Source organism: Notolepis coatsorum, assembly GCF_963971535.1.
Source record: "Notolepis coatsorum genome assembly, chromosome: 2".
NCBI classification, from domain to species: Eukaryota; Metazoa; Chordata; class Actinopteri; order Aulopiformes; family Paralepididae; genus Notolepis; species Notolepis coatsorum.
In genome coordinates this window covers 158,184,074-158,256,162 of record NC_140166.1, presented here as the reverse complement: position 1 = coordinate 158,256,162, position 72,089 = coordinate 158,184,074, and the positions used below count along the sequence as shown (strand labels likewise).

The 72,089-nt window shown below is 44.7% G+C and overlaps 1 protein-coding gene across 1 annotated transcript; it reads right to left on the bottom strand.

Moving 5' to 3' along the window:
- Positions 1 to 25,142: 25,142 nt before the first annotated feature.
- LOC311248960 (regulator of G-protein signaling 21) lies at positions 25,143 to 48,110 on the bottom strand. Its single transcript, XM_084338206.1, has 5 exons — positions 47,949 to 48,110; positions 43,767 to 43,856; positions 42,150 to 42,205; positions 31,638 to 31,804; positions 25,143 to 28,480 (listed from the first exon to the last, which is right to left on the bottom strand). Exons 1-5 carry the CDS (start codon positions 48,023 to 48,025, stop codon positions 28,295 to 28,297), a joined length of 576 nt encoding a protein of 191 aa, XP_084194332.1. The 5' UTR covers positions 48,026 to 48,110; the 3' UTR covers positions 25,143 to 28,294.
- Between the last annotated feature and the right edge of the window lie 23,979 nt (positions 48,111 to 72,089).

Below are 72,089 nucleotides of genomic sequence, written 5' to 3'. Positions count from 1 at the left end.
ATGTATGTCCCTATGCCATAAATGTCATGATGTCATATATGTTGTGCATGTCATACATGTCACTATGAATTGAAAATGGGGGACCCTGATGTAAACAAGACAAACGTCTTTCTCTGGTCTGCATCCCCTTAACAATTGTGTGTATTGAGCCGTACTGTATTATTTGTACCCATTCTGCAATCTGTTAAATACAATTTTCATTAATTCATTCATTCACAGACAGTAACACAGGACAAAAACACATTTCAACCCCCTCCCTTCGCTAATTATAATTTAAATTGACATTCACGTAAAAATAAGCTTACTATTCTAATATTATATTCTTGTCTCCAAAGTGTGTGCATGTTTTTTTTCTTCCTGAGGATGGCGCCATCCCCCCATCTAAACATGATGTGTTTCGTTTCTCTTCTTGATTGATTGATTGAAAACTTTATTAACAGATTGTAGAATGGGTACAGTACAGTACAGTACAGCTCAATAATTGTTAAGGGGATGCAGACCAGAGAAAGACTTTCGTCTTGTTTACATCAGGGTCCCCCATTTTCAATTCATCATAACATATGACATACATGACATACAGATAGACAGTACTGCTACATCTATACATTTATGACATACCAGATTTGCAAATACAGTACAGTTTGTGATACGAAAAGAGTCCAGAAAAGAGAGTATATACATTTGACGTAGAAACTGTACATTGGAGGAGGTTGCGTAGGTGGGGTGGGGTTGGGGGGGTGGGGGGGACTGTATATTGGAGGTGGTTCGGTGGGTGGGAGGGGTGGGTGGGTGGGGGACACTGTACAACTGTGTAACATGCGTTACTTTATGAAGAAGATGTCAATGTGTTGATAAATGAAGTGTGGGCCCAATATGTTAGGATGTGCCAATGTCAGCATATTTGGGTCACTTGACCTTTAAGATTCCAGGTATGGGTGTGGTTAGGGGCGGTCCCAACCATCAGGGGGCCATCTTGGATTGGAATCATGGCCTCATGGAGTTTTGTTTGCTACTGCTATTGTGAGAGGAAGGAGGGATTTTGCCAGGCCTCCTAAAATATTCTTCAGTAACCAAGGACAGGTCAGCTGCAGTGGAATACTTCTTTTTTCTTTCCTTTTCTAAGATGTGGATCAACCCAGGACTTATCACCTTTTGGACACTCAAAGGTTTGAGTGTTATTGGACACTACTAACTACCATGCAGGCTGCATGGTCTGGTAGGCCTGAACATTATACACGGTACATTATACATGGTAAACATACATGGTAAACATACATGGTAACATAGGCATGGTAACATTATACACGGTAAACATACATGGTAAACATACATGGTAACATCATACACGTTACATTATACATGGTAAACATACATGGTAAACATACATGGTAACATAGGCATGGTAACATTATACACGGTAAACATACATGGTAAACATACATGGTAACATCATACACGGTACATTATATATGGTAAACATACATGGTAAACATACATGGTAACATAGACATGGTACATTATACACGGTAAACATACATGGTAAACATACATGGTAACATCATACACGGTACATTATATATGGTAAACATACATGGTAAACATACATGGTAACATAGGCATGGTAACATTATACACGGTAAACATACATGGTAAACATACATGGTAAACATACATGGTAACATCATACACGGTACATTATACATGGTAACAGTTATGTTGGGGCTAATGGACTGTAAAGCTGACAGGACCGTTCTTATTGGTTTGAAATGATTTTTGTTGTACCATACGTTGCTATGGGGTGCCCCATTTATTTTGATCCTCTTTTTGGTTAATACAACACTTTGAATTTAACACTGTTCCAGTACTCTCATTCTTTATAGCTGAACAGGTTTGTTTATTATTATCAAGCTTGTTACAACTGTACAAGCAAAACTGTACATTGGAATATTGACAAAACCATACTTAATTTACTGTACATTGGAGGGGGTTGTGTTAGGACATTTACAGGGGCCAGTTTCGAATTGCAGTCTCCCGTAGGTGTTCTTTGAGAGTGGTTTTGAAAGTGGGTAGTGATTCACATTCCTTTACAGCTTTGGGTAGGGCGTTCCACATTGATGTGGCATAATTGCGAAACGTGTTTAGTCCCTTGTTTGAGCCAAATCTGGGTTTAACATGATTTGTGGAGCTCCCTCTGGTGTTGTGATCGTGGTATTCACTGACCTTTGGGAAGTATTTTGACATGTACATGGGTACCTCGGTCGTGTAGTGTATCTTGTAGACCAGGCCCATTGCAAGTTGCTGTACTCTGTCGTCTACTCTAAGCCATCCTAGGTTGTCAAAGTGGGCAGGGGTGATCAAAGTCCTTTTAGCTTGGCCCTCAGAGCCCACCACTTCTAAATATTCTATATATTTTTTAAAGTGACATAAAAACGCCACTGTGCGTGCGTGCGTGCACGTGTATGTGTGTGTGGGGGGGCCTCCACAAGAATCTGGCCCAGGGGCCTCTGAAGTCTTAATCTGGCCTTGCTGAGTGTAATGCTAATCATATGTATGTACAGAGTTGTAGTATTAATATGTACAGTGATATAAAGACACTAATGGTAGTAGTATTTCGGATTTAGTAGTATTTAGAGAGAGTTTGGTTGGTGGCAAGACACTAACAAGGTTTGACTAAAAGCTGTCTGTTCCTGGGAAGGGTTGTGGTTTCTTGTTTATAAACATACCGTGTTTATTGTGTTACCGAGCCAATCAGCAATACCCGCTGAATCACGTGACTGAGTTGCTCCCTCCCTGTGCGAGCTGCTGCGCTAAGAGAATTTTGCCAAATCAGCAGCATGGCTATGAGTGAGTCTTTCACCTTTTACATATCTAGCTTTGGCATGAATAGATTTTTTGGATCGCTAGCATGGCTAACGATGCTAATCAGGGTAATACTAAGGCTACCTGCTCGAACCCACCTTGACCCATCTCACTTTGAGGTCATGAGATGGCTTAAGGTGGAAGACAGAGTAAACCAGATAGGGATGTGCCTAGTTCACAGAATAGTGCATGGGGTAGTGCCAGTGTACTTTAACAATTACTTCAACCGAATCAGAGACACCCATGCTTACCAAACAAGGCGCAGCTCAACTGACTTTGTGCCAGTCAGATTCAGGAGCTGTATGGGGAAGGAGTCATTTTTATATTCAGCAGCTGTCTATTGGAATAGTCTGCCCAGTGAACTGAAAACCATAGACAGTGCCGTTAGATTCAAGTCCAGCCTGAAGACATGGCTCAAAAGGGACTATACCTAGACACTTAGCTTAAGGCACCCTTGCATGTTGTACGAGTCTGTATGTATATAAATGTTAAATGGTATATGTGATGTGTTGTGATGTCATGTTTTGTATGATGCATGTGTTGAGCATCACATTCCCCCACCCCCCTACAAGGACCACAATGGAAATAAGCTCTGAGCTTTTTTGTGTTACATCCTTGGCAGTATATCCCGACTGTGCTCTTCTGTCACATGTTTTATTTTTTATATTGTCAAATAAAGTCATTCATTCATTCATTAACAAATACAAATATATTGTAGTCTGCCCCGTTGTTTGTATTTAAATAAATAACGTTAGTTGGGTCTGGCAGTGTCTACCACGGTGCGGTGAACAGATAACGTTACATCCTCAGCCTGTTTGAAAATACTAGAATCCAACATAGTCTGGTGAAAACGCCCCTTATGTTATGGATGGATCGTCACCGTTTGTCCTCTTCATAATAATCTCAAATAGTTCGCTCTGGGGCGCTCCAGTAGCACACCATGTACCGCGCTGCATCGCGGATCGGCCGACCCGAGTTTGATTCCCGGACCCGCCGGTATTTGCCGAATGTCTTCCCCTGCTCTCTCTCCCGTTTCACCCTCACTTTATCTGTCGGTCATGTCTGACCAGGGCCCCGTTCCCCGTACCTGGATAACTGAGTTAGCCGGATAACTTTCGGTCAAGTCTGACTTAAGCCGGACCTTCCCATTCCCCGAAGCTGGATTGTCTAAATCACCATGACAACAGATCAAAAAGTTTGAGCCTGGTCGAGAGCAGGCTTAAGTTCAGTTAGCCGGATGAACCATGGCCACGCCCCCGCAAAGAAGTGACAGCTCGTTTCCTGAGATGATTCTCACAGTCTAGGATCTGCATTATACCATTCTGAATTACGTTTCTGTGCTTCGTTTTCCTAGAGGGGGCTTTTGAAATGTATAATAATAGAACTAAATGCTGATAATAAATCATATTGAGCCTATAGATTTACTTTGTCCTAAATAAAATAATGCACGTCATATACGGCGCTCGGAGTCGCGATACACGCTGCATGTGGTTATTTTAATAACGGCTCATTGCAAATGTGAATCCCGCGGGGATATTTTTAATGAATGAAACCTATCGGCCGTTTGGCTCTGATTAGTTTCATATATTAATCTCCGCTGTAGATTTGCTTAACGGAGCGCCGGATTGTGTTTCATTCAAGCATAAAATTGAAGTGTCTATGCGGGGATTGTGGTTTTTGTGTGATATTGTAACTGGGATTAAAATGTCTGATGAGATACGCTGTTTGACGGATTTGAGAAATTGAATGAGCCGTTGACGTCACATTAATGCATTTGAGAATAAAGAGATAAAACTTCATTTTTTGGTAAGAAAAATATTCTAAACACGGGTCTCTCGTCCATTAATGCATAAACAATGAGTATATCACGTCTGGCACAGTGGCGCAGCGGCTAGTGCTGAATCCTGGCAACCGGGCGACCGGTGTTCAAAACCCGGCGTTTCCAATATAATTGTTTTGGAATATAATATTAATGATTATACGCAAAAGTAGCCTAGTTTTAAGTTAAAATATTATAAATCTACATGCATTGAGGATGTCATTCTTTATATAGCTCTCAACGTGCACCAAATTGAATTATTCCTACATTGCAAAAAGAAGGAAAAGACTAGGATTCGAACCCCGGTCGTCTGCGTGAAAGTCAAAAGGACAAACCGTCACACCACAGTACAGATAAATAAAAAAATCCACCATACATCAATCAATGGATAAGAGAGCCGTATCCTTATTCTGAAACAGTTGAACTAATTATTTTCGCTAGCAAGATCTCATTTGATTATTCAATGCATAAACCTACTGCCAGCAGGAACGTTTAAAGAAATATAATCTGATTGATTGGGGTAATGAGGGATTTAAAATTAGCCTATAGATTATGCATTTAACTTGTCGGCAAGGCTATTGAGCCGCCTGCAATCTGTAAAACAATCAATCAATGCCGTTAGAAGATCAGGATTTCTGCGATCTACACCTGCTGTCTTTTCAACTGAAGCGGCCGCGCGCACTTATCCAGAGTCTCAAGTCTGGTTTGAGTTAACAAGACTGAATCAGCGTTCCAGGAACAGGAAAATCCCGGCTTCAAACATCGGGTTAACTGAATCTGGATAATGGGACTCTTGATCGACTTAGTTGAACCAGGTACGGGGAATAGGGCCCAGGAAAAGCGATAAACGCAAAAAAAGTAATCTAAAAAAATAAATAAAAATATTCGCTCTACGCAATTGGCTCTGGAGTGCTCTCAACTCTGAGGGCGACTACCGCAGAGCGGTGAACAGATAACCTTACATCCTCGGCCGGTTTTACTTATGATTTATGATTTACCAGAAGTGCTGAAAACGCACCTTATCATCCATAAGTGTGATCGTCACCTTTTGTCCTCTTCATAATAATCTCCAATAGTTCGCTCCACGTGTCGCCATTACCGAGGCAGTTTGCTGGCTAGTGGCTACTGTGGCCAGTGAGCAAACCTCCCATCCCCACAGTAAACTAGCCCAGATCAAAAGGTAGGCAAGACTGCCACCTATCGGGATTCGATCGTCATTTCAATTCGAATTATGTTAGGGTTACCAGGATCACACACAAGGTCCGGCGGACTGTTTAGTATGATAATAATAAAAAATAACTAAAAGAACGAGTAGGCCTATACTGTCACGTTTTAGACTCGGATACGTGAAAGTTGTATATTTAAAGATAAAAGAGATGAAACACTTTTGAGGGTATTTATTATAAAAAGTTAATAAGTAAGGTACAATAAAATGTTAATAAGCAAGGTACAATTGAAATCAAGTTGGTACAACCGGCCGGTTGTGTAGAAAAGAAAATGCAGTCAAGTCATTGTCCCGTCACTCTGCTGCACGATTTCCCTTAAATAATTATACAGGTAATGTACAGGCAAAGTGCAGTAACTTCAAATACAATGTTGTTTTCCCTCCAGCTTTCATAACTTAACCTAGCCATTTTATTTGGATCATCATCATTCCAATATATTCAGGTGTTAAATTTCATTTTAAAAATGGCTAGGTTAAGTTATGAAAGCTGGAGGGAAAACAACATTGTATTTGAGGTTACTGCACTTCTGTACAGGAAATCGTGCAGCAGAGTGCAGTATCTGATTTTTTGGGGTTAATTAAAATAATTTAGTCATATTTTTGTATGCCTAAAGATTACTTCATTAATACATGTTAAATCTGGGTACTATCATCTACACATTTTGGATGGCAAGTCAAAAAACTTTAAAGCCATTTTTCTCAGTTTCACTGTTTGGAAGTTACTGCGGTCTGCCTGGTTTTTGAGTGTGATTTTGTAGTTACTGCAGTTTTTAAAACCCCATATCTCCACTGAGCAATATTAACATCTGAAACTTGGTCACAAGATAAAACATTTATTGACAAGTTCAATTTCACTCATAACTCAATTTTTTCGAGTTACTGTGGTTAGCCTTGACAGGGCAGTATTGGTCGGCCTGTATGTCTGCCGTGCATGAGTGCGTGGTACGCACATTTACGTGCACATATGTGCGTGTGTGTCTGTGTGTCTTTATTGATAACGATCTGTGATTGATGGAGAGTGTGGTATTTGACCAGTACCTGACCGGGGTTTTTATAATCCCTTGGCTAGTCGTATATTAGTGACTTGTGGCATTTTGTGACAATGATTTGAATTATTTGATCTGGGCTAATCTGGTGAGATCCATCACCAAAGATTCTAATGGACTTAAGTGGATGCAAATGGGTGGATCTGGTCTGGAGCTTTTGCCAGATGCGGCAGTGTCCAGCGTGAAGTCAATGTGTGTGTGTGTGTGGAGTGAGAGAGCGAGAGTGAGGGGGGAGGGATGTACTGTGTAGAGGAATGTATCTATGTGTCTCCTGCAGTGTTATGGAGATTTTTTTTTATTTTTATTTTTTTTTTTCATACAGTCAACATATTCTTAAATAATAGCACTGCCCGAGGCTGGGCATGATACAGTCAACATATAGCAAGAGAGAGAGCGAGAGAGAGCTCCCGTTCTACAGTCAATATACAGTGTTATCGCTGCACAGACCCGGCAATGCCCCTGACCCTCCACCAGAGCAAGGCCAGAGAGAGAGAGAGAGAGAGAGAGAGACACACACATTGGAAAGAAACAACCCAAAACCAGAGCAAATTGAAATGCTATTTGGCCCTAAACAGAGAGTACACAGTGGCAGAATACCTGAGCACTGTGACTGACCCAATACTAAGAAGATCCTTGACTAGGTACAGACTCAGCGAGCACAGCCTAGCCATAGAGAAAGGCCGCCATAGGCAGACCTGGCTCCCAAGCGAAGACAGACCCACTGCACACAAGATGAGGTGGAAACCGAGCTCCACTTCTTAACAACCTGCCCACTATACCAAGACACAGGGCCGCCTCAGGGGGTGTGCGAGCAGTGCGGTCGCACAGGGCCTTGCGGGAAGGGGGGCCTCGCAAAAAAAAAAAAAAAAAAAAAAAAAAATTTCTTTTTTTTTTTTTTTTTTTTTGCGAGGCCCCCCTTCCCGCGAGGCCCTTTTTCATCACAGACCAACAATCTAGTTTTGCTTATATGCTTATATATTTCACATTAGACACGTTTGTAGAATGTGTCTGACTTGTTCCTGAGTCTGCAGACTCACTATTGGAGCTCAGCCTCTGGGTTTCAACAAAGGGAGTGGTTTTACTTACATCATGTGTAGTACGCCGGCGTGAGTCAGCTGCGTTTGACTATTTCACGCGTGCAGCTTTTGACTATTATGCTTAGTTATGCCAGCCAAGACGAAGAAAGAGGTCGGTCATTATCAGTCGGTCGGTCACCAAGGAACGTTGACGAAAGGCCTCTCGCTAGCGGGACAAATGGCCGGAGCCTTGTCATGGTATAGCCATGATGATGTCGGCTAGTAGCTAGCTTAGCTAAAGGCTAACTAGCGTTAGCTAACCTAGAGACAGCGCATACAGCCAAGATGAAGAGGATGGTCGTTTGGCAGATGAACTTCGTCAACTCCACGCGGTTGTCTCCATCCTCTTGGACGTGGTGAGTTTTTAACCTATTCTATTAACTCTATTCTATTCCCGCCGTGGACATCTCTCTCTCTCTCTCTCTCTGGAGCTAAACTGGCCGACTAGCTGTTGTAGTACTACTAGTAGCTAACGGTGTGTGACCTGGTGTCAGCACCTGTATGTAGCCGCATAGCTTGCTTCTGCGTTAGCTAATGGTTAGCGATAGCCTGGTTGAGCTAACTGTTAGCCAGTTAGCTGTTTAGCTACGACGTTAGCTGCCGGCTGCGCTCGGCTGGGAACGTTCGTTTGATGCTATCAGTTAGCCTTGAGTTAGCTGTTAGCTTGTGCTACGACCATTGACATTAGCCGTGAGAATAGCAGGGGGTTATTTTTGTCCTGCCAGCGAGAGGCCTTTCGTCAACGTGGAGACCTGTGTTGCGGCCTTTCGCCCTGCGTTCCTTGGTGCGGTTAAGATTAATGAAAATCATGACATTACCCCACTCTTCCTTCCTTCCCCTCCCGAATGTTTTGTTAATAACGATGTTTTTTTCCAGGCAAAACACAATTTTTTTTTTAAATTTAAAAAAAATCTCGCACACGGCCTCGCATTTCTCCCAGGCGGCCCTGCCAAGACATATACTTCCCACAAATTGCAAACACCCAAAGAGACTTTGGAAACATGGACAATAACTCAAAACTCCCATACCTACTGGGAGAAATACAAGAATGTGAAATAAAGCCCATTTGAATTGAAGAGAGAGAGATAGATAGAGCATGTATGTGTGTGTTAGAAAGAGAGAGATAGAGAGAGAGCATGTCTGTTTGTGTGTGTTAGAGAGAGAGCATGTATATGTGTGTTAGAAAGAGAGAGAAATATAGAGAGAGAGAGCATGTCATTTTGTGTATTAGAGAGAGATATAGAGCATGTCGGTGTGTGTTAGAAAGAGAGAGAGAGAGAGAGAGCATGTGTGTTTGTGTGTTAGAGAGAGAGCATGTCTGTGTGTGTGTGTGTGTGTGTTCGAGAGAGCATGTATGAGAGAGATAAGCAAGACAGCTAAGATGAGCCCCTAAAGGATATTCAACTTTTAATGGAAGAACAAAACAGAAGGAAAAGATAACTTCACAAAGGCAACATGAATATACATAGATCCAAAAGGACAAAGATCAACACTTGAATCCAAAGAGAAGAGGGTCTATACCAGAGAAAACAAAGTAGCAAGGAGCCAAAGGCCGACATCAGCTAAATAGAGTAACTGCAAATAGAGTAGCCAGGTACTGACACCAGGTACACACCGTTAGCTACAACAGCTAGCCGGCCCGTTTGGCTCAATATAACGTTAGCTACGTTAGCTAGCCAGCCCGCTTTGGCTCAATATAACATTAGCTACAACAGCTAGCCGGCCCGTTTGGCTCAATATAACGTTAGCTACGTTAGCTAGCCGGCCCGCTTGGCTCAATATAACATTAGCTACAACAGCTAGCCGGCCCGTTTGGCTCAATATAACGTTAGCTACGTTAGCTAGCCGGCCCGCTTGGCTCAATATAACATTAGCTACAACAGCTAGCCGGCCCGTTTGGCTCAATATAACGTTAGCTACGTTAGCTAGCCGGCCCGCTTGGCTCAATATAACATTAGCTACAACAGATAGCCGGCCCGTTTGGCTCAATATAACGTTAGCTACGTTAGCTAGCCGGCCCGCTTGGCTCAATATAACATTAGCTACAACAGCTAGCCGGCCCGTTTGGCTCAATATAACGTTAGCTACGTTAGCTAGCCGGCCCGCTTGGCTCAATATAACATTAGCTACAACAGCTAGCCGGCCCGTTTGGCTCAATATAACGTTAGCTACGTTAGCTAGCCGGCCCGCTTTGGCTCAATATAACATTAGCTACAACAGCTAGCCGGCCCGTTTGGCTCAATATAACGTTAGCTACGTTAGCTAGCCGGCCTGCTTGGCTCAACATAACGTTAGCCAACATAATGTTAGCCTTAGCCACGATAGCTAGCCGGCCCGAGAGAGAGAGAGAGAGAGAGAGAGATATCCACGGCGGGAATAGAATAGAGTGCATTAAAAACTCACCAAACGTCCAAGAGGATGGAGACAACCGCGTGGAGTTGACGAAGTTCATCTGCCGAACGACCGTCCTCTTCATCTTGGCATAACAATGCTGCACGCGCTCTCTCTAGGTTAGCTAACGCTAGTTAGCCTTTAGCTAAGCTAGCTACTAGCCGACATGGCTATCCCGACTGAACCACATGTTAGCACTCGATATTATAACGTAGCTAAAGCTAACTAGCTGTCCCTGCCTTTAGCTAAGCCGACATGGCTAGCTTGACTGAACTGTCTAACATGCAACAACTTTCATCTTCAGTCCATCTGCCGAACGACCGTCCTCTTCGTCTTGGCTGGCATAAGCATAACTTCCAATGCTGCACGCACGAAATAGTCAAAACGCAGCTGACGCACGCCGGCCGACTGTACACATGTAACCCCTCCCTTCGTTGAAACCAATAGTATGTCTGCTGCAGAGCCCCAGAGCTCCAATAGTGAGTATGTCTGCTGCAGAGCCGCAGAGCCAGGAACAAGTCAGACACATTCTACAAACGTGTCTAATGTGAAATATATAAGCATATAAGCAAAACTAGATTTTAGGTCTGTGATGAAAAAGGGCCTCGCGGGAAGGGGGGCCTCAAAAAAAAAAAAAAAGAAAAAAGAAATTGTGCGAGGCCCCCCTTCCCGCGAGGCCCTGTGCGACCGCACTGCTCGCACACCCCCTGAGGCGGCCCTGTATATATATATATCTATGCTGCAGCCCATGTCTGCTCCCAGCTGCCCTTGGAGGGAAGGACGATGGGATGGGTCAAACGGAGAGAACAATATATCATTGGCGACCCAGAAAGAAAAAATTGCATGTGTGTGTATCTGTGTCATGTAGCTTATAATGATGCCATGAGAATATTACTCAAAAGGGCGGCTCACAACGCAAGAGACACTGGGTTCGAATCCGGCTGTCGGCGTTGCCTCCGGCTTCGGTCGGGGGACGCCTGCACAGCAGAGACAGGAAATGGAAATCTTATGTATAAATTCATCTGTTGGCTAAATGACTCTGGGAATTAGATCATTCTGGTTTTAACGGACATTAGGCTCAGTGCCACACGTTACCACTCATCGATGTGGAGACATTGGCACAGCTGTCTATATGTGGGACGTTGATGTGTATTTTAAGTGATGTTATTTTTGCCTGTTGTGTGTAATTTTATATAGGTTGTGTATGTTTTACTTGTTTTATCTGGACCATGAGTCTGTATTAAAGTTTGATTGATTGTGTGTGCCGCCCATCGTATGTGTGTGTCACTGCATGTCATGTCAATGTGTGCAATGAATAAAGACTTCTTCAAAGTCCAGTTTAATCTTTAATCTTTTAATCTTTTAATCTTAATGTACATAACCAATTGGGAAAGTTTCATAGTGATATCTATAAAAAAGTATCTATTTTTGCCTATTAAAACCTTAAAACCCCAATAACTGATCGCTGGAGCTCAAAACAATAAACAACCAGTCAAATTCCAAAGTGTAAACACAGGTATTTTGATGCTAACGGTACCAAAGTCTGTTTAGAGATGAGGTCAGTACGCTGCCATCTTGATAACAGGAACTAACAAGACCAAGAGGACCCTGTCTCTGAGAAGGGGGAGTCATTCATATCTAATAATCTGTCCTACAGATCATTTTCCTTTCATATGTTAAGTCACTGGTAAATTACTGACAATACAGAATGGTTAATTTGGTCAAAAAGGTGATCACATTTGCCAGATTCCGAGGGACTGCCTTACAATGGAGAATGTCCCTAACTGACGGAATTCCCATTGTTGAAACACTGACCGAATTCCCATTGTTGAAACACGCATGTGTGAGTGTCATAGGCGGGTCTGGCTTAACTAGGCTTAACTAGTAAAAAAAAGTACCCAGAAATGATACTTAAGTGAAAGTATGGGTACCGTCTCAAAATCGTACTCAAGTAAAAGTCAGAGTATCTGGCTAAAAACACACTTGAGTAAAAGTAAAAAAAAGTTTCTACTTTTAAATGTACTTAAGTATTAAAAAGTAAAAGTAAAAACTTTTTTTTATTCCGGGGCAATGAAATGTTCCGTTTCGTCCTCTTCATCACTCGTACTATCGTTTGTGGCCATCTTCTGTAGCTTGTCACTCTGACTGTCTATTCTTCTGATAGCAGGTGTTTAAATCAAAGATCCCTGCTTTCTAATCTTGCACAAGGACCAATCAGCATGGGTATGGGCGGGTTAATTTTCCATTGATGATGATTTGATTGTCTGTTTAAAAAAAAGTGCGGCCGCAGGATTAATAAGGTTAACGTTAGTTCAGCCAGAGAAACAAATATACTAATTAAAATAGTTGGACCTGCGAGATTTGTACGTTGTACTCTGTAGGTCTGCATTTTATATGTAAGGAGTAAAAAGTATGTTTTTTTTCTCTGAAATGTAAGAGTAAAAGTACAATTATACAAACCTGATAATACTTGAGTAAAATACAAATCCCGAAAAACAGTACTTAAGTATTGTAACGAAGTACAATTACTCAAGTACTTTACACCCCTGCATGTTTCTACTTAGACAAGCACAATCCAGTTTCCAGAGAGTTCTCAATTACCATGGGAACCACTTACTGCATGATTCCCAGCCTTTTAGTAGAGATCGCGATCAATTTAAAACATCTTTAAAACTGACATTTCACCTCTAGATGCTATGGTCTGTCTGTCTGTCTGTCTGTCTGTCTGTCTGTCTGTCTGTCTGTCTGTCTGTCTGTCTGTCTGTCTGTCTGTCTGTCTGTCTGTCTGTCTGTCTGTCTGTCTGTCTGTCTGTCTGTCTGTCTGTCTGTCTGTCTGTCTGTCTGTCTGTCTGTCTGTCTGTCTGTCTGTCTGTCTGTCTCTCTCTTCTCTCTCTCTCTCTCTCTCTCTCTCTCTCTCTCTCTCTCTCTCTCTCTCTCTCTCTCTCTCTCTCTCTCTCTCTCTCTCTATCTCTCTTTTTTTAATCAAGTGCTGTTGAGATCTTTAGATCTGGAGAGGAGGATCTGATAATGAATGATTCATAATTGATCTGTAATTTGATTCTATAGGCCAGTGGTTCCCAAAGTCGGGGTCGCGACCCAAAGGTGGGCCGCGAGCAGCCACGGGTGGGCCGCGAGATGATTTAAATTTTTTTTTTTTTTTTTTTTTTAGGCCACTGAACTTAGAAGCAGGCCAGGACAGTGTTTCTAGTTGTATTCTAAAATTCTATTCTATTGTATTCTAAAATGTGACTATATGGTTTTATATTAACTTAATAAATAAACAAAAACGAAAAATCTACTTATTTCAACGAACATTTCAAACTAAATAACAGATTATGCAGATAAAACGCTGAAAACAACCGAAGCAACAATAGTATTTTAATGAGGCTATTATTATTATCATTATTATTTTGCAACAAGTTAGCCCTCTCATAAATAGCACATATAAATGAATAACTAACTTGAACTAACTTAATAGGGTTGAAGTGATATTTGGTTAAAAAAATCGGTCACCTGGCAAAAAAAAAAAAAAAAAAAGCCTGACGATGTCCATTGGGCCGCGGCTCTCTGACGCCTTATTTTCTGGGCCCTGGCCTGAAAAGTTTGGGAACCCCTGCTATAGGCTACTGACAATATGCATACCTGTTTGAATAAACACGTGGATATTTCTTTCCACGTTTTGCTGAACAATAATCTTCAGCGAAATAACGAATTAAAGGTGCTAGTGCTATAGATAACATTCAGCCACTAGATGTCGCACTAGAGCACCAGCATGTCATTTATCCGATCAGGTGCGTTCCACGTGGGGGGAATGCGTCCCATGGGAGGGGATACACGCAACATGTAAACAACTACATAAATTTTGGACACGCCAATAATTTTAGAAAGATAGATTCATTAATCAATCATTATTTTTTGGGGAGGAAAGCAATACTTTTATTCCACACCTTTCTAAAAGCTCTGTGAAATTATTAAATTTTTTTTTTTATTATTAATCTAAGTGAAAAAAAATTATTTATAGCACCTTTAAAGGCCTATGGTCCAAAAAGCAGCTGCACTAGCTATGTGCATGTGACAGTGATTCGTACACATGCATGTCAATGGGGCCTTGCTACCCCCCCCCCCTCCCCGTGTGACGGCTCTGCAAGTATTTTTTCTGACTATGTTTTGTAACAAGTAGAACATCATTGTTGCCGCCATCTTTAGTGTTATGGATTTCCCTCAGTGCTCCATCTCCTCATATAGACTGTCTGACGTTATCTCCTTGGCCCTTCCCATGAAGCACGCTGCCAAGTTCACTTTTAGTTCACATCTCCAGCATGTTCTGAGCTTGGAAAGCCTGCCTTCTCTACGCTAATGCTTCTGGCGCATGGAACGTTCTTCGACACACTTTACAGATCAATACTCTTCCTACTTAATGTATTATACAAAATTATGTTATATCAAGTAAAATTTATGGAGGAAAAAATGTAAATGTAAGGGGTTAGGGATCAATAAGCTTAGCTTCCCTCTACTCCTTTTTTGAACATGTCAACTAACTACATTGCTCTTGACTTTTTGTTTATAATTTATTTTTCTTTCTGATTATTCTGTTTGACAAAGCTTGATATTATGATTTATTTAGAGGAATGTAAAGAATACATGTTCAAAAATAAACTTTTCATTCATTCATTAATTCAATACTCTTCCTACCTAATGCACTGTTCACTAACCACTGTAACTGTTTTAGCTGATTTTCTTAAGCTTTTATCTCGTTGTGGTACTACTTTTGATTTAGTCTAACTGTGTATTGTCTTATGTGTCTGTTTACTCAACATCATTGAGGGGCAACCCCGGTGATCTTAATGTTTTTAAACAAATGATAGATGATGAAAACAGTTTCAATACTTTTAGAAAAACACAGACATTGTCACGAGTTTGATGCATCAATATGATACCAATGACATGCTTATTCGATAAGTGTAAATCTGGAAGAAAGTCCACCGTATCTCTCGCCGTTTTGACGTTAAGATGGCGGGCGGGCGAACAGACGCCGGCTTTGTGAGCTAACCAAAACATAGATACCTCCTTGTTTGCTCCTCCTACATTCCTGCATTCCTGTGTGTTAGTTGGTTGGATCCACTACACTCCGGTTACTACTGAACGGACGTGTTTTTGCGGACCTCCCAAACTTTCAAAACTTTAGACTGTTTTCTTTCTTTCTACCATTATTTAACCAGTGATCTTAACTGATCACTGTGACTTTTGCTCTTATCGTTTATGCTGTTGGATTTATTGGTTTTATGTGACTTTTTACTGGACGTGACCTAAAGCTATCGGCGCTTGTTGTTGCCATAGCTACAGCTATACACGCTACAGTACTCACAGTGTTTTGACTCTCTCGAGGAAATGGCTCCAACATCAGATGTCGCAGAAATGCGAACGGAACTGAAGACCATCGAGATACTAGTAATGGATCTTCTCAAGCGTCAAACGGAGCTCATGTCCAAGCTGGCTAGCATGGAACAAACGGACGCAGGCTGCACCAGTAGTCCCTCCTGGGCGACAGTGGTGAGGGGCCGAAGGAAGCACTCCCTTCCTCTCTATGATCCCTTTGATTCGCCTCAACTATCCAACCGATTCAATCCTCTGCGTAACGATCCCAGCCTCCTAGGCTCTCCCTCGTTTCCGTCTCCTGTTGCTAGTAATGTAGCTTTGCTCAAAGACTATCCGATGCTAGCTACTAGCCTAGCTACTAGCCAGGCTCCAAGCGAAGCTACCAGGACGGCGGCCAGCTCACAACTCAACCATGGAAATATATCTACAACCCAGAGCAGAAAGCGCTCTGCCCTGTTTGCTCTCGCATCGCCAAACTCCCCAGACTCACGCGATGGGTCCGACTCCCCAAAGTTTAAACGTCCTCGTCTGCGGTGCTCTGCAGCCCATACCAGTATGAGCATTCAAACGGCGAGTGTCATCGATGGAAATGCCGCTGTGAACGAGCCCCTCCACACGGCGCTGCTGCTCGACCAACCATCAAACCCCGCCAACAATGCAGACGCTACTCCTGCGGCTTTTCACCATAGAAACCTGGCCATCTACGACGGGGAATGCATCCAGGAACAGCCAGAGATCCTACTCATCGGAGATTCCATCAGCAGGTTTTTGCAAATACCACACGGCATTACGTATTGTTTTTCCGGTTTAAAAGTTACTGACTTACTTGAGTGTACTCCCGAAATCATCGAGAGATATCCGTCCGCCCACACCGTTATCATTCATATCGGAGCAAATGACGTAATGGCTAGACAATCCGTTAAACTCCAATCTGACTTTGAATCACTAATACTCACTATTGAAAGCCTGGGTAAAATATGCATTGTGTCTGGCCCCATTCCATCCATAGGTCGTGGATCTGAGCGATTTAGCCGTCTGTTCTGGTTGCACAAATGGCTACAGACCCACTGTACTACTATAGGACTTTGCTATATAAATAACTTTGATCTGCTCTGGTCCAGGAAAGACCATTACAGACCCGATGGCATCCATCCAAACATATCAGGGGTAAATGTGCTAATACATAACGTCATACAAAGTATAGCATCACTGGCCTGACAACCAACCATATCTAGCTCTGTAGACTATATACAGAAGCAGCCTAAACTACAAAAAAACACGTTGAGTGTCATCCCGATTCTGATCACCAAAAGACTAATCAATTACTCATTATCACGTCCCATATGTAAATCTAACCTTATCAATATCAGTGTTCAACCACAGACTATCTCACACCCCACTACAGAACCCGTACAGCTAAAACTAGCACTGTTCAACATTAGAGCGCTGAAACAAAAATCATTTCTGATAAATGAACTCATAGTAAAACATGGTGTACATTGTATGTTTTTAGTAGAGACATGGTTAGACAATATCACTGGAGTAGCAACACTGATTGAGACCTGCCCTTCCAATTTTAAATTCTATCAATCAAACAGACAGAGTGGGAGGGGAGGCGGAATAGCAGCAATCATCTCCACTCAATTTGTGTGCAATGATATTGACCTGGGAACATTTTTATCATTTGAATACCTTGCTATTGTATTGAAAACAGAAATGCCAGTAATATGTGTGACATTGTATCGACCACCAAGGTACTCGCCACTCTTCATACAGGAATTTTCAGAACTCATATCGATCTGCATTACCAGGTATGATAGAATCATTCTTAATGGAGATCTAAACATTCATATCAACAAAAAGGATGACCCCAGGGGTTGTGAGTTTCTGAACCTACTGGACAGTTTTGGACTGATGCAACATGTTCACGAGGCCACCCACCAACATGGCAACACTCTGGACCTACTAATAACAACAGGGCTAAACATTGAGAATGTATCAGTAAAACAAATTCCAATTTCTGACCATTATTGTGTGTTCTATGGTACAAGCCTAATATTACATAAGACCAGAAGCGAATTCATAGTTCACAGAAGGCTTCTGGACGCTAGAGCTGAAGCAAAATTCTCTAGTATGATGAAATCATATGACCAATGCAGTGAATCCTCCATAAATCAGAAAGTGCAAAACTTCCACAGCACCTTGTCAACAGTGTTAGATACTGTTGCCCCTCTAAAGGTTAAAAAGGTAAAAACTGATATAATCTCTCCATGGCTAAATAAAACCAATGTTAAAGATAACAAGAGAAAATGTAGGATAGCCGAGCGAAAATGGAGGAAACTCAAACTCACAGCTCACTTTAATTTATACAAAGACGCCATGGGCGCATACAATAAAGCAATACAACTTGCGAGAAAGGAATATTTTTCCAAAATGATCTCAGAAAATATGGGTAACTCCAGGGTACTTTTTTCCACCATTGACCGGCTGATTAACATACCACCCCCCCATATACCGCAGCAATCCGCCACAAAATGTGAAGAGTTCGCAGTTTTCTTTAATGAAAAAATATCATTGATTAGAGCAAGCATTGCCTCTGATATAGATCTGGCTGTGAGTGGAAACCCACCTGATATAACTATGGGGGAATTCACATGTATTACATTACCTGACCTCTGTAAGATTGTCTCTGAGTGTAATTCCGCCACCTCCTGCCTCGATCCTATACCAACAGCATTTCTCAAACGGGTGTTTGATAGTGTCTCAAATCATGTCCTTGAAATCATAAATATGTCTCTTCAAACAGGCACTTTTCCAGATGCATTTAAAACGGCTGTAGTAAAACCACTACTAAAGAAAACAAACTTAGATGTAAACGAACTAAAAAGCTATAGGCCAATATCGAACCTTCCATTTATCAGCAAGATATTAGAAAAGATAGTCTCAGTACAAATAAACTCCTTTCTCAAAGATAATAACATCATGGAGGAACTACAATCAGGCTTCAGAACAAATCACAGCACTGAAACTGCCCTTACCAAAATAGTTAGCGACCTCAGGCTAAACTCCGATGCTGGCAAAGTCTCAATTCTTGTCCTATTGGACCTTAGTGCAGCGTTCGATACGATTGACCATAATATCTTGATCAGTCGTCTTGAAAGACTGGTTGGCTTTTCCGATCATGTACTAAATTGGCTCATAACATACATTAAGGGGAGAAGGTTCTATGTTAAGCTTGGAGATAATGTATCCGAGGAATATGACAGCAATTTTGGAGTCGCACAAGGAAGCTGCCTTGGTCCATTACTCTTCTCACTATATATGCTGCCCCTCGGGGACATCATTCGAGACCACAATGTATGCTTCCATAGTTATGCTGATGATACACAACTATATATCTCCGCAGAACCAAATAACACTACAGCCATACAGTCCATTACAAATTGTCTGTTAGCAATAAACAAGTGGATGAACAATAACTTCCTAAAATTAAACGAAAGCAAGACCGAAATCCTATTGATCGGCCCAAAAGCGAAAAGGGAAGTGCTTTGTAAAAACCTGGGGAGTCTGTCATCCTATGTAAAGACTGAGGTTACAAGCCTAGGTGTCATCTTGGACTCAGACCTGACCTTTAAATCTCATATAAATAAGGCCATGAAAACGTCATTCTTCCACCTAAGAAACATAGCGAAAGTAAGACCTTTCGTAAATAAAAAGGATGCAGAGAAACTTATTCATGCTTTTGTATCAAGTCGGCTTGACTATTGTAATGCACTGTTCACTGGTTTTCCCAAAGCAACCATTGGGAAGCTTCAGCTTATCCAAAACTCTGCAGCTCGATTACTAACTCATACAAGGAGAAGAGAACATATCACTCCAGTCCTGGCCACTCTGCACTGGCTTCCAATAACTCATAGAATTGATTTTAAGGTCCTTTTCCTAACATATAAAGCTCTTAATGAGCAAGGCCCAAAATACATAGCAAATTCCCTAGTTAGTTATCTGCCCTCAAGAACGCTACGGTCATCCACTACAGGTTTACTAGACACGCCCAGAAACCAAAAAAGGATAGGAAGTATGGCATTTGCCAACTATGCCCCAAAACTATGGAACACACTACCAACACACATCAGAAACGCCAGCTCTATACACATTTTTAAAGGAAAATTAAAAACGTACCTATACAGTCTAGCTTACAAATAGTTATGGCTTGGAAAAACCTGATGGATCCATGAGGCTAGGATAAGCCTTGTGGACCCAACTTTTTAGATGAAGGAACGGGTACATAGGAGACACGCCTCCAGTTTTTCAAAAGTTTTTGACACGCCTCAGCTTCTAAGCTGAAGGCGTGTTTTTGCGGACCTCCCAAACTTTCAAACTTTTTAGATGAAGGAATGGGTACAATAGGAGACATGCCTCCAGTTTTTCAAAAGTTTTTGACACGCCTCAGCTTCTGAGCTGAAGGCGTGTTTTTGCGGACCTCCCAAACTTTCAAACTTTTTAGATGAAGGAATGGGTACAATAGGAGACACGCCTCCAGTTTTTTCAAAAGTTTTTGACACGCCTCAGCTTCTAAGCTGAAGGCGTGTTTTTGCGGACCTCCCAAACTTTCAAACTTTTTAGATGAAGGAATGGGTACAATAGGAGACACGCCTCCAGTTTTTCAAAAGTTTTTGACACGCCTCAGCTTCTGAGCTGAAGGCGTGTTTTTGCGGACCTCCCAAACTTTCAAACTTTTTAGATGAAGGAATGGGTACAATAGGAGACACGCCTCCAGTTTTTTCAAAAGTTTTTGACACGCCTCAGCTTCTGAGCTGAAGGCGTGTTTTTGCGGACCTCCCAAACTTTCAAACTTTAGACTGTTTTCTTTATACGTTTTTCTTTTTCTTTCTTTCTACCACAATACACGGCCACTGATGGATCCATGGGACTTGGTAAAGCACTATGGACCCAACTATGACCACTGATAAAAACGTAACTACACTAGCGTTATAAGAGCTAAACATTGCTACCATACAAGTGCATTGGTTTAGTGCACTTCCGGTTGCCACTGAGCGGAAATGTTTGTGCGGACCTGTTCTCCCAAACTGGTAAGCAAATGACTGTTTTTACGTTATTTTCATTTTTACGTTACTATTATTATTATTATTTTATTTTGATCTTAACTGATCACTATGACTTTATTGCTTTTATCGTTATATATGCCTATAATTGTGTACAGCACTTTGAGCTACATGACATGCATGAAAGGTGCTTTATAAATACTTACTTACTTACTTACTTACTTACTTACTAACTGCTGCCTTGGCAACAAAACATTTTGTTCCGCAGGTGATGAGATAACCTTCCTAACAAGGGGTTTCCCTGAGTCAGGCTGAGACTCCTCGCATCCGACCGCCCGATTACTCTAATCCAGCAGCAACCCAGTGTTTTGGGTTAGACCATGGAGTTATTTTTAGGCTCCCGCGATTGCCTTTTTAAGACACATCGTTGGGGGAATAAGGCCATTTACAGAAGGGGGTCAAGGGTGTCAGTCAGTCAGGGGTAATTCTTTCCAACTTGGTGACACCTTCGCCGTCTTAGGGCTTTATCTCTGCAAGTAATTAGCAGCAGGCGAGCGGACATGTGACCACACACCGCTAATGACCTGCGCCTCTGTGTGAAACTAATTTCCTCTGAGTCGTGGGCCACTGTCGGGGATTCCGACCATGTTCAGATCCTCTCTGAAAGAGGGGGATCTGTTGCGACAATAAAATGTTGTTCTATTCAGATGTGGATTTCTTTTATAGTTTAATTACGCAAAAGTATTAATAATAAACAGAGCAGTTGATGCAGAAACATTTTAAGACAACAGAATATATTTTCGAGTCACACACACAGACTGGTGGGTCCACTTAGCTGTACAACAGTTAGTCTCAAGAAGCCCTGTCTGTCCAGAGAGTCTGTCATATACTGTATATCAAAACATAGGAGTTCCTAAGAGAGAGAGAGAGAGAGAGAGAGAGAGAGAGAGAGAGAGAGAGAGAGAGAGAGAGAGAGAGAGAGAGAGAGAGAGAGAGAGAGAGAGAGAGAGAGAGGAGAGAGAGAGAGAGAGAGAGAGAGAGAGAGAGAGAGAGAGAGAGAGAGAGAGAGGAGAGAGAGAGAGAGAGAGAGAGAGAGAGAGAGAGAGAGAGAGAGAGAGAGAGAGAGAGAGAGAGAGAGAGAGAGAGAGAGAGAGAGAACTCTCAAGGTCAGTCTACAAATGGAATGCTGGTTACCATGGAACCTCAACAGTAGATATGGCATATTGTAGACACTGTTTCATAGTCCTTTTACAATAGATAGAATTTATAGACAAAAATATAGATAGATAGTTACAGGTTGAAAAAACCCTCAGCTCGGAACTAGGCAAAATCTGCATATGGCTCGCTGATAACAAACTATCATTACACATGGAAACAGAATCCATTCTCTTCGGTTCAAATAACAAACTCAGCACGACCGACGGCTTCTCAGTTACAGTGGGTGACAATTAGGGCTGACCTTCGAAGCTTTTTTTGGCAATCGAAGCTTCGGGGCCGAGCTTCGATTTTAATTTGAAGCTTCGAAAAAAGAAAAAAAAAATTATAATAATTTTTATTTTTTTTTATTTTAAATTATTATTATTTTTTTTTTTATCTCATGTTGTGGGACTTGTACAGCACTTTGGTAAACTTTGTTGTTTTTAAATGTGCTCTATAAATAAAGTGGATTGGATTAATGAATTAAGTAGCCCCTTTCGTGACTGTGACGCAGCCAACAAGGTTTCACTCGGCTGTGTGATTTAATTCAAGGTGGATCGCTGTTGTCGTTTGAACAACTTCAGATTTCATGGGAACTACCAATCCCCCCAAATCAAGAATGTTTAAGATGAATGAAGTAAGATTTTGATTATTTGAAATATGGCCCGTGTAGACTAAACTATGCACAGAATTATGTCAGTCTACAAGGTCCGGATTCTACATGGTCCGGCAATGTAGACCTTGTAGACTCCACTACAGACCAATTATCAGTGAATGTTCATGCATTTTTAAGAAGGGCTACTTCCACAAAAAAAACAAAGAACTCACCAAAACATCTCAGTAGCACCTTATCTAAATGTTCTATTTCATATATGGAGATTCATATTTATTTATGCATTTCTACATTTTATTTCCTATTTTGTTTATTCATCCCAGTATCTTTCTTTCTTATGTGTGAATTCTACAAGGCATGTAGGTGTATATGTGTTTGAGGATGATATCCTTCAAACAGGCAACAGCGATGATATAATTTGGGCAGTGCTGAGCTGGGTTACTTTCCTCCAGTGTATTTTGTCCCCAGGCCCCACCCAATGGCCCCATGCGCGCACACACACACACACACACACACACACACACACACACACACACACACACACACACACACACACACACACACACACACACACACACACACACACACACACACACACACCAAATCGAAGTAAAAAAAAATAGATTTTTTTATAATTCTTTTTTAAACTTCGATTTTTTTTTTATGTTCGAAACTTGTGCCATCGAACGAAGCTTCGAAGTATTTAAGACAGCCCTAGTGACAATATTGTCACAAGGAAAGAAGAAATTACCTACCTGGGTTCCATCCTAGAGGCAAATCTTTCCTGTGACAAAATGGCATCCAATGTAATAAAAAAAGTCAACCAACGAACTTGATTCTTGTACCGGATCTCCTCACTGGTAAACAAGAATACCCTGAAGACTCTGGCAGGAGCACTCATTCAAGGGTACTACGACTATGCTTGCACCTCATGGTACCAAAGCACCTCAAAGGCGCTAAAAACTAAATTACAAACATCTCAAAACAAACTGGTCAGACTACTGCTTGACCTTACTCCTAGAACCCACCTCACCCCTGCCCACTTTGACAACCTAGGATGGCTTAGAGTAGACGTTAGAGTACAGCAACTTGCAATGGGCCTGGTCTACAAGATACACTACACGACCAAGGTACCCATGTACATGTCAAAATACTTCCCAAAGGTCAGTGAATACCACGATCACAACACCAGAGGGAGCTCCACAAATCATGTTAAACCCAGATTCGGCTCAAACAAGGGACTAAACACGTTTCGCAATTATGCCACATCAATGTGGAACGCCCTACCCAAAGCTGTAAAGGAATGTGAATCACTACCCACTTTCAAAACCACTCTCAAAGAACACCTACGGGAGACTGCAATTCGAAACTGGCCCCTGTAAATGTCCTAACCCAACCCCCTCCAATGTAGTACAGTCAATGACCAAGTATGGTTTTGTCAATATTCTAATGTACAGTTTTGCTTGTACAGTTGTACAGTGTCCCCCCCCCCACCCGCCCCTCTTACCCAACCCCCCCCCCCCCAACCACCTCCAATGTACAGTCCCCCCCCACCCACCCAACCTCCTCCAATGTACAGTCCCCCCCCACCCACCCAACCCCACCCCACCTACCCAACCTCCTCCAATGTACAGTTTCTACGTCAAATGTATATATTCTCTTTTCTGGACTCTTTTTCTATCACAAACAGTACTGTATTTGCAAATCTGGTATGTCATAAATGTATAGATGTAGCAGTACTGTCTATCTGTATGTCATGTATGTCATATATGTTATGATGAATTGAAAATGGGGGACCCTGATGTAAACAAGATGAAAGTCTTTCTCTGGTCTGCATCCCCTTAACAATTGTATGTATTGAGCTGTACTGTACTGTACCCATTCTGCAATCTGTTAATAAAGTTTTCAATCAATCAATCAATAGATCGATAGATAGATAGATAGATAGATAGATAGATAGATAGATAGATAGATAGATAGATAGATAGATAGATAGATAGATAGATAGATAGATAGATAGATAGATAGATAGATAGATAGATAGATAGATAGATAGATAGATAGATAGATAGATAGATAGATATAGATAGATAGATAGATAGATATAGATAGATAGATAGATTTATAGATATTTTACACCACCCACCCTCTCACCATTAGTCCATCTAGCAGAGCTGGATGCAGTTAAATGGAAATTTTTTATTCAGTCAATGTTTAGGCCTTTGGTTTGTGGTGCCTCAAAATGATTTTGTTTGGATTTATGATTACATGAGATACTAATTGTGATGATTACATGTATAGTAAATGTTTTGTAAACTATTTGGAGAATCAACTGCAAATGTGAACAAATGCCCCTTCACCCGAAACCGCATACTGCACCTTTAACCTTGTCATAGTGTTTGGATTTATGATGATGCAATTCTTCTTTTATTTGACAAGGTCAAAAAACAAAGTCACAATACGGTTAGTGTCTGTACAATAGTTTATTAAGAATAAAATAACAATTGCTTTCCCACACGAAGAGGTTTAAATTTAGAATGTCAAAGTCGTGCTTTCCTTCTGCATTCCTGCAGCCATTAATTTCTCCATCGACTGCCAACATGTGACTTTCTCAGAACATCACTGAACAAGCATAGTAACTGCTTCATCCGTTGCATACCCTTTTTTTTTTTTAAGTGTTTATCACTTTTCATGGTCAGACATGACCAACAGATGAGGAGAGGATGAACGGGAGAGGAGGCGGGGAAGACATGCGACAAATGGGAGTCACTGGGAGTGGGAAGCAAACCCGGAACGGCCGCTTCGCGACGCAGCGCGATACATGGTGTGCTACTAGAGCGCCCCCATCCGTCGCATACTTAAACGATCAATTTCCAACCGTTCAAACCCTCACGAAACCTTCTGAACCATTGACTTCCACGGTCTTTCTACTGCCAACATGAGTCTACTTCCTCTGTCTTTCTCAGAACATCACTGAACAAGCAAAGTAACTGCTTCATCTGTTGCATACTTAAACTATCAACTTCCAACTGTTCAAACCCTCACGAAACCTTCTGAACCATTGACTTCCACTGTCTTTCTACTGCCAACATGTGTCTACTTCCTCTGTCTTTCTCAGAACATCACTGAAAAGTGAACAAGCAAAGTAACTGCTTCATCCGTCGCGTACTTAAACGATCAACTTCCAACCGCTCAAACCCTCACAAAACCTTTTTTTTAATCCACTTTTTCTCCTCTTTTAAATATTTTTTCTCCCATCCCAATTTCGCTGTGCCAATTCTCCCCTCCCCTGTCTTGAACGTTGCTCGCATATGCCCCCCACTGGTCGGTTGTAGGGAGGATAGAAGCCTTGCATCATGTGTCCCCTCCGATACACAAGGAGGCAGCCAGTCACATCTTTTCACCTGCCAGCACGGACTCTCATTGGCGAGGTGTAACGTGTGGGAGGCTCACACTATCCCCGCCATTTCTTGTCTCTGCTGTGCAGGCGTCCCCCAACCGACCTGTAGGAGTCGCTGTCCACAACGTCCAGATTACCACCCATCGACTTCCACCCGCTAACTCTGCCAATTGAGTTAGTATGACGGCCGGCCCAAGCCGGAGGCAACGCTGACAGCCGGATTCGAACCCGGTGTCTCTTGCGTTGGTGACGAGCGCAATGTCCGCTGTGCCACCCAGCCGCACCCCTCACGAAACCTTCTGAACCATTGACTTCCACTGTCTTTCTACTGCCAACATGTGTCTACTTTCTCTGTCTTTCTCAGAACATCACTGAACAAGCAAAGTAACTGCTTCATCTGTTGCACATTTAAACTATCAACTTCCAATCGCTCAAACCCTCATGAAACCTTCTGAACCATTGACTTCCATTGTCTTTCGACTGCCAACATGTGTCTACTTCCTCTGTCTTTCTCAGAACATCACTGAACAAGCAAAGTAACTGCTTCATCCGTCGCATACTTAAACTATCAACTTCCAACCGTTCAAACCCTCACGAAACCTTCTGAACCATTGACTTCCACTGTCTTTCTACGTCTACCTTCACTGCCGTACCTCTTTCAACCTCACCGTTTCAAGGTCAGCATTAGTGACATTCTGTAAGAATTGTTTTCATTTTAAGTTTAGACTTTAACTTTTATAAAAAAGCATTGATAAAACAACGACAATAAACATCAGTTTGTCTGTATGTCTGTACTGTCATTTGTACTGTACTGTCATTGTATTGCTGTTGGCAATAAAGTAAAAAGAAAAAAAAGAAAAAAAACGACAATAAACATCAACATAAGAAATAGGGATGCACCGATACCGATTCCGCTTGTCGGATATCTGTCCGATATACCGGGCTGATACACAGGTATCGAACTTCCCCTATACTAAAATCCGATACCAATGACCAATGCTATGTGTTACATGTTACATTGATTTGGTGCATCTTTGACACATATAATCATGTCACAGATCTCTCGGATTGGATCGGATCGGTATCGGACAATACTCAAAGTTTACGACTTTGAATTGGTATTGGGTGTGCATCCCTAAGAGGTGACAGGAACGCCAGCACATGACAAAGACCTAAATAAGAGGGTTCCCCTTATGCACAGAGTGCTTCACAGCATTTTAAAACATCAATGAAAAAATTATAAACTGGTCAACACGGCTCAAAACTGCTTTATTTCCGGATTTGGGTGCCTGATGCACAATACAGCTGGAAATAAAGGCGTGTTGACCAGTTTATAAAAATTATTTTAAATGTTTATTAGCAACGCCGAGCTTTCAAACCCTAGCATTTGTCTGTCCGAAACCCTCGTGCAACTGTAAGTACCTTTGAAATTTCTCTGCGATACTTGTACGATGAGTGTTTTGCTGAGGACCAGTTTTTCAGAGTTAATTGTGAGATTTTTATATGGTCGTATGAGGGACCAGTGTATTCACTCGCTGATTCACAGTCCCGAAAGGGGCTAGCGAACACCAGGACCTTGAAATTGTATCCTGGAGTTTACTGGGAGCCAGTGCAGGGAAGCAAGGATGGAGTGATGTGGCATGATTTTTTTTTATTTTTTTATTTATATTTTTTGTTTAAACACTTTTTCTGTATTTTTGCTCCCATCCCAATTTAGTCGTTATGCCAATTCCCTTCCTGGTCGTTGCGCGCATTGTCCCACTGTTGGCCTAGGGAGGGTGTAGAACTACCACATGCCTCCTCCGATACATGTGGAGTCAGCCAGCCGCTTCTTTTCACCTGACAGTGAGGACTCTCACTGGGAGAACGTAACACGTGCGGAGGTTCACGCTATTTCCCCCCGATCCTCTCCCTGCTGAACAGGCGCCCCGACCGACCAGTAGGAACCACGGTTTACAACGACCAGGACACATACCCCGCCGGCTTCCCACCCGCTAACACTCCCAATTGTGTTAGTAGGGACGACTGACCAAGCCGGAGGTACCGCTGACAGCTGGATTCGATCCCAGAGTCTCTGCGGTGGTAGACGAGTGCATTCTCCACTGCGCTACCCAGCCGCCCGTGGATTTTTTTGACCTAGTGAGTAGCCTGGCAGCAGCGTTTTGGGAAACGAGGGGGCTCTGAAGTCGCTCCTTGGGTGAAAGCGAGCATAGTCCACCCGTATCATCTCTAGATATGCCAGTGGGTCCTGGTTTTGCGCTTCAGACTCAGGTAGGCGTCGGACCGCAGGAACCTGGGACAGGAGTCTCTCTCCATCAGCTGGTACACGTGCCGCTGTGCCTCGTCGAAGCAGGAGAAGCTGGGTTCCCCCAGGGACCATCTGATCTTCTCCCTGACGTGGTGGTCGATGTTGACCTGGAGGCAAAACACATACTGTAGACGTGCACACTTTTCAACAAGTTTCAGTTTCAGTCATGTTCTCATTCTAGCAGCCTCTATAACTCTCTGTTTCAGTCCCGTTCTCATTCTAGCAGCCTCTATACCTCTCTGTTTCAGTCCTGTTCTCATTCTAGCAGCCTCTATACCTCTCTGTTTCAGTCCTGTTCTCATTCTAGCAGTCTCTATACCTCTCTGTTACAGTCCTGTTCTCATTCTAGCAGCCTCTATACCTCTCTGTTACAGTCCTGTTCTCATTCTAGCAGCCTCTATACCTGTTTCAGTCCTGCAAGCGTGTCGTTAAAAATGTTGTCAGAAACATATTTTAGGTTTAACTTTAGATTTACAGAACAGAGCAATTTTCACAATAGGTCCTCTTTAAATATCCTTACTGAAGTTGTTACCTAAGGACAGGTTTGTATAGTATCACCGTGAGCTGGTTTCATTGACCAGTGTAGCAGCAGTGCAGATGTAGTCCATTCTACAGTGTCACAGAGAGACTCTACCTTCTAACTACTAATCAGAGAAGCTCAACAGGGAATTTAATTGTAACACAAGCAGTTTGAATCTGACTGAATCTACGCTGTGCTCAGTCCACACGGTCCGGGCAATGAGGACCATGTAATAATAATAACTTTATTCAGTGGCGGCCCGTAGGCTACTATCTACTGTTGGGTGGTTGCAGCCAGGGGGTTCACGTTAGGTCGAGTTGAAAATGTAACGTTAATAAATGCTCTGGAGCAATCTCTCTCTCTGTCTCTCGGATCAATCCAATAAAATAATTAACACATGTATATGTTGTCATTTTAAACAACTCACCATTCATTCATACATTATGCATCAGCAGCAGCGAAATTAATGTTATAGTTCACAACACAGCAGCGCGTTTTGAAGCGCTATTATCATATTATCTTTCCGTAGCCGCATTTCTCTGAGACACAGGAACACAGCGATGAGAGAGCGAGAGCGAGAGAGAGAGAGAGCGAGAGAGAGAGACTCACTGTTTAGTTTAAACGTCCAGGGCAGGAGGGCTTGATAAAGTGTATAATCCACTGTCCCACAGTCCCAGACTGTTGATGTATATCCAGACCAGACCACTGTCCAGACTGAATCCGCCATATTATAGCTTCTTGTTAGCCAAGTGTTAGCACCACACAACACAAGTACTGTGATGATTTCTTTGCCCATTTCCGCGTCGAACAGACTGCAAACTACCTGGCGTTCTATCGCCATGCTCTAAGACAAACTCTAACCTTAACCAACTTTGAAAGAGTGCCTAAGCTTAACCGTCGAAAGAACTTTCCGTCACGCTCTAAGACAAATAGCTGCATCACAACAACACAAGTTACACAACAGCTACAACAGAAACTGACGTCAGCCAATCAGAGAGCGTCTCCACGAAATGCGGCTACGTAAAAAAAACTGCCGTCGGCCAATCAGAGAGCGTCTCCGCGAAATGCGGCTACGGAAATTATAGACGCTGCTAAGGCTGCTGGCTTAGACCGCTTCAAATCGCGCCCGGCTTCCAACATAATGCATCATATTTCAACGCACAGCGCGTTACGCACTGATTGGCTGCGACGGATACAGCGATGAAACAGTGCACGACGTGCACGCGCACTCAGAGCGCTATTGCGTCTAGCCCGAGACGAGAGAAATAAGGCTAGGAGAAATGAGGCTACGGTAACGGAACGTGAGTCACTTCCTGTTCAGGAAAACGATTATTTATATTTGATATTATTAACGTTATATTGTGCATTGGAAACACAAACATACTTAAAATGAGTAAATATTATTCATTTTAAACATGTTTATATTATTTATAGGGCTATAAAACAAAAAACAAAAAAAAACATTTCTTGTTCATCTCTCTTTTAACCAGGGGGGGCGGCGCCCGAGCGCCCCTAGTTGCGAGCCGCCACTGACTTTATTTGTATAGCACTTTTCATACAGAAATTGCAGTTCAAAGTGCTTCACAGCAGTAAAAAAAAATACAGGCATAAGCGAGCATAAAAAAGATAGAGAGGTAGCAAGGTAAGGTAAATCACAGTTTTCACATTAGGATCTAGCATCCCAATAGGCCTCTCTGTTTACGGTTTCATTCAGTAATAAAAAATAATAAAATAGAATAGACAGAGTAAAAAAAGTGAGGTTTGATTCAGTTTAAAAATAGGCTACAAATAATCAAATAGAACGCACAGTAAAAAGTGTGACTAGCAGACTATAGCCACTAAATGTTGCGCTCATTTAGACTACATTCCATTTAGATCTGCGCGGATCAGGGAGATGCTCGCTGTTGAAATTTTTGGTATGGAATATCCCACCATAAATATCGCTCCCTAGTTGTGGAATAAAACTGTGTTTTGCCGTCTCATAGAAAAGGAGGATAGGTTTGAATATTCATCTCTCAGCGGTCATGGGATAAGTGTAGACGGCCTGTAGACCTTTTTCTAGCCTGACGTAAACATTCAGAATTGGGCCCCTGTTTGTTTCTTGTTGCAGTGTTTGCTCAACACAGTAGCTGACGAGGAATAACCTGCGGGCCGAAGCGGCTCTCCTCGCACTGGAATTCTACTGCAACGGTCTACACCTGTCGGTTTACATGATTGATTGATTGATTGAAAACTTTATTAACAGATTACAGAATGGGTACAATACAGTACCGCTCAATACACACAACTGCTAAGAGGAAGAAGACCAGAAAAATACTCTTGTCTTGTTTACATAAGGGTCCTCCATTTTCAATTAATCAAGACATTTATGACATACATGACATACAGATATACGGTACTGTGTAATAAAGAGAGAACATCATAAAAAAAAATAGAAGTCTGAAGGGGAAGAAACTGTACATTAGAGGGGATTGGGTGGGGTGGGGGGATGGGATTTTGACCGGGCCAGTTTCTAATTGCAGCCACCCTTAGGTGCTCTTTGAGAGCGGTTTTGAAGGAAGGTAGGCATTCACATTCCTTTACAGCTGTCGGTAGGGCGTTCCACATTATTGTGGCAAAATTGCTAAAACGTGTTTAGTCGTTTGTTTGAGCCGAATCTGAGTTGAACATGATTTGTGGAACTCCCTCTGGTGTTGTGGTTGTGGGCGGTGAGGTTATTAATCATGAAACATGGAGTGACTGACCTCTCTTTGAGCTGTGGGATGGAGGAACTCTCGGTAGATCTCCCCAGCCTTCCAGGACAGCTCCTCGGGTGAGGTGGTCTCCCTGAAGCGCTCACACACCAGCCAGAACTCAATGTTCTCGTCACTGAACTCAGAGCGCAGAAAGGCACGGAACGCTGTGAAACACTCTTTAAGGGAGGGGGGGGGGGGGGGGGGGGGGGGTACAGAGTCAAAAAGGAAGATAACATAATTAGATTCAATTAAATAACTATTCGAGTGACATCTGTGATGTGGAATGAGGTGTTATTGACGAACAGGTCAACAGGACCGTAAGAGGTTGAAGCATCGGGTTGTTTTGCACTTGTTTTAACTCCTTAATTGCCAAACCCAAAATAAGTCGCATTAACTCGCCATGCGTTGGCTGCCAGACCCGAGATAACTCGGGTTTTGGTAGTTTATTCTTTTATTCGATATTTTTATTCATTATTCATCCAGGGACCTTGGTGTTACCATAGGGAATGAGTCTGAGATTGCCAAAGTGCAATACCGGCCGCATCCATCTAGACGGCGGTATCGAGCACCCTTTGAAACCTTATTAGCCTGTGCAATGGTCAAATGTCTTCGGGTGCAGTTTTCTGGGTCGGGCCAGTCGAGCGGTTCTCCCGGTTGCATTGAAGCACGTCAAATAATAATAATGATGGTGAGTAGCCTGTGGAGGAAGGCTACTTTTTGCTTTTTTATGCACCTTATTTTTGTCAGTTCAGTTCAGTTTGTCAGTGAATTCAGAAGTGTTGAATAAATGGAGACTTTTTAAAGATATAGAATAGAATAGAAATGTATTATCCTGAAGGAAATTTGACACTGAAAATCACTCAACATTAAACATTTAGACAGAACAAGTCACAAATAAGAATAACAAAACAAATGGCCTAAGAATAGAATAAAATGAAATAGAATAAAAATTGAATAAAAGATACAGTAAATAAATACAGTAAAAATATACTGAAGTCTACAGTAGGTGTAATATTGCACAGTGCTGTTTAAAAAGTAAGAGTCCAGGAAGATGGTAACTGTCACTCTGTGCTCAGTGATGCAGTGAGGCACAGTGATGCATTGTATAGTCTGATGGCTGTCGGAATGAAGGACTTCCTGTGCCGTTCAGTGTTGCATTTAGGTAGTGTGAGCCTGGCACTGAACATGCTCCTCCTGTCAGCCAAGTCTGTGTATAGTGGGTGGGAGTAGTTTTCCCTGATGGCCTGGAGCTTAGCAAGGTTCCTCCTCTCCGCCACCCTCGCTAGAGTCCAGCTCCACCCCAACCACGCTACTGGCCTTCCTGACCATCTTATCCAGCCTGTTTGTGTCCCCTGCTCTCAGTCCGCTGCCCCAGCAGGTCTGTTATATATCCGTTCAGTCTGTTTTTGTATAAGTGAATGTTCTTAAGATAGAGAGAAATTCGATTTTTCAATTGCCTCTCTGCTCTTTAGTTCAGCACTGTGGGCAGCGCCAAGCAAGCCACAGCGCCGCTGTCCCAGCTGAAACGTATGAAAGGGAACCTGTGTTGAAAAATCATTGTGCCCCCCCGAGAAAATGTTATGCCCCCCCACTAATTTGTTTCTGCAACCTGGTCTAATCGGATGGACCAGATGGCGATAAAACAATTGGAATATTATTTTTGGAATACTCCCGATCACAGGTAAGGACTATCTGACGTCAATTCTGGCTTGATCGTGCAATGCTTTTATACCGATCGAGCTGATCAACGTTTTTAGTGTTCAATACGAATGCCGTTACTGGCAATTAAATAATAAGAAACTACCCCCCCCCCCCCCCCCCCCTTTCATGCATTCATGATGAAACATAATACCTATTATATAGATTTTATTTGGGAATAGTAGCGTGTGTCCAGGCAAGAAACGGCAACGCTTATAGTAGGATTCACGTATGAGGCTATAACTCAGCCTTTCGGGAATTACCCCAGACCATTCTAAAACTATACTCATATTCACCACGGTATAACACGGGAACGTATGGATGAAAACATTTATTCTTTTTCACATATTGAACGATAGATATTTGATGTCAAATGGGCCATAGTATTGTATCCATAGCTATAATATAGAATATAGTTATAGCTCTACAAACAAGCTGACGCACTCCTATCTTTTAAAGCGTAGCATTGCTACAACGGGCCCCGTCTAATAGCTGGCGCTGAATGAGTTAAAGGTGCACTACGCAGTTTGGGGAGATTCATTTGTTTATATTTGCGGAACATCATTTGGAATGTATGTAATTCTTAGAATAATTTCTTATGTCATCGTAAATAAAACAAAAATCGTTTGAAGCACCGCAATCCAAATGTAAGCCTAGAAGATATGTATTTTATTAGTAAAGCTTGTAAACATAATTGTACCATTGTAAACAACAACAACTAGGGGTGCACTATATTGATTTTTTGATAATATATATATATTTATTGTATTATTATTATTATTATTATTATTATTATTATTATTATTATTATTATTATTATTATTATTATTATTATTATTATTATTATTATTATTATTATTATTATTATTATTATTATTATTATTATTATTATTATTAAAAAAAATTGTATTCCTGTAGTTTTGACCTAACCAGATTTAACATGACATGAGCGTTACTACTATGAACAAAACAAAGCCAAGACAACAGTTTTGACTCTTCAAATAAAGTGATCATATTTATTTTTCCAAATAATGGAATTATGAACCTGGGCTCTAAATGATGAAGTAGCCGACGAGGGAAAAAGGGCTGGTCGTCAAGTGCCATCATTTCTGTGATCAAGTTAGAGATCGCTTGAGCCCTTGGGTCATTTCTGTCAAAATTCTTTAATTTTGCAAACGCCTCGTCAATAGGTACAAGGTACAAGGTTCCTTTGCAGCTGGCTTTGGATTCGCAGCAGCTTAGCCTTTAGCTGCTTGCGTGTCGTCGTCGGATTTTAATACACCATCGTAGCGGTGGTGATGTTTCAGGTGACTTATTAGGTTGGGTGTGTTAGGTTGGCTTGTTGCCCCTTTCCCTCCTCGTGGAACTTCTGCATTTGTTACAAATAGCAAGCAAACTGTTTTCCTCTGAAACTTTGAAAAAAGTCCCACACTACCGATGCCATGTTTGTTTACTATCTGAGTGTGCTGCTTCTGAAAGTTACGTGACTACGTCACAGCCAGGCATGAGAAAGGGAGCGCTGGATTTGTGAAAAACTCCCTCTTCCTAAACCACCAATCAGTCGTACCACAGTACTGGCAAAACGGGAGTAGCCTACAGAAAAAACAAACGCCCTACATCCCAATCCACCCACACCGGATTTCTTTTAACCAAAAAATTTATTATATATTATCGGAGCTATCAATAATGTTATCTGGTTTATCGGGATGGCGTCATAATTCCTGATATCGGCCCGATAATTATCGACCCGATAATTGTCGTGCATCCCTAACAACAACAACAATAACAACAAGAATGAACAGTAACTCTCTCCCATGTGGCCTTCTAGCTTCAAAGGGTGTTTCAGTGACACCATTTCCCAATAAGCTTAACCCTTTCACTACCACACTACAGAAGGTTCTATTTCATTATGGCTGCCGCTCAGCGTCATCTGCACGCACTTCACTTCGTGCACGAGCACAGAATAAAAAATTCCACAATGTACCTTTACATCCCAACATTCGTCTGGCCACACCCCTATCCGCTTACCTTCATAAGCAGGTGTGTGGTCACCTACTCGCCTCCTTCTTCACTTTCACCACAAGGAAGTGCCTTCGGTAGATCCCACACTTGACGAGGTTGTTAGCTGAAGAAAGTTGAGACGTGTTTAAATTTTTTCTTGCTTTTTTCTTCTCTCATTATTTCTAATCATAATGTCTACTTCGGAGGGTTGCGCTCACAACGCCACTCTTCACCAGCGGTTCTCCATTGCCGCCTCTGTCGTGCGTCTTGGAGCGGGGTTGAGGCCTCTCTCGTGGTCGGCAGCCACGCCCGGTAGGTGTCCGATGGGTAGTTTGCCTCTCCAAGGAGCTGGTGCACCAGTGCCGTCTCCTGTGCGATGGCCTGGTTCCGGCTCTGGTTCCTCTGCTTCCGGGGAGTCGTCCGCTGTTGGGCGGCCGGCTCCTTTGGTTGCGGGGGATTTGAGACGCAAACTTTTTGCGTCAGCTCGCTCCCGTCGCAAGATGGTGGCTTGCAGACGCGAACGGCCTGGTTTTGGTGAGTTGCTGGAGCCAGATGAGGATGCGTCGGTCTCTACATGCCCGATGGAGACAGAGGACTACATGATAGAGGCGGACGGGTTCTTGTTTGAAGGCCCGGTGGAGACATGTCCCCTGCCTGTCCAGGTAACACTGGAGGGGGGTGAGATGTCTCCTTGGGGTTCCCCGTCCGCAGATGTTGGGTTAGAACCTCCGACTCGGCGGCGGGATGCCCTACTATCAGCCACATCAGAATGTGGCTCCTTAGGCGGTTAGGTGGCCGAGCGGAGATTGCGTTCGTCACCAACCCCGGAGCTATGAGCTGGATTCGCCTGTTCGAATCCAGCTCACAGCTCCGGGGTTGTCACCAGCTTGGCTGGCCGTCTGCACTAATACAATTGGCTGTATTAGAGGGTGGGAGAAGCTGGTGGGGTGGGTCCGAGTCGTTGTAAACAGCGACTCCTACAGTTTGGTCGGGGCGCCTGCTAAGCGCGGATAGGACTTGAGGGGGATAGTGTGATCCTCCCACACGCTACGCCCTCTCGATGAGAATCCGCGCTGCCAGGTGAAAAGAAGCGATGATTGGCTGGACGTGTGTCGGAGGAAGCACGTGGTAGCCTCCACTCTCCCAGATGATCTGACTGTGGGGGGTAAGTGCGCAGCGACCAGGAAGGGACTGGGAATTGGCATACGACTAACATTGGGATGGGAGAAAATCGGAGGTAAATGAAAAAAAAAAAAAAAAAAAAATTTGGCTCCTTGACCAGTAGTCTGCTGTATGTGAGGGACGCGGGCTCGGAGGAGGAAAGTATGCAGGGGGAACTGCGTGCTTTGTTTCCCGAGCTCATGGCGACGGCGGCAGTCGCAAACGGCGTGCCGCTGCCACAGCCACTGCCTGTTCCTGTCCCTGATGATCTCATAGGTCATCTATGGCAACGTCGCCCGGTGAGAGGGGTGGACGTTGTCTACCCATTTTTCCCCTCAATGGCGGCCTATGTCCGTCAGGGCCAGGTGGTCTCCCACATCATGGGCCTTACTCCCGCCTACGTGCAAGTCACGCGGGTGGCGGGTTTGGTAAACGGCATGAAGGAGGGCGTGCCACGGCTTGATAGGCCGATGGCGGCGCTCCTTTGTCCGGAGGTGGTGTGGGAGCCGTTACGGAAGCGGGTTCCCCAAGGGAAATCGGCGAGGCGGTTGGCATTTTGGAGCGACCAGTTATTTATCACCGGAACACAATCTCCTGCTGCCACTTCTAACATCCCGCAGCTGGCGAGATTCATGTCCGGGATATTAACGGGCGGCACGGAGCTGACTGATTTACAGCATGATCAGCTCGCCCAGTCGGCAGGAGCCATCCTGCATCTGATTCAGCCGAAGGCTATAGCCGCAGCGTCACCTTTGGCTGGAGCAGGCGCGTGTGCCGGAGAAGAAGAGGACTCCCCTTCTGACGGCACCCCTCTCCGAGGCTGGATTATTCGGGTCGGCACTGCAGCTGATGACCTCAACCTGCAGGGAGATGCAGGAGGAGCGCTCCGTGCTCCAGCCTCATTTCCCCCCGCCCGATGTTGCCGGTGGAGTCAGACGGCCGCCGCGTCGTCGAGGTTCCTCCGCCATGGCCGCCGCTGCCACCACCGCCACTGCTGGACCTTCAGCGAAGAAGGCCAGGAGGAGAGAGGGCGCCTCCACCACTGCAGCCGGCCCATCTACGCCCGGAGGTGACGGTAGGGATCGTCGAGACCAGCCGCCGATCGTTTACCGTCCCTCCGGGGCTCCACGGGGTGGGAAGCCCCGAGCGGCTCGTGGCAGGCGTCGCAAAGACTTCAGTGACTTTTTCCCTCTGTGGTCCCCCCCTGTTTCCCTTCCCGGCCCCTCTATGATTTTGTTCGAAAATAAAGAGTCCCCTCTAAAGGGGGACTGTATTTTTTGTTAACAAACTGTGTGTTTATTCACCAAACATATGATGGGGTTGCAACGTGTGAATCTTTCGCTAGTATGGGTTGATAGGAGGGCTAGATGTTACATTCATGTTAGAGCTTAAGCAAGGCCTGCAGCCTACACTCGGTTGAAAAAGGGTTTTTTCTGCCTCGACCTGAATCTCCACATAAAGGTAGAGGTTAGTTGTGTGCTCTGTTGCTTAAACAGTGATATTGAGCTGCAACACTATTGTGTTGGTTTGCAGTAATGCTTGTATGAAAACGTACCGCGGCTCGGCCGCTCTCTCTCTCTATCAATTTCTTCTGTGTTTAGAACATGGAATGCGGGTGTCGGATTCACACACACACACAACTTGGTCTTGCTATAAACCCTGTTCACAGATGTGTCTGTGGTTAGCGTGCATTGTATTAGCTTGCGCTATTCATTAGCATTGCTACTAAAGGTATCATATGGCTATTGTTGTTGTCGTATGCAAGGGTTGGGCTTGTGAGGGGGTGCCGGATAAACCCCTCCTTCCCTCTTCTGATTGGTCAGGGGGTTTATTGGACTCTTTTTTCATTCAGTCAGGGCCAAGCTGTTAGGCGGCTTGGCAAGGAGGGGGGGGGGGTTCCCAGACTCTGCACCCATCACAGGCGTTTGAGTCTTGGGTTTCCCCCCGTCATAGCACACGTCACTAGGCACGTTGCTATTGGACGATGACTTCCGTGAGTTTACACCCGTATGTAGGGTCTGTTGTTGTCAAGTTGTCGGGGCAGAGCGTAAGAACTTACTGTTCTACTATGCTCGATATATGCGTAAATTGAGTCGGTTGGTCACATGACTCAATGTTACCGTGACTTTTCAATCTATGGCTCACGTGGGAAGTCTCTCTGAGGAGTTCCGTCTCTCCTCTGTGGTGAGGGGGACGGGATGTAAAAATGTAAAAAAATTTTACCCTCGGCTGCATCACGTGGGATTCATGTCAGTCGGTGTTTCTTTCTTTTTTAATAAAAAAGAGTGGAGAATATGAAGCACGACAACCTTTTTGTCGTTCTCCCAGGCGCCTTGAAGGATCAATGTGGGGTCTGGTTAGACTGTCCATTGATATGTTTTGGGTCCCGACGCATACATAGTGCTGGCTCGGGGTGTTTCTGTTAAGAATCATGCGGTTGGCTAGTACGCCTTGGTTACTTGTTATTAAAACAGCGTTTTTATAAAGCAACTGGGATGGGGGATTTTTTCCTCTTCCGAGAGCCTGTTACTGGGTCTCGACGGATTCTCGTTCATATCTGGGGGATGTTAACGGAATAGATCAGAACATAGGTAGAGGGGTCTCACGCCCTTGGGGTGGGCCACCGAGCGCGGTATAAACAGGACCGTCTGGGTGGCGCCCTCTTTTCATGTTTTAGATCAACATGCATATCTGCCCCTTCTCCTGGAGTAGGCATGTCGGCGTGGTTAGGGCACGGGACTGGTTCTGGTCACGCTGGTCCAGGTCAGTTAACCCGTTGTCCGCCGGGGATGCAGATCTGCTGTTCTGGTACCCTGAGGGACTTGGGCTTTTTTCAGGGGGAAAAATGCCGGCTCGGCCCGGGTGTCACGGGGTTAGGCGTTATGGAGACCCTTTGTTGGGTACATGTTGTACCTGGCACTATTATAAGGGGCTGGTTCTCCTTTCTTTCGCTCCTCTCTCACGCATGGCGGAGAGGGGGCTGTTGGGGTGGTCTTCTGGACCTCCTCTGGTAACCCTGTGTGCTTCCCGAGCTGCCGGGCCCGGTCCGAAGTAATGTTTCGTTGAAACCGTAGGCCTGGGATAACCCTTTTTGGAAACTGAAACACTTGTACTGCGGTATAGCTGATGTGTTTTGGAGTTTTTTCTTGAGGGGTTATAGGAACAACCACCGTCTGTGTACCGAGAGGGTGGTTGATTCCCTGGTGTGTTGGAGCAGAGTCAACTCCCGGGTTACCCGGTTGAGTGTGCCCCTGCACGTTCATGACGTCTGCCAATCGTGTCTGCCTTCTCTGCCTCGACCCCTCTGGGTGTTTTTTTTTTTTATGGAGGCTTTGTCATGGTGCTCAACAACGCCAGCATACGCCCCTTCCGCCGGGGGGGCTGTTTTCAGTTGACCCCTTTGGCGCCTGTCTCGTCCGCAGTGCTCCAGGCTCAGGTCTACAGCCTGCTGCCTGGTTTTTCCCCAGTGCGCTGCCTGCTTCCGTTGGTTAACCTTTTTTGAGTGCTTTACGGCCATACTGACTGCCTGTGTTGCAGGGTCAGTGTGCCAGGCGGTGTACTATTGGGGGGAAAGGGCCCGCTCTTGGAGGGGCCCAATCCGAATACGCTGGCGATGTGGGGGGGCGGTGTCACTAAGTGACCGCCTGGTGGGGTCTTGATGCCTGGCGTCATTGACTTCTCCGGGCCCCCCTTTTTTCCAGGGGATCCAGTCCCTTCGGTGGGTCTGGGTCTTCCTTCGCTCTCCGCTGCTACGGCCTTGCCACAGGGTTGAGTTTGCTCTTGACTCCGTGATTTTGGGGGCAGTAACGAGGGTTGGTCCTTCCGTTCGTTCCCTGGTGGCATGCGGGTTGTGTGTGTGCGTAGTCGTGGGGTCAAGCCACGATCTGCTCACCCTGTGCGTTGAGTTGCTTGAGTTCCTCTTCGCACGGTCGGATCCGTCTCCCTCCCGTCCTCCAATAGGGAGGGTATCCTCCATTAGGGAGGGTCGGGGGGCTCTGTCCTCCCCGGTCTGATGGTTGTGGGGGGCCTCAGTGGGGTACATTTGTCGAGCTTCAGGCTCCCGCTCAGCTCCTGTAGTGCAGATGACGCTGAGCGGCAGCCATAATGAAATAGAACGTAAGGTTATGTATATAACCAAGTTCTATGAATTATGGTGACGCTCAGCGTCAGGACGCCACTGCGGCCCTTGATCTCACCTTGTGGTGAAAGTTTGGGAAGGAGGCGAGTAGGTGACCACACACCTGCTTATGAAGGAAAGCGGATAGGGGTGTGGCCAGACGAATGTTGGGATGTAAAGGTACATTGTGGAATTTTTTATTCAGTGCTCATGCACGAAGTGAAGTGTGTGCAGATGACGCTGAGCGTCACCATAATTCATAGAACTTGGTTATATACATAACCTTACGTTAACCCTTTACTATCACACTACAGACAGTTAACAGTCTGTAGTGTGGTAGTGAAAGGGTTAACCTTCTGTAGTGTGGTAGTGTGAGGTTTGGTCCGCTCCCCGCCACACGCTCCGTTCCTTTAAGGTACTTTGTTGATTAATTGCATTCCCAGCCACACGCTCCGTTCCTGTAAGGTGCCGTGTTGATTGGTGCTCTCCCCGCCACACGCTTCTGGAGCAAGTATCAATTTCATCCCGCAGCTGTCACAGCTTGTAATCAGCGCCCTGTGGCTTTATATACCCTGATCCCCCTACTATCGATGTTGGATCGTTCTGAATACTCCTGCATTTGCCTGCCTTCCCCGTCGCTGTTTGCTGTCTTTTGCTCTCCAGGACTTTTGTGGAGAATCCCTGTGGAGAACCTGGTTTCCCGTTCTGAGCTGCGCCTCGTTATCTGCCCGCTTTACGCATTGCGCTCTGGTGAGTTTTTGGAAACAGTTCTTTTGGATCATCAGTTTTTTGTGTGTTTGTGAAACACAGAAGAGATCCTGTTTTTGTTTGTACTGTTCTCACCTATTTTTTGTGTTGGATTTACACTTTGGATTACCGTATTGTTTTTTCTCTGGACTCTGCTAACTGTGTGTGGTACACCGAAGATCAAGTCACTTGGATATATACTGGATCAGTCACCTCTCTGTTTCTGTTGTGCGCTGGGCTAACTCAGATTTCTCTCTCTCTCCGTTTCCACCGGGAGTGAAAGCTGGGAGGATCTGCAGAGCCGCTTCAGACGTCACAAGCCAATTCCTCACCACCACCTACTGGGAGTATCTGCAGAGCCGCAACAACCTTCACATGCCAGATTCCCCGTTTGTTCGGTTGCTTAACTTCATTCCATCTTGTAACTCTGAAAATAAATACGCCCTTGCCTTGGCTAACTCTGAACAACTCTCTCTGTGCCGTTGCGTTTGAGGTCGGTTACAAACCCTAACAGGTAGTGAAAGGGTTAACATTCTGTAGTGTTGTAGTGAAAGGGTTAACCTTCTGTAGTGTGGTAGTGAAAGGGTTAACCCTTTGTCGTGTGGCAGTGAAAGCGTTCATCTTCTTCACTTCTCTGAGTTTCAGATTCCTTTCCCAAAACGACATAGGTCACCTTTAATTGAGGAATTCTAACTATGTTAACAACGGTGACAAGTTGTGGAGAGAAACACAAGCGTTTGGCCTGTTCCCTAACGACTGCTACGTTTCCCCTCAAAGCAAGCGGACGACGGTCTTACTTTTATCCTTTAATATGGTTTCCAGAGCACGCTGGATCGTATTGCCCTCCTGTGATCTGTAATGGAGACAGAATGAACGATTCATTTTAACGATTAACATCAAACATGAGTTTAATCTCTGCCCTGCCCTGTGGGCAGGGGTGTAAAGTACTTGAGTAAATGTACTTTGTTACAAAACGTTAGTACTGTTTTTGGGGATGTGTACTTTACTTGAGTATTATTAGGTTTGTATACTTGTACTTTTACTCAATTACATTTCACAGAAAAAAAAACATTTATTCTCCTTACATTTAAAATGCAGACCTACAAAGTACACAGTACAAATCTTGCAGGTCCAACCATTTTAATTCGTATATTTGTTTCTCTGGCCGAACTAACGTTAAGGTTATTAATCCTGCGGCCGCGCTTTATTTAAAAACAGCCCAATCAAATCCCCATCAATGGAAAATGAACCCGCCCATACCCATGCTGATTGGTCCTTGTGCAAGACTAGAAAGTAGGGATCTTTGATTAAACACCTGCTATCAGAAGAATAGACAGTCAGAAAAAAGTTTTAACTTTAACTTTTTAGTACTTAAGTACATTTAAAAGTAGAAACTTTTGGACTTTTACTCAAGTGTGTTTTTAGCCAGATACTCTGACTTTTACTTGAGTACGATTTTGAGACGGTACCCATACTTTCACTTAAGGAGGCTTTCTGGGTACTTTTTACACCAATTCTGGATCACGTTGCGGGGGAGGGCCGGCCTACAATTCATTCAACCTTTATTTCACCTCGGAAATTCATAGAGGGCAAGCCCTTGAGCATACATACATGATAAATACATGATACATACAATAAATATACAATAATTGCAATTCATAATAGAGTTTGTACAATCAATTAAAACCACTAATACTAAATACTACTAATACTAAAGTATTGAGTTTTAGAGTTGGTTGTACGATGTTCAAACGTACACAGAAGCTAAAAACAGATTCCCAGAGTTCAGCACAGACTCCAGGTGCTTCGAGTGTTTGAGCCGATCATTGGATCCAGATGTCTGACTGACTCCCTGTTGTTGAGACACGTATTCGTGACCGGCATGGCTTGCCGTGAATTGAGGCCTACCTGTTAAATAAAGGCTATTTAACTAAGAGGGGCTGTGTAGTGACCCTTGTCTCTAGACCGGGTCTAACTAGCGATACGGCCCTTTTTTTTAATATGGCCCACAAGAGGGCGCCTGCAAACCTGGCCTGGTAGGTCTTTTAAAAGCACATGTGCTGTGATTGGCTGTAACCGTTTGCACTTCTGTATCAAAGTTTTGTAAGTAACCATAGCTTTCCTTTTGTTTAGTATGGACTGACTGCTGTGTGGAATTGATGTCAGTCACACCATTAAAGTGAAAGATTAGTTTATTCCATGTAGTAATATATCTAATGTATTATAATACTGTAATAGATATTATATAACTATTATACTATATACATTCAAGTATTCTGTGTGGCCCATGAACCCCCAGTGATTTTCCGTTGGAAATAGCCTGGCTGGTCTGGGGTCAGATCCCACCGCTCACAGTGGGAAAAAGATGTATTGCTGAGGGGAAAGTAATCGATATATTCCTCTTTGATATGTACTTGAGCTTTGAGGGGGAATTGTCATCCTTAATTTCCTGTAGCAGGATACACTGGACATCCTTCTTCTGCTTCCTGCGCCTTCCATCGAACCTGTAAATAAAATAAATAAAAAAGAGAATGTGTTTTAATTCGGATGCTTCATTACAACACACACACACACACACACACACACACACACACACACACACACACACACACACACACACACACACACACACACACACACACACACACACACACACACACACACACACACACACACACACACACACACACACACACACACACACGAGAAAACTGAAACAAACAAACAAACAGCTTAATACACATTTCCAGCTGTCATTTGTGATTTGTTTTTGATCAATTTTCAAAAGTTGTTGTTTTGTAATATAGAGCTTAGACGTACAGTACATGCCAAGTCAAATCAAATCAAGTCAAGTTAAGTCAAGTCAAGTGTTCCTTTATTAATCCCATTGAGGGTCATAGCAGCAGCATGGGGGAGGGGAGGTACATGCAGGAAATAAATTAAATAATAATAGAGTAGAACATATTAACACTTTCAGCGCCAGAGAGTGCTGTGTACTGTGTGGTTAAAAGGTCAGCGTGCTAAAGTATAGGAATACGTGGCAGTGTTTGCCGGGCTATAACTATATTATAGCTATGGATACAATTCTATTGCCCATTTGACATTGAGTATCTATCGTTCAATAATATTATGTGAAAAAGAAGAAAAAAATGTCATCCATACATTCCCGTTTTATACTGTGGTGAATATAAGTATGGTTTTAGAGCGGTCTAGGGTAATTCATGGCAGGCTGGTAATAGCCCCCAACGTATATTATACTAAATGCATTGGCGTTCCATTCCTACACATGCTACAATTAAAAAATCAAATCGTTTTTTTATGCTTTGATCGTCACCAACGGAATATGTTATGGTATGGTATGGTGCGTTACACACATACGCTCGGATCGCAATGAAGGCATGCTTTGATCAATACAAGATTGATATCATATAGCCCTTACCTTGACTAGGATGTGTCCCAAAAAGAATGTTCCAATTATCTGATCGCGAGTCCCAGTATTGGTGTCGCCAACATAATCCACCATACATCATCCATCTGGAGCATTTGACGCTCCTCAAGCCGATCGGGACAACCGCTCCCCTTGCCTGACATGGAAATGTCCACCCGGACCAATATAATCGACGCACAGCCCAAGACACAGAGTTTCAAAGGGTGCTCAATACCGCCGCCTGGTAGGATGCGGCCGGTATTGCACTTTTGGGATCTCAGACTCATTCCCTATGATAACACCAGGCTCCCTGGATGGATAATGAATGGAAATATCGAATAAAAGAAAAAACTGCCAAAACCCGACTATACTCGGGTCTGGCGCAGAAAGTGTTAATAATAATAATAATAATAATAATAATAATAATAATAATAATAATAATAATAATAATAATAATAATAATAATAATAATAATAATAATAATAATAATAATAATAATAATAATAATAATAATAATAGAATGGCAGACAAAAACCCGGAGTCCTTGATAAACAGTCAACTCATGTCTTGTCTCACAACTCACTCAGTTTTCAGCTGTTACAAATTAAATGTTATCTGTGTTAGATGATAATAAGCATTTGTGGCTCTATCAAAGGCATTTATCATTATGTCGTCATTATTTGCTCTTACAAAATAAATACCAAAAAAACTATATTGGTATAGGTAGAACAGAACGGCTTGCGTCTGATTTCAGGGGTATTTGTTTGAACGACGTAAGTGCGTGACATCCGGAAATATCAAATCAGAGTTTGTACAGATAACAAAGCGTGTTCTGCACGGTTAAATCTTAGGCCCAGTCCTCTTATATAAATGATATTGTCTCCTCATTGAAAGGTTGTCAGGCCCATCTATGTGCGGACGACACAATCGTGTGTTGTATAGACTCAGTTCAACTAGCCATGGAGAACCTGCAGCTTTCATTTAACGCCTTCGAAAAAATCTCGAATTTATCTCAAACTTGTTTTAAATTAAACTTAATTAATGGTCTTCTCGAAAACATAAGACTATGGCAATCTCTACTGTGAATGGTTCAAATATTGAAAGGGTCACAGAATACAAATATCTTGGAATCTGATTAACATTTTTGGGAATCTTGTTAGCAAATTGTGACAAAATATTGTGTTTTTGTATAGAAACAAAGCCAGTTTCCCTTTGATCTGTAGAAAAAGGATTGCTGAATCAACTTTCCTGGCAATTTTGGACTATGGCGATGGAATATCTACAAAAAAATGCTCATATCCAAAAGTAGTAGATAGATAAATAGGTCATACATGTAGGTATGCATTTGGTTATGTGGGTGGGTAGGTTTGTAGGCAGGTGGTTGGGTGGTTATGTATTATTATGTATGCAGTATACAGTATATGCATGTATGTACTGTGTGTATGTTTGTGTTAACACATATCTTTTGAATGTATTACTGGTATTTTAAAAAGAATATTTATATTTTTGTATGTTTTGATTTTAACAGGGGAAGTTCTCGATAAGCCTCTATAGGCTTCTAACTTCTCCTTCACAATATGGTTATTATATATTTTCTTTGACTTTTGTTTAACTCTGTGTTCATAAATAAATACAAATACAAATACAATATACAGACATGTCGAATGCCGATGCATCCACACTCAGGCCCTTAGACCCTGTTTACCACTCAGCCCTGAGGTTTATTACTGGTGATAGCTACAGCACTCACCACTGTATTCTTTATGATAAGATTGGTTGGGCTTCTCTGTCTAACAGGAGCAGTACTCATTGGTATCTGTATATTTATAAACCCTACTCTGTAAACGACCACCTTATGACTCATCTATGGAACACTGGCCCACGCTTAACATGTTCCAGTGATTGCCTAGTTCTTCAAGTTCCCCGTGCTAGAACGAATCTAGGAATGACTGCTTTTTTTATCGATGCAGCGTAATCATGGAATATCCTACGTGACCTAAAACGAGTATGCTTGTTTCTTTTGGATGGCTTAGATTCGTAATTAATAGATGCCCTATGGCGACTCATACAGTACCTGTAATTGCTTTCTGCGATGTGCTAATCGCATATGAGCTGTATTTATATTTGACCGCATGTTGGTGATTGATTTGTTGTGTGTTTTCAATCGACTTTATGTGTGTTTTGTAATCCTGTTTATGTCATATGTACACCATTGAAAAAAATATATAAAGTAAAGTTTAAATAAATAAATATACGTATATATAAATACAAATATACTATCGATAAGAGTATACATGGTGTACTACATAGTGAATACGTATGTCATGTCATGCATGTCATGAATATCACATGGATGTCCTAAATATCACAATCTCATTTTGATATAATTTGCAAGTCAATCTGTGTGATGAACCTTGATATGTACTGGTGCAATAGTAGAACAAAGCTGTTCAAAGAAGGTAAATACGCATGTTCTGGGTTATCATACATGTATCAATGTAATCATTATCATCATCATTTCACATTCACATTCCCACACTGTGCAACAACCTACCCCCCAAGTGCAATATACACAGTGCAATACCCACCCACTACCGTCTGACACTGTGATTGTTATTTTGTATATTGTTGTTATTTTGAATATTGTATTGTAACATTGTTTATTGTATAGTATATTATGTTTCTTTATAGTATTTTATAGTTCTTGCATAGTATTTTATGTTTCTTGTATAGTATTTTATGTTTCTGTATAGTATTTTATGTTTCTTGTATAGTATTTTATGTTTCTGTATAGTATTTTATTATGTTTCTCTTTTATTACCTGTGTGATTTTATATTCCACTACTGCACCTTAAAGTTTGAGTCCCAAATCTTGTTGTATGCATTGCAAATATAATGATAATATAGTCAAGTTAGACCACGCTCACAAGTTCTCACACTGGGTGCTGTAATCCCATAAAGTTCAGTATATCAAAGCAGGGTAGCCGGACCAGCACTCACAGGTTCAATGTTTTTTAATGGCAGCTTGTATCAAAAGCAGACATGTTTCGGACAATGTCCTTCTTCAGTGGTATGGCTAGCACTGAAGAAGGACATTGTCCGAAAAATATAATGATAATAAAGTACAATCTAATCTAATTTCAGGCACAGAGCCTCTGTCGACCCTCACCTTCTGGGTCGTTTCACGTCATCAATCAGATCCTTCAGCTCATAGCTCTGTATGCTAGAAAACAGGAGTTTGGGCATCTTCGCATAGTAAAATGTCCTCTGCTGTGTCAAAAGTACTCAACAATAATACACAGGACTGTGGACGTCTGTCTGTGTGTGTCTCTTTCTCTCTCCTGTGTGTGTATACAATATATTTCTTCAGGCAGACTGAGGTGTGTGCTGTGATGCTCGGCAGGCCTGCCGGTACATGTTTGTGGAATACCGAGTGTAACTGCATAGTCATAGTGTAATTCCAGTTAGCTGCAGTGTGATGTCATAGTAGAACCGGTTAGAACAGGCTAGAACGTTCTGGAACATTGTGATGTCATAGCGGTGATGTCATAGTAGAACCCGTTAGAACAGGCTAGAACGTTCTGGAACATTGTGATGTCGTAGCAGACCATAGGGTATAAATAGAGAGACACTATAAGGTTCGTTCCTTCACTCCTCCACGACCATCTTTAACTTTCCTCTCATATTGCATGCAGTCAACAAGGTACGTTTGGGTCCGTAATGTGCTTGTAGGTCAAGTTCAGTGAGTTATACAACCAACCTTGCAAAGACCGGTGCCACGCCTATACAAGCAGAGATAATATGTATGTATGTTGTTATGGTTTGATCAGTGATTTATTGTATTTCATGTATGTTTTCACAGTTTTACGGTTCGGAATAAAGATGTTCTCTTCGAACGGAAATAAAGCCAATCAGTAAAGATCAAAGACGGGTTGCGTCATCATTGCAAGAGAGGCAGTTACACCGAGGATATAACTGGTACCACTAACTGGATATATGGACCATTTGCTGTCGACGTTGACTCATTATAAATGTCCTTTCACGTGCCCTCTGATTCAGCCGCTATGTGACGGACGGAGCGGGAAAATGATTGAGTTGTATATAGATTCTGTGCAATGAACTGTATGCATTATGACCGGCTACAGTATTGTTTGTTATTTTATGATTCCTTATGTATCTTACAGTAGGTCTGATAAAGACATGTATATTGTAGATCTACATGGTGTTTATACTGTAGATCTAAATGGCTTTTTACTTCACATGCAACAGATATCTCCAGTGTTTTTATTTTTATAAGATTGTGATTGTAGGGCCAGCCTACAATAGTGAATGTACTGTACGTAACTGAGTGACTGCCTGACATTGTTGTAACACGTACGTGTGTGTGTGTGTGCCGCAGGTCCTAGTCTTGCCTAGTCTTGTGGATAGCGCTATTGTGGAAGGCAGTGTTGGTTTTGGCACATGATACCGTTTGCATGAGAGTTGATGTGTTGCCATGGCGAAGGCATCAACAACTTGAACTTCTGAACCTCCATGTACTTTTGATTCCCAAAACGTGTGTGGGCATGACCATAATCATATTTATTATATTATATTATAATATTATATATTATTATCATTATGATTCATAATATGTGTGTGTGTGTGTGTGTGTGTGTGTGTGTGTGTGTGTGTGTGTGTGTGTGTGTGTGTGTGTGTGTGTGTGTGTGTGTGTGTGTGTGTGTGTGTGTGTGTGTGTGTGTGTGTGTGTGTGTGTGTGTGTGTGTGTGTGAGTGAGTGTGTGTGTGTGTGTGTGTGTGTGTGTGTGAGTGAGTGTGTGTGTGTGTGGTTATGACTTCCTTATATTACCTTATATCGACAACACCCCAAGTATTATTGAGATGTCATACAGAAGAAGAGCACCAGGACTGCTGGTGTAAAAACAAGTCATCTGCCGTCACAGAACGCAGTTATTAGGTTCTTACAACCCAGAGCCAGGCTGTTCTATTCAAGTAGGTGTTCCTACCATCCAACCAACCAAACAACCAACCAACCAACTTGCGGACTTAATTTTTTTTTTTAAATGGCCGTCGATTATACATTTTTTTGTCAGACTTGGATCTACTATTCAGCGTTTCCCAAACTTAGGGTCGCAACCCAAAATGAGTCACGGACCCGTTTTTATTGGGTCGCCAATTGGCAGAGTAAAATGCATAACAATCAGGCACGTTGGAAGGGGGGGGGTGGCAGCTTCAGTTACTGCACAAAAGTAAAACGGTATTTTTATATACTGTAACATATATATAATATAAGTTATAAGTTTATCCTGCTCAAAGCACTTGACTTCACCATTACACTGACACACTTGTAAATACGTTAATTCTTGTTAGATTGCCCGACTGTATTTTTTTCCTCGTTGTGTGAAAAACTACAGAACTTTGCATCTGAGGGGAGTGGCCACTGGCTGAGTGCTCTCTGTCTCGGGTGCCGGAGAGGAGAAGCACAGAAAACATGAGAGAGGAGAGATGAGATGCACCTATTGCTGGGTGAACATTTTACGCAAAACATTAATATCTTTGGAACCGTGTGTGTTAAATTGTATCTGAATCGGGAGATGATCTTCTCTCGTCACAATTGAAATTGTATTTCTCCGTCGCGCAAAAGCTGGCTGTAGTCTCATTGAATAATATACATACTCCGAAAGTCTGTAAACTTGTGCATAATGGAGTGTGGCTCTATAGCAGAGGTCCCCAACCATCGGGTCGCGGACCGATGTAATATTAGTTTGTTACACATTATGTTGGATTATGTAATTGGTTTGTCATGACCCATTGTCAAAACAATAATAAATTGCGGGATTTATATGAAGTTTGTTGTTAGATGGCATGCTTTGTAGCACCTCCCTCTGCTTCTAGACACGGAGGCAACTTTTTATTTTTTTTACCTACTTTTTCTGTGGATGGTTTTGTGAATAAATCTCAATTATGCTTCAATTGCTGTGTGTTTATTGTATAGCAATAAGGTTGGGTGAATTCGGCCATTGTATTAAAGCATTACATCACTTGACGTCGTGTGTTATACGAATTAGATCATGCTGCACGTCGGGCCTAACAACCACCCCTAGGCGTGATCTAATTCATATAACACACTCCGTCGCGTGATGTAATGCTTAATAAATCCATGGCGCACAGATCTTGTATTTACATGCTTAAATGTGTACCTGACTAAATGAGACTTTCATCTTCCCTACATCTGAACTGTTCATAAACCTTCTTGTTCTGTTCCAATGTTCCAAAACGTTCTTCTCAATTATATGAACACACCCCAGAGCTACTGGCACTGAGTCTATCTCTCTGTCTTTCTCCCACTCTCCCCCTTTCTTTCTCTATCTCTATCTCTGTCTGTCTGTCTGTCTGTCTGTCTGTCTGTCTGTCTGTCTGTCTGTCTGTCTGTCTGTCTGTCTGTCTGTCTGTCTGTCTGTCTGTCTGTCTGTCTGTCTGTCTGTCTGTCTGTCTGTCGGTCTGTCGGTCTGTCGGTCTGTCGGTCTGTCGGTCTGTCGGTCTGTCGGTCTGTCGGTCTGTCGGTCTGTCGGTCTGTCGGTCTGTCGGTCTGTCGGTCTGTCGGTCTGTCGGTCTGTCGGTCTGTCGGTCTGTCGGTCTGTCGGTCTGTCGGTCTGTCGGTCTGTCGGTCTGTCGGTCTGTCGGTCTGTCGGTCTGTCGGTCTGTCGGTCTGTCGGTCTGTCGGTCTGTCGGTCTGTCGGTCTGTCGGTCTGTCGGTCTGTCGGTCTGTCGGTCTGTCGGTCTGTCGGTCTGTCGGTCTGTCGGTCTGTCGGTCTGTCGGTCTGTCGGTCTGTCGGTCTGTCGGTCTGTCGGTCTGTCGGTCTGTCGGTCTGTCGGTCTGTCGGTCTGTCGGTCTGTCGGTCTGTCGGTCTGTCGGTCTGTCGGTCTGTCGGTCTGTCGGTCTGTCGGTCTGTCGGTCTGTCGGTCTGTCGGTCTGTCTGTCTGTCTGTCTGTCTGTCTGTCTGTCTGTCTGTCTGTCTGTCTGTCTGTCTGTCTGTCTGTCTGTCTGTCTGTCTGTCTGTCTGTCTGTCTGTCTGTCTGTCTGTCTGTCTGTCTGTCTGTCTGTCTGTCTGTCTGTCTGTCTGTCTGTCTGTCTGTCTGTCTGTCTGTCTGTCTGTCTGTCTGTCTGTCTGTCTGTCTGTCTGTCTGTCTGTCTGTCTGTCTGTCTGTCTGTCTGTCTGTCTGTCTGTCTGTCTGTCTGTCTGTCTGTCTGTCTGTCTGTCTGTCTGTCTGTCTGTCTGTCTGTCTGTCTGTCTGTCTGTCTGTCTGTCTGTCTGTCTGTCTGTCTGTCTGTCTGTCTGTCTGTCTGTCTGTCTGTCTGTCTGTCTGTCTGTCTGTCTGTCTGTCTGTCTGTCTGTCTGTCTGTCTGTCTGTCTGTCTGTCTGTCTGTCTGTCTGTCTGTCTGTCTGTCTGTCTGTCTGTCTGTCTGTCTGTCTGTCCGTCCGTCTCTTTCACAGACACATACGGACCACATAGTATAAAGGTGTAACCCTTAAATAAATACTGGTGCGATAACATTACACGACAGTCTGTGTGTGTGTGTGTGTGTGTGTGTGTGTGTGTGTGTGTGTGGGAGCGGGTTTATATGTTGTTGCATCAGCAGGCTGAGAGGAGAGACAGGGAGAGTGTCTTATATATTGCAGAGGAGAGACAGGGAGAGGGTCTTATATATTGCTGAGGAGAGACAGGGAGAGGGTCTTATATGTTGCAGAAGCAGGCTGAGAGGAACGACAGGGAGAAGGTCTTATATGTTGCAGAAGCAGGCTGAGAGGAGCGACAGGGAGAAGGTCTTATATGTTGCAAAAGCAGGCTGAGAGGAACGACAGGGAGAAGGTCTTATATGTTGCAGAAGCAGGCTGAGAGGAGCGACAGGGAGAAGGTCTTATATGTTGCAGAAGCAGGCTGAGAGGAGCGACAGGGAGAAGGTCTTATATGTTGCAGAAGCAGGCTGAGAGGAGCGACAGGGAGAAGGTCTTATATGTTGCAGAAGCAGGCTGAGAGGAGCGACAGGGAGAAGGTCTTATATGTTGCAGAAGCAGGCTGAGAGGAGCGACAGGGAGAAGGTCTTATATGTTGCAGAAGCAGGCTGAGAGGAGCGACAGGGAGAAGGTCTTATATGTTGCAGAAGCAGGCTGAGAGGAGCGACAGGGAGAGCCGCCAATCAAGGTGGATTCACCACTACTCAGGAGAAGGGGCACCTGAAGAGCAGGGTTGGGTGGTTCCCACATCAAAACAATAACCAAATCAGCCTTTTTCCATCTCAGGAACATTTCCCGACTCCGGCCATCTCTCCCCGACTCCGTAGCAGAGACTCTCGTCCACGCTTTCGTCACCTCCCGTCTTGACTACGCAAACTCTGTCCTCATATGGCTACCCAGTAATGCCCTGAACAGGCTACAATATGTAAACAATTCTGCTGCCAGGGTTCTCACCCGCACCAAGTCCTGGTACCACATCACCCCCACCCTCATCCACCTCCACTGGCTTCCATTCAAGTCCTGCATCAATTTCAAGATCCTCCTCATCACCTACAAAGCCCTTCACTCCCTTTTTGTAAATGACTGCCTGATTCCCCTTTTTTCTTTCGTTTTCTTTCTTTCTTTCCTTTTGATTAATATTTTGTTGTTACGTTGTTCCCTGTCCCCCTCCCTTAGCTGCTAAGCGCCTTGGGTCTCCTGAAAGGTGCTATATAAATTTAAGATATTATTATTATTATTAGTTGATCATTATGTAATTTTGGTTTGGATAGAAAGGCTTGTGATTGATTTCAGAATTATTTGTTTGAGAGGCGTCAGTGTGTGAAGACAGGAAGTGCCCAGTCTGAGTTCTTGTTGGTAACAAAAGGTGTTATACAAGGTACAATTTTGGGTCCCAAAATGGTTGTGAAACCCATCTTTATGCTGATGACACACTATTGTGTATTGTATCAGCGCCACATGTCACAGCACTTTGCCCTCGTCTGTCGGCTCCGGGCTGCGTTTTTGCCGAATAACCAATACATTGTTGTATATTAACCTCTTAACCTCTTATGCATCGGACGGCCCGAGGGCGTCTTTGCGCTCGTCTACCGGGTCGGGCTGCATTTTTCGAGGATCATCCAACGCACCATTCGAAAGTTGAACTTTCTTTTTGAAACAGGTCTGGTCTTCTTGAAGTTCACGATAAGCTCCTTGGTTTTCTTGGTGTTGACGGCCAGGTTGTTGTCAGTGCACCACTGCCAGGTGCTTCATGATGAGTGCAACAGTGCGGAAGTCATTAAGGCTCGCTGCAGAAGAGTGTTTCAGCACTGGCACGATGGAGGTGGTTTTGAAGCACAAGGAAACAACTGCTAGTGACAGCTTAACCACTGTAGATAATCTTTTTATATTGTAGTGACTGTACATAATTCACACAGAACTGTTGTTGGGAATAGTAGTTCCCCCCGGACGATTTATAGGGTGGCACTTCCTGCCACCGGCATTCTTACTTACTGTCGACTCGACTACGTCGACTTGTTGTTACGCTGATGATTAATAAAGGAATTAGGTTTAGCTTCGAGACACCGCCTCCGACTCTTTTCTCTCAGCACTACAATATATATATATTTTTTTCTCACTTTTTCTGTATATTTTTCTCTCATCCCAATTTATTCGTTATGCCAATTCCCTTCCTGGTCGTTGCGCGCATTGCCCCACTGTCGGCCTGGGGAGGGTGTAGAACTACCACATGCCTCCTCCGATACATGTGGAGTCAGCCAGCCGCTTCTTTTCACCTGACAGTGAGGACTCTCACTGGGAGAACGTAACACATGCAGAGGTTCACGCTATTTCCCCCCGATCCCCTCCCTGCTGAACAGGTGCCCCAACCGACCAGTAGGAGCCGCAATTTAAAACGACCAGGACATACACCCCACTGGCTTCCCATCCGCTAGCACTTCCAATTGTGTTAGTAGGGACGACTGACCAAGCCGGAGGTACCGCTGACAGCTGGATTCGATCCCAGAGTCTTTGCGGTGGTAGGCGAGTGCATTCTCCACTGCGCTACTCAGCCACACGCACTGTAGATAATCTTGCCAGCGAACTGCATCAAAATAATTGGTTTCTTTTTCAGAAACAGAACCATATTCCCTTGTTGAAGCAGTTTTCCTATCAGTGTTGAATTATGGGATATCATCCATAGAAATGCTGCTTCTTCTACTCTTAAACCTCTAGACACAATCTATCATTCTGCTCTCAGATGTATTACTGGTGATATATAGTATTCATCACTGCATCCTGTATGATAAAGTGGGGTTGGTCCTCTCTGGCAGAGAGGCAAAATACACATTGGTATCTGTTTATCTGATTATGCTGGATTGGAAATATTCATTAACCCATTTAATCCTAATGTTTACATTTGTGATACTTTTCTTTTTTTACTTCTAGAAGCTCTAGAAGCATGGTAGTTTGCTCTGGATAAAAAAATAAACTTTCACAAGAAACAACATGATGTCTACTTTCAAATTGTATAAAGGTCATGTGACTAGCTTGAATCATCACATGACCAGGCCAGTCTACTTATTGTTTGTCCATGCAGCACAAAATGGATGCCAGAACACCCCACAAAAAGAAGTAAGTACAACATCTTACTTTACAGATTAAACTATAGTATGTTGTATATATACTAATTAAATGGTCTTCTACTGATATGTAATGACAATGATATGCTTGCATGCATATTTTAACCTCAAGAGGTGGAAATGTAACCATGGTCACAAAAGTGACCATTGGGATAAAACATAGTCAGAAATGGGCGATTTTGACGATTTCTCTTATTCATCCACGTTTTTTGACGACCACCCAGACTCAGGCCATGTGAGCGGATCGGAGCGTGAGCGGCGCGGGGAGCGGAGCGGGCGGTTTTGACGTGAGCGAGGAGTGGGTTTTAAAATGGGTCGGCGCGACGTCCGGAGCGAGAGTTCTCCTCCGCTCCAATCCACTCCGGGACGCTCACACAGTGGTTTAACACTGATGTAATAATATACATGTAGTACAATGCCAAAGCAACAGATGGCGATGTACAAACATGAAGGCCATTTTCAACCAATGAGAATTGAGAAGGGTGAACCTGTGATATCCTGTTCAGGCTTCACTCCTCCTCCTTCACTCACTCCTGTTAGAAAAGTATCGACGCCATTGTTGTTGTCGTTAGCTTACATGCTAACGTTAATGGCAGCGACCATAGCATTGTGGCTTGGCTAACTATCATCGCTTAATAGAGCTAGTGAATGGATAAACAACGTTATTTAACATTGCAGAATGGGTACAATTACAATGCTGCTCAATACAAACAATTGTTAAGGGGCCCAGGGGGTGTAGACTGTTGTAGTTTGAGCTAATTTACACCATGCTCCAAAAAAAAAAAAAAAAAAAGCCGAGCGATCTGGCGCGGGGAGCGGGGAGCGCTCGATTCAAGGTGAGCGGTGAGGGAGCGGAGAGCGACTTGGGGCGGGGTCAACATGAGCGATTAGCGGAGCGGACCAAGCTTTAAAGAGCAAAGAGCGGATTTCTCGGCCGCGCCGATCCGCTCACGTGGCCTGCCCAGACTACACATAATGACCACCCAGACTACATGATGACCACCCAGACAACACATAATGACCACCCAGACTACACATAATGACCACCCAGACTACATAATGACCACCCAGACTACATAATGACCACCCAGACTACACATGATGACCACCCATACTACCCATAATGACCACCCAGACTACATAATGACCACCCAGACTACACATAATGACCTCCCAGACTACACATAATGACCAGCCAGACTACATAATGACCACCCAGACTACACATAATGACCACCCAGACTACATAATGACCACCCAGACTACATAATGACCACCCAGACTACACATAATGACCACCCAGACTACACATAATTACCACCCAGACTACATAATGACCACCCAGACTACATAATGACCACCCAGACTACATGATGACCACCCAGACTACATGATGACCACCCAGACAACATAATGACCACCCAGACTACACACAATGACCACCCAGACTACATGATGACCACCCAGACTACATGATGACCACCCAGACTACATAATGACCACCCAGACTACATAATGACCACCCTCACAACGCTTCTTCACTCTGCTGCCCTCCGGGAGGAGAATGAGGAGCCTCAGAGCTGCAGGACCAGCAGACTAAGAGACAGCTTCATACACCAGGCTGTCAGGAAGCTGAACTCTCTCCCAGCCCCCCCCCCCCCCCCCCACACACACACACCCAGCTCCCCCCCCCTCTCTTACCTGCCTCCACAGAACCTGGACTTACCCCCCCCCCCCCCGCCCACACACACACACCCAGCCCCCCCCTCTCTTACCTGCCTCCACAGAACCTGGACTAAACCCCCCCCCGCCACACACACACACACCCAGCTCCCCCCCCTCTCTTACCTGCCTCCACATTACCTGGACTACCCCCCCCCCCCCACACACACACACACACACCCAGCCCCCCCCATATTTTACCTGCCTCAGCAGAACCTGGACTAAACCCCCCCCCACACACACACAGCCCCCCCCCCCCCCCTCTCTTACCTGCCTCCACATAACCTGGACTAACCCCCCCCACCCACACACACACACCCAGCCCCCCCTCTCTTACCTGCCTCCACAGAACCTGGACTAACCCCCCCCCCCATTTACACACACAACCAGCTCCCCCCCCCCCCCCTCTCTTACCTGCCACCACAGAACCTGGACTAAACCCCCCCCCCCCCACACACACACACACACAGCTCCCCCACCCCCTCTCTTACCTGCCTCCACAGAATCTGGACTCCTCTCTTACTCTGCCCCCCCCCCCCCCCCCACAGACTCTGGACTAAAGCCCCCCCCCCCCCCCCCACTGACACACACACTGCCACTTTACTTTATTGCTATTATTTAGTTTATTTATTAAAATTTTGACTAAGCATAAAACTAACATTTTCACCAACTTAACCATTATACAATTTTAAAATAAATACAGATCATCTGTTAGGGAGATCTAAGGAACAAAATGCAAGCACTTACATTGCAAGAAAAAATTTGCGATTAAATGGGTTAATTCAAACCATTATTTATTCTCAAAGGACAATTGAGGTAGAGGGCGGCTGGGTGGCGCAGCGGACATTGCGCTCGTCACCAACGCAAGAGACAACGGGTTAAAATCCGGCTGTCGGCGTTGCCTCCGGCTTGGGCCGGCCATCATACTGGTGTTGTGGCTGAAGGTTGTTTAACACAGCAGGAGACGATATTTCCAATTTTAACAAGTAGGTAATTTATTTAGGAAAAGAAGTTTTAACAGCAAAAGCTATGGCTCAGTAGACGGTCACCACAGTTGAAGGAAAACACTCTAACCCTCAATCCCTCTGCTTGTCCCCTAAATCCCCTCTCAGTCCTGCCCCCACATGACAGATATGATGACGTGTCATATCATGTCAGATATGACATGACGTACATTAAGATGACACGTAGATTTAACATCGGAGAGAGATAAAAACATTAAGAACATCGAAGAGAGATAAAGACATTAAGAAGAACATAGATTTAGATAAAAACATTAAGAACATCGAAGAGAGATAAACAAGATATGATGTACACACACGATATGATGTAAAACATTAAGAACATCGAAGAGAGATAAAGATTTAGTGAGATGTGTGTGTGTGTGTGTGTGTTTGTGTGTGTGTGTGTGTATGTGTGTGTGTGTCTGTGTGTGTGTGCGTCTGTGTACAGACGTGTGTGTATTGTATGTGTGTATTGTGTGTGTGTGTCTGTGTGTGTGTGCGTCTGTGTACAGACGTGTGTGTATTGTATGTGTGTATTGTGACACAGGGAATGTGTGTGTGTGTGTGTGTGTCGGTGTGTATGTCTGTGCGACTGTGTGTGTCTGTGTGTGTGTGTGTGTGTGTCTGTGTGACTGTGTGTGTCTGTGTGTCTGTGTGTGTGTGTGCTGTGTCTGTGTGTGTGTGCTGTGTATGTGTGTGTCTGTGTGTGTGTGCTGTGTCTGTGTGTGTGTGCTGTGTATGTGTGTGTCTGTGTGTCTGTGTGTGTGTGCTGTGTATGTATGAAAGAGAGAAAAGACACAAGATTAGAGCACACGATATGATGTACTGAAATGTCCATCTGCCTATCTTGAGGTTGTTTTAAGAACATCAGCCAGACTGTCGCCCTAGTGTCTTTGAGCCCTGCTAGTTGACCTATATTAAACTAGTCAAGACTAACCCCTTTCCTACCTCCACCCCCGTATACACATTTTCCACAACATTCCCCCATTTGGGGCTATCCCTAGTCCCACCCAAATCATATAACCAAGAAAATGTGAACGTCTAACTAAACGAGAAACCACAATTATATAATAAACGTTTAAATGCCTAATCTAAACCAGAAACCTTACTTCATTCACTGGACCCCTAACGGACCAACAAAGGCTGACTACCGTTCTTACCAAAACACAAAACCGTTCCAAACAAGAGTAATAATAAAACATCAACAAAATACCCCAATTTATAATCCTAACCTGACAGACAAATCCCCCCAACCTCCACCGCTTACCAAATGAGCCACAGTTCCGGCCGGAAACCGCGACTCTCATCAGGGAAAGGAGAAGTTGACCGTCAGAACTAAACATAGAACATCCCTCCCAAAAAAAATGACATTGTCTCTTCCATAACATTGAGTCCTAGTGTCCATCGCTCAGCCCCCCTTCCATGCCCACGCCATAGTCTCCTCACCGTATTGCCAAAAAGTCACATTTTGCCAATACCGCAACCACCACGCCACACCTCCAGTCCCCGTAGAAGCATGTCCCCATGCCTGGACGGGAGGCGATGGTCCCGACCTCACCACGTGTCCCCCCATCTTCGACGGGAGGTGCCCATCTTGCCCACTGCGTTAGCCCCCCCCCCTTTGTCCCTCCAGTCCCCAGAACCGATCCCCAGACCACTTCTTCTCAATGCTTCCTCAGGCTCAGAACCGACACTCTGCCGATGCCCCTTCCCATTCCGGTTTGACCAGGACCACGAGTAAAATAAACAAAAAATAATAAAAAAATAAAAAATAATGCAATGATTTTCAATGGTTGCAATCTCTATGCCGAAGGATCATTAGAAAATCAGACTAAAATTCCTAGTTAAAGGAATAAACCAACAAAACTGCACTCAGACCATCCCCCGTCACTCTTAAAGGAAAGAACCAACAAAAAGAAAATGTCCCTACCTCACCATACCCCTAATCCTCTATCCCCTCGTCTCCCTCTAAGGCAGCATAAAGCTGAGGACATGGCCCGATTTGTGGCTCAATCTCTTTCTGTCCCACCATCAGCATTTGGCTCGTTACGTGTGAAGTTACCAGCCTACCCAAGAGAGGCATACCACAACAGAAAAGGAGAACCAATATCAACCCTGCCACCCCAATGGATATCCCCGTCTGCATCACTATGCTTCCCCACTGTCCCAATCTTTCCAACACCCCACTCCCCCACCATTCTTCATTCCGGCCAGAATTCCCCCTCAACTCCTCCCTCAAATCCTTCAGCTTAGCCATGGCCTCGGAGAACTTTCCCCCTGGCCCCACATTCGTCGGAATGAATGTGCAGCAGTACTGTCCAAACATGGAACAGACTCCACCCTTCTCCGCCATTAACCAGTTCAGAGCCTGTCTATTCTGCCACGCCACCGTACTGGTCGCGTGCATCTGGTCCCCCATTGCATCCAACGCCTCCTCGGTGTAGTTGAGATACCGCTGCTGATTGTAAAACAAATAGTTGATCCACCCGGTGTTCTTATTGACCGATATCCATGGCAGAATAGACTCAAACCCTGCCGCAATCTCATTCTTAGCCATGAACTCGGCTGGAATGCCCCTTGGCTGTCCTATGCTGTCCAGATACACCCTTGGGTCTGCCTTGTAGCTACGCTTCGTTCGAGAGATAGGAGACTCAGAAGGTCCTTCCGTCACTGATAATGGTAGGACCACCATTGGCATGATCGCCTGAACCCGGGCACATCTACCTGACCAATCTAAAGGAAGTGTATTCCTCAACCTCCTACCGCCGCAGAGCCAGTATTGGTCCGCCAGTGCCATATCCTGGACATGAAAAGGGCAAGCTACAGGCCGTGGGTTGGTATCCACTCCCTTTAACACGACCCCGTGTCCACACTTTCCTTCTTTCGTGCAGTTAGTCGTGATGCTCCAAATAGTAGTGCACCGCGCCTCTGCCACCTCCCCTACGTCCCGGGTCCCCTCCTTTTGCAAGCACTCGAAATCCTTGGTCAGCCATAGTTTGACACCTCTGGGTATTGGCAACCCCGTCGCTACCCCCTGCACACGTACATCCAATTTCCTACAACGTTCCCGCATAGTGACATCCTTGAAATCCGTGACGTTTCCTGCCGCCTTAAAACGACTAGAGCCGAGAAACCCCAAACACTCTGCCTCGCACCAAGGGCGACTATTATGGGGCCCCTCCCATGCCTCTGCGTCCCTGTCACACTGAGCCCAACTGAACTTCGTGCCCTTCACCAGCAGCCTATCCGGACGTGCCTTGGAGCAGACATAACAATCCTCTATCTGATTCTGCGCGCTCGTGTACTGGACCCACTTAAACCACTCATTCCCTAAAGCCGCCCTATACATCGGGTCAGCCTCCGGGTCTTCCTCGTCATAGTCATAGTCGCCCCCATCTTGTTCCCCGGAAGGAAGCAAACCCCTCAACCTGGCCCAGAGTGAGCCCACTGAGTCCCTCAACGTTCCGGCTGTCCTCTGGAACATATCCTGTCCCCCCACCTCTTCCGACTCAGTGTCCTTGACCTCCCTTTTTCCCCTCACCCCTGTCCCCTGTGATTGGTTCGGGACAGGCTCAACCCTCCTATCTACCCCCACAACCCGATCCTCGTTAGTATAATGGTAAGTATCCCCGCCTGTAACGGGGGAATGGTCAAAATCAAAAACATGCCCTTGCGGTCCTACGGGAAACACCCCTTTTGGTTGTAGTCTTATCTTCTCCCCCCCTTCCTCGATGGAGGGCAGAGGGGGCGCCTGATTCTGAGCCTGGTCATGAAAGCCTGCCGGTACTTGAGCCTGAGCGGGACCCCGTGGGACTCCTACCCACTCAAACCCGTCATCCTCAAGGACGGGTCGACCGTGACGGTTCTCAATGACGTCGTTGTGCCCGGCCGACCGTCCGCACACTGCTGCCAACATCTGCGGGAGCATCAGCAGGCACTGCACCTTCCAGTTGCCGTCTCGGACCCTCCATGTCGGGTTCTGCATAACTGCGATCGATTGTATCCCCCAAGAGATCGCCACTGGCCTTTATGCAGTGATTGAAGTGGAACCAGGTCGCTGATCCTTTGACTTGGACTGCCGTTCCAGTCGATCGGATCACCTCGTACGGGCCCTCTCTCCGGGGTGATGACCACTTTCTCTTGTGGACCTTTACGAAGACCAGGTCCCCAGGGATCAGTCTCGGTTTGGTGGCTTCCTTCTCCGCCTCCTTCACCCCCTTTTTCTCCTTTCTCTGCTCCTGTCGAAACACAGCTTCATGTATTTTAGTCACTTGCTGAAGATATTTTTTCAGATCTTGCTCAAAAATATCTAATGCCGGGCCCCTAGCCAGGTGTCTAAATGGCGGTGCTGGCATGCTGCGGCCTGTAAGCATTTCATGCGGTGTTAGCTGTGTTTGGCGGTTTACGCTGCTTCTAATAGCCATCAGAGCAAGTGGCAAAGCATCAATCCAGTTAAGCTTAGTTTGCATACAGATTTTCAACAGTTTGTTTTTAATGACCAGATTGGCCCTTTCCACCTTCCCCTGCGACCCGGGACTATAGACACAGGAAAGGCGCTGTCTTATACCTAATTTCTGCATCAGCCCTTTAACCACCTTGTCGATGAACTTGCGGCCATTATCGCTTTGTAATATCGTGGGAATTCCAAATCTCGGAATGACCTCGCGACACAGGAACTTGATCACTGTGTCCGCGTTCTTGTGTTTAGATGGAATGGCCTCAATCCAGCGACTAAAGCAGTCCTCTACTACCAGGAGGTATCGTTTGCCCTGCACTGGCGTTATCATATCTGTATAGTCCATAATCAGATGTCTGAATGGTCCCTCAGGGAGGGGTGTGTAAGCCGCCACTGTCGGTACTCCTTTGCGCACATTGCCCTGTAAGCATGTTAAACACCTGGCTAGTGTAACGTCAATTTGTGCCTGAAGCTTTTGGGACCAAAATCCCATTTTCGTGATTCGTTTCAGGGTCTCTGCTCTTCCACAGTGATCAACACCATGAGCCTCAGGTATCACCAAGGACAGAAGATCGATGGAGGCGACTATCAAACCGTTATGACTCCTCCACAGACCATCTGCCCCCCTTACAGCCCCCCTCTCCGTCCACGACTGTTTCTCGGCCTGCGTGGCTGAGTCCTGAAGATCACTCAAATTATCCTCAGTTACCTCAGTCGTCAGTTCGGCCGCAAACATCAGAACAGCCGTGGACGGCACCGCAGCCGCCGCCTTCGCGGCCTCGTCCGCCGCGTTGTTTCCCGTCGTCACAAAGGACAGGTCTTTTCTGTGTGCCTGGCACTTTACGATAGCAATGCTTTTGGGCAACTTTACAGCCTGAATAAGCGCCACAACCTGCTTGTGGTGAAGGATCGGTGAGCCGTCCGATTTCTTAAAGCCTCTTGCCTTCCAAATGGCCGCGAATAGGTGGCATACGCCATGCGCATACGCAGAGTCTGTAAAGATGTTAACCGTGCGATCTTTAGCTATTATGCATGCTTCTGTTAGTGCTATTAGTTCTGCAAGCTGGGCCGAACATGGTTGCATGCATTGTCCGGCCTTTCTTGTTAGTGTTTCTCCGTTAGGTTTGCACTGTACGACGGCGTATCCTGACCTTAAATTTTCCCCCTCCCGATAGCAGGACCCATCCACAAAAAGTGAGAGTTCTGCTATCGCGAGCGGGTCGACTCCCAAATCAGGACGGAGTTTCACGAAAGCCTGTACCTCCACCTCGCACTCATGCGGTTGACCCTCGCTCGGGAGTGGTACCAGATCCGCCGGGTTACTGCCGTGGCATGTTTTTATCGTAACGTCCGAGTACTGCAGGAGCCTCATGTAAGCCTGTTGCCGTTGGCTGGTCAGAACAAATTTGCCTCTTTCAATCAAGTTTGCCAATTTGTGATGTGTCCAAATGCAAATGTCATATCCCATTGTCACGGCCGTTGCCTTCTCATACATCAAATGTGCTGCGGCCAGGGCCTGATAACAAGGTGGCAGACCCTGCTCTACCGGCGAAAGAGCTCTAGAGTAATATGCTATCAGTTGTTTTTTCCCACTCACCCCCTGTGTTTGAGTCAGGACAGCTGTCGCATGCTGCGCTCTATGTGAGACGAATAGGTGGAAACACTTCTCATAATCCGGCAGCGCCAGGGCAGGGGCCTGTAACAACAGACGCTTAATGTTTATGAACGCGTCCTCCCCCTCCTCGGTCCATGTCAATGGAGCGCGAAGCTTGTCTGTACCCGCCTCTTTTATCATCATCCTCAACGGCGCTGTCGCTATCGTATAGTCCTCCACCCACTCAGAGCTGTACCCAGTCATCCCTAAAAACGTCATCATCTGTCGGACCGTCAATGGCCTAGGTGCCTTGGATACAGCTTCGAGTTGCGTGGGTGAGATGTTTTTTATGCCCTTTTGAATGACGCGAGACAAGTACTCAACTTTTGGCTGGCAGTACTGCAGTTTTGAACGGGATGCCTTGTGGCCTCCCACGGCCAATCCACTCAAAACTTTGATGGAGTCCTCATGGCACTGCTGACGTGTATCCGAGCAGATTAGAATGTCATCTGCATACAGTAAAACCGTGCTGAGTAGTGTGTCGCACACTCCTTGCAAGTCTTCCTTGAGCGCCTTCGAGAAGTAATGCGGCGAGTGCGCGAACCCTTGTAGCAACCGGGTGTAAGAGTATTGTTTCCCCCTGTGGGTAAAAGCAAACAGATACTGAGACTCTTTTTCCAATGGAACACTGAAGAATGCCTGCGTGAGATCAATGACCGTATAGTACTGCGAGCTACTCGGGATGTTTGTCAGGAGGGTGTGTGGATTAGCGACTTCCGCCTCTGGTCCAGACACCACGTCGTTCACCGCCCTCAAATCGTGTACCAGTCTGTACCTAGCCCTGTCCGCCTTTAGCACTGGGTGGATAGGTGTATTACATCTGGATTTGAAAGGGACGAGCACTCCCCCCTTTAACAGTCCCTCAATCTGATGTGATATAGCTTCCTCCGACTCTGGCTTCATTGTATACTGTCTGATAAAGGGTGGTCTACAACCCTTCTTTAACCTGACCTTCACTGGCTGTGCCGACAATATTAGACCCACATCTGTGTCGTGTTTTGACCACAACCGTTCCGGGGTGCGCGCCAACATGTCCTGTTCCAGCAAAGCATCCGCCTCTGGAATAACGCAAGGGTCTCCTGGTAATCTGATTACTTGCGGTTTTGCCAAAACTGAAAAGGAAATCATTATTTTTATGAAACTCCCATCTGCGCTGTTCCAAATTAGCGGAGATTCCGTGGAGACCCACCTTTGAGTCTCGGATTCCTATATCATTGAACCTAGATGTTCGGATTCGTAACCAGGATTTATTCTCAGAGTGATGTGTGGGGCGGCGTCTCTTAGTCTATGTTGTTCTCGTAGATACTTACCCGTGTTAACCCTCAACGCCGCGCCCTGTCTCCCTACAATTATCGTAGATGAGTTAATCTGCACCTGCTCGGGCTGTCCCTGCAACCATGCCTTGTTCCTAACTAGGTCACTATTCGTCAAATATTGTAGTGTGCAATGTGCCTCCATGTTTGTTTGTCTAGACTGAGGCAGTTGGGTTTTCAGAAATGGCTCCCAGGGGTCACAGACCCTTTGCAGCTCTGCATCTATGTTGCCCAGCCAGAACACAGTGGCCTCTTTCTCCCCCGTCCCTTGTAGCATCATTTGGTACACGTCTTGTTCAATTTGAATCCCCTCAGGCGTACATAGGATTTTACAGCCTAGTTTACACATTGCATCTCGTCCCAAGAGATTGCGCGGGGTGCTGTCCGAAATTAATACAGGTATTGTTATGGTCTTGTTGTTATACGTCATAGAGATTGGATCTGATGTGGGTATTAATTGTGTTTTTCCCGAGAATCCGACCGTCCGAACATACTGTCCAGACTGGGGTAAGTGAGCGGCGTATTTTTGCTTTATGCAGGAAAAACCTGCTCCAGTGTCTGCCATCATCTCTGTTAATTTGCCCTCCACTAGGACCTGCAGAATAGGTTCTTGCTCAGCTCCCTTGGAAACCACAATCATTTGATTTCCCCCCGTCGCATTCTCTGGGCACCCCTAGTGATTACCCCCCTGGTTTCGGGGCCCTCCTGTCTCCCCCTGGTCGTGGGGCCCTTGTGACTCCCCCTGGCGCACGGGTCTTCCATACTCCGAGCCGGGACGGTATGGTTGCCTACATCTCATTTCCCTGTGTCCCTGCATGCCGCAGTTCCAACAGTGGAAACGGGGAAACTGTTGTTCGTTCCCCGGTCCCTGTGTAAACCGTGGGCCTGATTGCCCATTCCCTGCCTGCCGCCTGGACGCCTGGTTCTGTGAACTATAGCCATAGCTTCTCACTACCTGAGGTGCAGGCGGGGGTCCCTGGTCCTGCATGGGTGGAGAGGTAGCAGATGACACCATTACTGCCTGCAACCTCCTTTGGGGCTGCAGTTGTTGCTGAGTTAACTTCCTTGAGTCATTTCTATCCTGATCCCTGACTTTCTGCTCCTGAGCCCTTTGCTTCTCCACACTATGTGTTACATGTGCACAGAACAAAGGATAAGTCATGTCCATTAACCCCACCACGTCTTCCAGTCTATTCTTAACCACCTCTGGAAGCCCTCTCATCACACTTTCTCTAAACATCGCTCTCTGCAACGGGTCAATTTCTGGGTTGTGTCCTAGCTCACCTCTCCACTCCTTCAGTATTTTGTTCACATAGGTGCCAGGCCCTTCCGTCTCCATTATGGGTTCTCCCGCCAGTTTTGCCGGATTAATACGTGATGGATATTGATTCCTGAGTTTGTACCACAACGCCGCTCTATGCGCGTTGAATATGTCTCCATCATGGGCCTGCGTGTCGCATGCCACTCGCATCGATGTATCACCCATGATGTCCCGGCAGGCACCAATTCCTAGCAAGCGCGTCAACAGGGATTTGACGTCACCCACTGCTAGCAGAAAAGATGACGTATTTTCCTCAAACTGCGTGATCCACCTGGAGGCTCCTTCTGAAAGGTCCGGTAGTCTTGCTATTATGCCATCGATGTCTAGAGGTGACCATGGCATGTGAAAGATATCGTTCCCCTTTATTAGCAGGGGAAACTGGCCTGTACTTGTCACACTTCCCAGGAATGTAGGGGCGAAAGTCAGGGTTCCTGTAATGTTTCCTTTCTCCTGTGCTGGTTTCGTGTCGTTCTCATCTTCCTCCTCAGTCAACAGTTTGGTGTGGCCACACGCCCCGTGTTTCCCTGATGTCTGCTGTGCCACATTTTGACGGGCCTCTTCCTCTATCTTCCTCCCGACTCCCTCCCTCTGCCTGCCCAGGTTCTCTACCTCCTCTTCCTCTGCATCATACAACTTCCGACGTACTGTCTCGCCATATGCCGCCAGGACTTTCGGATAGAGATCCTGCGGGGTCAGTTTGGGGGGGGTATCTCGCCTAAGGGAGGTCTCTGATCTAGCGGAGGTTTCTGACCTAGCGGGGGTTTCTGACCTAGCGGGGGTCCCTAATTCCGTCTCCTCATATTCTCCTCTTATTGTCACAGTGCCCACCGGCAATTGCGTGACATAAGGTGGGGATGTTGGTTTCCCTATATCCGTCTCTCTCTGATTTAGCGCTAAAGCTTCCTGCCTGTATGCTCTCCCCTTCTGGGCGTAGAGCTTCATTACCCCCAACTCTTCTGTCCTCTTTTTCAACCTCTTTTTGCTGCTGTCGCCTGGCTTGTGGTTACGAATCATTACATTCATCTCTTCGCATACGTCGAGATCAAAAGTACCTCCGGAAGGCCATTTTGTGTCCCCGGCCTTTGTACGCCTCTGCCAACGGACACCAACCTTGAGAATTAGGTTCTTTATGAGCGGGTTCCGGTCTAACAGTATGTCCTCTGCTGTATGCATCGTTGTTTAGTGTGTATGTGTGTTTATTGTGTTGTGTGTGTGTGTGTGTGTGTGGTTGTACTTCAGCTACTACTACTCTACAACTACTACTCCAGGACACAGTTAACCTAGATCTACTACTACTCTACAACTACTACTCCAGGACACAGTTAACCTAGATCTACTACTACTCTACAACTACTACTCCAGGACACAGTTAACCTGGATCTACTACTCCAGGACACAGTTAACCTGGTTCTACTCTACAACTACTACTCCAGGACACAGTTAACCTAGATCTACAACTACAACGCTACTACAACTCGGTGTGTGTGTGTCTGTGTGTGACTGTGTGTGTGTGTGTGTGTGTATGTCGGTGTGTGTGTCTGTGTGTGTGTGTGTGTATGTGTGTATGTCGGTGTGTGTGTGTGTTTGTGTGTGATTGTGTGTGTGTGTGTGTGTGACTGTGTGTGTGTGACTGTGTGTGTGTGCGTCACAACCCGCTGTCTACCGGGACACAGGAATGTGTGTGTGTGTGTGTGTCGGTGTGTGTGTGTCTGTGTGTGTGTGTGTGTGTGTGTGTGTCTTTGCTGTGTGTGTGTGTGTGTGACTGTGTGTGTGTGTGTGTGTGACTGTGTGTGTGTGTGTGTGTGTGTGTGACTGTGTGTGTGTGCGTACTGTGTGTGTGTGCGTCACAACCCGCTGTCTACCGGGACACAGGAATGTGTGTGTGTGTGTGTGTGTGTCGGTGTGTGTGTGTCTGTGTGTGTGTGTGTGTGTGTGTCTGTGTGTGTGTGTGTGTGTGTGTGTGACTGTATGTGTGTGCGTCACAACCCGCTGTCTACCGGGACACAGGAATGTGTGTGTGTGTGTGTGTGTGTCGGTGTGTGTGTGTCTGTGTGTGTGTGTGTGTGTGTGTGTGTCTGTGTGTGTGTGTGTGTGTGACTGTGTGTGTGTGTGTGTGTGTGTGTGTGTGTGTCTGTGTGTAGTGACTGTGTGTGTGTGTGTGTCGGTGTGTCTTGTGTTTGTGTGTGATTGTGTGTGTGTGTGTGTGTGACTGTGTGTGTGTGACTGTGTGTGTGTGCGTCACAACCCGCTGTCTACCGGGACACAGGAATGTGTGTGTGTGTGTGTGTGTGTCGGTGTGTGTGTGTCTGTGTGTGTGTGTGTGTGTGTGTCTTTGCTGTGTGTGTGTGTGTGTGTGACTGTGTTGTGTGTGTGTGTGTGTGTGTGTCTGTGTGTGTGTGTGTGTGTGTGTGTGTGTGTGTGTGTGTGTGTGTGACTGTGTGTGTGTGTGTGTGTGACTGTGTGTGTGTGTGTGTGTGTGACTGTGTGTGTGTGTGTGTGTGTGTGTATGTGTGTATGTCGGTGTGTGTGTGTGTGTGTCTGTGTGTGTGTGTGTGTGTGTGTGTGTGTGTGTGTGTATGTCGGTGTGTGTGTGTGTGTTTTCTACCACCAGGGGTCAGCAAACCCAAGAGAGAAAGAGATGTGATGAGTCTGTATGCTACACCTTGGCCCACCAACAGGGGTCAGCAAACCCAGGAGAGAGAGAGAGAGAGAGAGAGAGAGAGAGAGAGAGAGAGAGAGAGAGAGAGAGAGAGAGAGAGAGATCAGGGGCCTGATCTCTGATCCAAACCCTACTTTTTTCCCAACCTGGTGCGTCCTATTGGGGTGTAATAGCTAACTTTTTAAGCGATGGGGGTGTGTGTGTGTATTGTATGTGTGTATTGTATGTGTGACTGTGTGTGTGTGTGTGTGTGTGTGACTGTGTGTGTGTGCGTGTGTGTGACTGTGTGTGTGTGCGTGTGTGTGACTGTGTGTGTGTATTGTATGTGTGACTGTGTGTGTGTGTGTGTGTGTGTGTGTGACTGTGTGTGTGTGCGTGTGTGTGACTGTGTGTGTGTACGTGTGTGTGACTGTGTGTGTGTGTGTGTGTGTGTGTGTGTGTATTGTATGTGTGACTGTGTGTGTGTGTGTGTGTGTGTGACTGTGTATGTGTGCGTGTGTGTGACTGTGTGTGTGTGCGCGTGTGTGACTGTGTGTGTGTGTGTGTGTGTGTGTAGGCCCAATAGTGCAAACAAGCTAGAGTCTCGTCTCACGCTGCCCAAATTGTTTATTTTTTTTACTCTCTGCTCATATTATCACAGCTAGCCTCTCTGTAGCAACAACTTCACAAGCCAATAAGAAAACGAACAATAGTGTATCCGTAAACGTAATTAGTTTGACACAGAGAATGCCAGCTGTAATAGTGTGTTTTGAATAACAGCAGAGCGGCACCGGTTTTTGTTTTGAAAATTGAGAGTCTTATCTACAGAGGACAGAAGGCACAGTTATAACAAGGAAGTGGGGAATGTGGAGAGTGTCGTAAAGGGATCAGGGAAAGGGATCAGGGAGAAGTTTGAACAGATGGAGAAAAATTTGACCAGAGGTCGAAAACATGCAATTAAAATTGATTAGTGGCGCACTTATAGCCTGTTAAAAGAGGAATCGCCCTAGTGTAAACACCTCACCACTCGTGTTCGTTTTAGCCGTCCATCCAGACCTCGTCACACAGTCAGCTCAACTTTTTCCTCCCTCAGAATCTCTTACGGATATTCTAATCAAAAGCAAAAATGCTCACCTGTGTTTGTTTGTCGACACCGCCAGAATTTCTACGGGAGAGGTCCGGAGCTGGCCGTGTGAGGGGGCCCGGCAGGGCGGTCTACAGGTCAAGGGTCACCAAATGTTGTGGCTGAAGGTTGTTTAACACAGCAGGAGACGATATTTCCAATTTTAACAAGTAGGTAATTTATTTAGGAAAAGAAGTTTTAACAGCAAAAGCTATGGCTCAGTAGACGGTCACCACAGTTGAAGGAAAACACTCTAACCCTCAATCCCTCTGCTTGTCCCCTAAATCCCCTCTCAGTCCTGCCCCCACATGACAGATATGATGACGTGTCATATCATGTCAGATATGACATGACGTACATTAAGATGACACGTAGATTTAACATCGGAGAGAGATAAAAACATTAAGAACATCGAAGAGAGATAAAGACATTAAGAAGAACATAGATTTAGATACAAACATTAAGAACATCGAAGAGAGATAAACAAGATATGATGTACACACACGATATGATGTAAAACATTAAGAACATCGAAGAGAGATAAAGATTTAGTGAGATGTGTGTGTGTGTGTGTGTGTTTGTGTGTGTGTGTGTGTGTGTATGTGTGTGTGTGTATGTGTGTGTGTGCGTCTGTGTACAGACGTGTGTGTATTGTATGTGTGTATTGTGTGTGTGTGTCTGTGTGTGTGTGCGTCTGTGTACAGACGTGTGTGTATTGTATGTGTGTATTGTGACACAGGGAATGTGTGTGTGTGTGTGTGTGTCGGTGTGTATGTCTGTGCGACTGTGTGTGTCTGTGTGTGTGTGTGTGTCTGTGTGACTGTGTGTGTCTGTGTGTCTGTGTGTGTGTGCTGTGTCTGTGTGTGTGTGCTGTGTATGTGTGTGTCTGTGTGTCTGTGTGTGTGTGCTGTGTCTGTGTGTGTGTGCTGTGTATGTGTGTGTCTGTGTGTCTGTGTGTGTGTGCTGTGTATGTATGAAAGAGAGAAAAGACACAAGATTAGAGCACACGATATGATGTACTGAAATGTCCATCTGCCTATCTTGAGGTTGTTTTAAGAACATCAGCCAGACTGTCGCCCTAGTGTCTTTGAGCCCTGCTAGTTGACCTATATTAAACTAGTCAAGACTAACCCCTTTCCTACCTCCACCCCCGTATACACATTTTCCACAACACTGGCTCAATTGACAGTCAGCGGGTGGAAGTCGATGGGTGGTAATCTGGACGTTGTGGACAGCGACTCCTACAGGTTGGTTGGGGGACGCCTGCACAGAAGAGACAGGAAATAGCGGGGGTAGTGTGAGCCTCCCACACATTACACCTAGCCAATGAGAGTCCGCGCTGGCAGGTGAAAAGATGTGACAGGCTGCCTCCTCGTGTACCGGAGGGGACACGTGATGCAAGGCTTCTATCCTCCCTATGACCGACCTGTGGGGGGCATATGCG

What these genes read in the sequence shown, in the direction of transcription:
- LOC311248960 (XM_084338206.1), bottom strand. Translation starts at nt 48,025, where the DNA reads ATGCCCAAACTCCTGTTTTCTAGCATACAGAGCTATGAGCTGAAGGAT. An exon ending in AATTCCCCCTCAAAGCTCAA is followed by an intron (nt 42,206 to 43,766) that starts GTACATATCAAA and finishes TCTCCATTACAG; the next exon opens with ATCACAGGAGGGCAATACGA. An exon ending in AACCATATTAAAGGATAAAA is followed by an intron (nt 31,805 to 42,149) that starts GTAAGACCGTCG and finishes CCTCCCTTAAAG; the next exon opens with AGTGTTTCACAGCGTTCCGT.